Source organism: Rhinolophus sinicus, linkage group LG14 (genome assembly GCF_036562045.2).
Source record: "Rhinolophus sinicus isolate RSC01 linkage group LG14, ASM3656204v1, whole genome shotgun sequence".
Classification (NCBI taxonomy): Eukaryota; Metazoa; Chordata; class Mammalia; order Chiroptera; family Rhinolophidae; genus Rhinolophus; species Rhinolophus sinicus.
The window spans coordinates 30,200,711-30,262,847 of record NC_133763.1 but is presented as its reverse complement, the minus strand read 5'-3'; the positions used below and the strand labels follow the sequence as shown (position 1 = coordinate 30,262,847).

The following is a 62,137-nucleotide window of genomic DNA, read 5'->3' as shown; positions in this document are numbered from 1 at the left end:
GGTATGATTTCAAGCTTCTTAAATTTGTTGAGGTTAGTTTTATGTCCCAATGTATGGTCTATCCTTGAGAATGTTCCATGTACACTAGAAAAAAATGTATAGTCTTATGTTTTAGGATGAAGTGCTCTATAAATGTCAATTATGTCCATTTCATCTAATGTGTCAACTAGGGCTGCTATTTCATTTTGATTTTCTGTTTGAATGATATATCCATAGCTGTCAATGATGTATTTAGGTCCCCTAGTATAACTGTGTTTTGGTCAATTTCTCCCTTTAATTCTGTTAGTAGTTGCTGGGTATGTTTCGGTGCTTCCTGATTGGGGGCATAAATATTGATGACTATGTCTTCTTGTTGTATAGTCCCCTTTACCATTATGAAATATCCATCTTTGTCTCTTGTTACCTTTTTCACCCTGAAGTCTGTTTCATCTGACATCAGTATAGCTACACCTGATATTTTCTGGATACCGTTTTCTTGGAGTGTCAATTTCCACCCTTTCACTTTGAGTCTATGTTTGTCCTTGTAGCTGAGATGTGTCTCTTGGAGACAGCATATGGTTGGGTTTAGTTTTTTGATCCAATCTGCTACTCTGTGCCTTTTTATTGGTGAGTTCAGTCCATTTACATTTAGGGTGATTATTGATATGTGAGGATTTCCTGTCATTCTATCTTTAGTTTTCTGGTAAGGCTGTGTCTCCATTGTTTCTTTGCCTTTTTGTTGTTGTCTATTATTTCTGTGTGGTGGTATTCTATGATGTTTCCCTCTGTTTCTTCTTTTATTACAGTATATATTTCAGTTCTGGATTTTTTTTTGAGTGGTTACCCTTAAGTTTATGTAAAAGAAAGTTTGATATTTAGAGTATCAAATGTATCATACTAGAATGCCTGCTTTCTCCATTCCCATGTTCCAGTTCAGGCCTTTACTCTCCCCCTTTTTATGTTTTGGTTGCCATAAATTTTCCCTGTTGATGGTGGTCGAATAGCTTCATTTAGTATTTCTTGTAGTGCAGGTCCTGTATTAGAAAACTCCCTCAGCTTCTGTATGTCTGGAAAGGTCTTCATTCCTCCTTCATATCTAAAGGATATCTTTGCTGGGTATATCATTCTTGGCTCATAATTTCTCTTTTTCAATAGTTTGAATATTTGGTTCCATTCTCTCCTGGCTTGTAGAGTTTTTGCTGAGAAATCTGATGATAATCTAATGGGCTTTCCTTTGTAGGTTACTGTCTTCTTTTCCCTGATTGCCTTGAGGATCCTTTGTTTGTCAATGATTTTTGATAGCTTCAATACAATGTGCCTTGGAGAAGGCCTGTTGGGGTTGAGGTAATTAGGTGTTCTATTTGCTCTTGGATTCGAGGATCCAGTTCTTGCCACAAGTTTGGGAAGTCCTCATCGACTATTTGTTTGAATATACTCTCTGTTTCCTTCTCTCTTTCTTCTCCTTCTGGTATTCCCATTATTCTTATATTGCTCTTTCTGATGGAGTCAGAAAGTTCTTGTAGAGTTCTTTCATTTCTTTTAAGTCTCAAGTCTCTTTCTTCTTCCATTTGTGTCATTTCCAGGTTTCTATCTTCGATGTCACTGATTCTTTCCTCCATCTGGTCAACTCTACTACCTAAGCTGGCTATTTCATTCTTAATTTCTTCTATTGAGTTCTTAATCTCCAAAAATTCTATTTGGTTGTTTTTAAAAATTTCAATCTCTTTCGTAAAATGTTCACATTGTTCTTTGATTGTGTTTCTGAGTTCATTAAACTGCCTATCTGTGTTTTCTTGCATCTCATTGAGTTTTTTTCAGAACTGCAATCTTGAATTCTCTGTAATTTAAGTCATATGTTTCCATATCTTTAAGTTCATTTTCTGGAGACTTCAGTTTGTTTCTGAGCTGTCCTGTTGCCTTGGTTATTCATGGCAATTAATGATTTATTATTTCTCTTCCTAGACATTTACCGGAGTGGGTTCTGCAACAGGTTGATAGGAAGAGGTCTTTCATTTTCCAGTACGGATTGGTAGAATGTTTTATTTTCTCTCCAACTGCAGCCTTTTTTTCTCTCTCACCTGTAGTGTTATGTTTTCTCTGCACTATTCCAGCTTCTCACACAATGGGGGGATTCCCTGGAAGGCAGGCTTCTCCTCTCTTAACAGTTCATCTGGGTCATAGGGCATCGCATCCCTGAGGGGATACAGAGAGCTGTTGAAGTTCCAAAGCTCTTCCTGCACCAGGTTCAAAGCCGGTGTGTTTCAGCGATTCTGTTTACTCCTGCAGGAATCTGCCCAAATAGGTGGGGACAGGAGCAGGGTGAGTTGTGAGAATTGGCCCAGAGCAATGGCAGCGACCACCACCACAGCCAGTCCTGCTTCCACATCTCCCACCCCTTTGCCGGATCTAGTTGGGCTGTGAATCTGTGTCTGTGGACCACAGTTCTCAGAACAGCAAATATTCTGTTCTTTTGATCTGACACTGCTACTGTTCTGCTTGTAGCAACGGGCAGGTTGCGGCGGGGCGAGCTCTGGGAGTGTAGGGCAGGGGCGGCTAGTCTCAGTGCCTAAGGCTTCCGTTCTCTGTTCAGCAGTGAGGGCTTAAACCACGGTTTTCAGCCTTCTTCCCTCAGTCTTTGCTCCGAGGTCTCTGCCGTGAGCGTTGGGTTCAGCCGTGTTATATGCTGTCTCCTCAGCCCTGTGGGCCATAAACGGAGCCCTCGCAGTCTGAGTTCTTCCCTGTCCTGCAGCTGTGGTCGTTCTGGGATGCAGCGAGCTCGAAGCACTGAACTAGGTCTGTGTCCTGTACCTGCGTGGCCCTGTCTCAGCACTTCTCCTTTCCCTCCTCACCTGCTCACGCAATTTGCCCACCTTTTGGTGAATTCAGTAGTGAGACTGTTTGTCTTGCCTGTCTGCTGTGCAGGGAGTCCTTTGTGGAGTTACAGTTTTTCAATTTGTTGTAAATTCCAGAGGAGATTTCCAGATGCTCGCCTCATGCTGCCATTTTGATGACGTCACTCTAAGTGTCCTTATTTTAAAAGAAAAATGCTTATGTATCATACACAAAAACCTGTAATGCAATCAACACAGATAGTTATAAGTGAGGTCAGCAAGATGCAGGCCGCTCCTGTCAGCACACGGTAGCCCACGGCAGTATATAGCAGCCCACGGCAGCCCAGCTCTAGGGAGAGCCGATGTTCACAATCTTAGCTGTACAGGGAACTCACTGGTTCACGTGGGAATAGCATTAGGAACACAGCGCTCCAACCACCTGAGCCACTGGGCCAGCCACTACTGAGTCCTCTCTGTATGTGAGGCACTATGAGTACAGAGAAGAGCAAAGTTGACACTGTCCCAACTCTTGTGGGACTGAGTTTCATGGGGGAAGACAGACTATCAAGAGTCATTTAGAACATAATTAGGTGTTATGATGAGGGAGGCACCAGGAGCTCTGGAAGTGATAGATCAGTCTCCTGCATTAGACTTGGCAATATATGGATTTCTTCCTGATAGTGATGATATTTATTTAAAAGATAAGGAGACACTAGTCAAACAGAGGGAATAAAAGAGTTATCAAGGTGTGTGAAAAGTGTTCTGGGCAAAGGAAACAGCATTTGTGATGCAGGATGTCAGGTAGGACTCATCTGTTACCTTGGAATTGTCAGTTAGGATGCCAAACTGGGAGGTGGCAAGTCAGCTCTGCTACCCAAACCATACCCCAGTACCTCATCCTCTACCTACACAGAAAATAAATAGAAGATGGTGTAGAGGTGAAAAGAGAAAGGGGATTGATGGATTCATGTGTCTGTCACCAGCTAAGAGAGTAAGTGGTATGCATTTTGTCCTCACCTCCAGGTGAGGGGTCTCCAAGAGAACCACTCATAAAAATTGGTGGATTGGCAAGGAAAGACTGACATCTCAGTCTTGGTTTAGGTATCTGCTGACGGGCTTGAGGATCTGTTCTCTGTGATCATTGGTGTAAGGAAAGAGGGTTGACAAGGAAAAAGCTGCTATTCCTACAATTTGGTTTACCCAAGGATGAGTGAATTTCCTGTAAGTCAAATGAACAGTGTGGCAATCAACAGGGTTTAAGCCATCTTGCTAGTTTTCTTCCCAAAAAAACTGGCAGCCAGGGAGCCTACTTATACTGTTAATGGCAGGTTCCTGAGGGCTTGTGGAAGCAACTAAGCTGGAGCAGATTTTCCATTAGAGGATTGTACAATGGGGAGAGCTCCAAGGACAGTAACCCATGTGCCTATGAGAGCTAGCATTTGGGCATTTTCCAAATGGAAGGCATCCATGACCAGTTAGTTTAGCTTGAGGCAACCAACAAATGACTGCAGTTACGTGCCCAGTTAGTAAAAGGACTTTTTGCCCTCTTCTTCCATTCTTCCCCATCCTTCCCCCAGGTCACAGCACTAAAAGTAGTTTAAATTAGGGAAAGAGAGAGTTCTATTAAAGGACAGAATGCACCAGTTCCCCAAACCAAGTCCCACTGCTGAAGCCTGGCTGGTACTGGGGGGAAGGAAGGAGTATAAAACTTGATGTGAGATTGAAATTTTAAAGTGGACTACACTAATCTTGCCTTTTAATAACTAAGTGAACAGAAATCTACAGAAACTGTCAGAGCTGGACAGAGAGAACTGACAGAGTATGGTAGAAGACCCTGGTTAAAACTACACCAAGATTGTGTTGAGCAGAGTTTAGAATGTTCATTAAATTGTTTCTATCTGCAAAGAGTCCTTGAGGTAAGAGGCAACCTGGTGTGGTAAAGGAACTGATAGTATGTGAAGATGATTGCAACACAGTGAGAAAAGGTTGGAGTGGGAAGAGGCCAGGTAATAAAGTCCTAAGGTGTTTGTACTTAATTCTGGGGGCAAAGGAAAGCCATATGCTTTAATGATAAAATTTGCATTTTAGAATGATCTAACGGGGATGGGGTGGGGACTAGAGACAAGGAAACCATTTAAATAAGAGATAACGGTGATTTGTGAATGACAGTGGGGATGGAGAAAAGTGGTCACATTGGAAGATATTTAGGAAGGGAACTATCAGAAATTGCGGATAGAAGAAAGAGCCAACGAAGATTCTCTTTCCCCGACTCTCCTTCCAGCTGACCCCAGAAACGCTGTCCTGTTTCCAGTTCCTCTTCTCACTTTACTAGATGCTGCCAAGGTCCACGTTAGCCTTTTGATTCTCTGGTACATGATGGGAGGGTGCTTGGCATGGAAACCGCTGCCCCCTTGTGGGTTATCAGCAGTACCGTTTCCACATAGGTCTCTCAGCAGCTTGAGATAGGCTGCACCTTCAAGTGTCATCCCGGTTTCACAGATGAGGCCATGGTTCCGATGTTTAAGTGACTTACCCAATACCCCACAGCTTGTTTGTTAAAAGGACAGCTTTACTCAAAATACAATGCCTTCAGTATAGCAATGGAAATAACCAGAGACCCGGTACCAGTTATCTGAGTCTTTTTCAAGGTGCTTAAGTGTTCCGAGACCGAGGCCCGTTCCGAGACCGAGGCCCGTTCCGAGGCCCCGTTCCGAGACCGAGGCCCGTTCCGAGACCGAGGCCCGTCCCGGGAAACGTGGGGAAGTGCGCATGTGCCACGGAACTGAGGCCCGCCCTAAGAGGCGGGGAAGTGCGCGTGCGCCGCAGGCCCGAAGCCCACCACGGAAGAGGGGAAGGGGCCTGCAAGGAGTGCGTGGGCTCTCCATCCGCCTCAGCAGTACACGTGCCGTTAGTGGAATCTACGCAATCCAGATCCCTTCCTTAGTTCTAGGACCAATGCCTTATGATCTCTCAGTAAGTACCGCACCTTTGGAGTCTCCTAGGGTCAAATTGAACGAGTCATGGGACGGGAAGTGCCCCGCGACATTGGGGCTTTCCGGAGCAGCGGAAATTAGCGAAGTTCATTGGCTAGTGGGAATCAGAGCTGGGTCCTTCGACTTGAGCGTGGGGCACTATGGGTGTTGTAGTTCCGGGGCCTCTGGTCCAGACTTTTCAAGAGAACGCTGTGAGGCCAGTGTGTGTCCGAGCTGGCGCATGGAAGTTGCTTGCGTAGGGGAAAGGGTATGAGGAAGCTGCGTGGGTGTGGCTTTGTTCTGCTATTTCTGTTTCGGGTGAAACCTCGCTCTTTGTGTCTCGCCTTCAAGGACCTTCATTTAGTCCCATACCTTAGGCTTCCGTCTTTATAAAACCACTTGTCACCTATAGACCCCTCTTTATTCTTCCTAGATGGCTCCGACTCGTCTTAACTCCCCCCTTCTCGGCTACCTTACTCACACCCAGTCCTTGAATGCTCCTCTATCATTCTTTCTCTCGGGAGTATCTTTTCTTGTCGCTATCCTAGGCAGAGCTCCTTTACTCTGCCCCTGGCCCATGAATCATGCCAAGGGCCCAGGAAAATGATCCTACAGCAAATGTTGATAGGCACAGGCATATTTGAGTCTCCCACTTCAGCAGCCTTGCAGCTCACTTCTTGTTTCTCCTCCGATCATTGCTTCTTTTCTGGTTGCACCTCTATGTAGCCTCTTTGATGGGCCACCTTTGGCCTTAGACGGTCACTCTCAGTCCTGTCACTTTGTCTCTGGCCTTCATAGTTTGTTAATACTACAGAGTGCCCAAACGTAGCTTGCTTTATAGGACAAAGAGGGGGAAATGAAAGGAACTGGAGAGAAACAAAGAAACCACTAAGGTTTCAGAGAGGTCAGGGTGAAAGAGGAGGAAGAGAGACCAAACCTTTTCTTCCTGTTCCTCCACAAACTGTTTAGTGCTCACTGTGAGCAGGGCTCTGTAAACTCTGCTGGGGATAAGCTAGCCCCAAACCACCTAGTTACTGGGGGTCCAGTCGGTGAAGACAGACATACAGGTAAGCAACCATGCAAGATAGCATCAGGCTGTCTTCTGTGGACTTCCTGTCTGTTCCCCTGCTCATTCTCATCCCTCCCTCAGCTCATTCCAAAATACTTTGCCTCTCCACAGCTTCCACTGTTCCATGCTTTTCCCATTCCCCAGCTCCCTTCTCTCCTTGTTCTGACCCAGCTGTTTCTTTGGTATATTGCTGTTTTGTCACTCTGAACAGTGTCAGGGATAGGCATGTTCACAGGATTTAGAAATAGAGACTGCTCCGTGCCTGACCTTCATCTTTATGTAAGAAATGGCTATGTACCTTCTCATTCCAGGGCTGTGCATGTAACTTATGCTAGAGTCACTTGCAGATCTTTCATGCTCAGTGCTCTAGAATCATGAAATTCCATGCAGCCCAAATTGACTTAATTCTTCTGCTTCCTATTTAGTGGTGCGAGAAATCTGAGGTTTGAGAAGTTAATCTCATGGCGACAGTAGTCAGTAATGACCCGTTAAACTGTGATGAGAGGTAGAATCCTGTATGAAAGGGAAACAGATGCCTTAGCATTAAAATAAAAACATGCCTTCATGGATTGACTAGGCTAGAACAGGAGATGTTTTTGAAGTGTTAATTGAGAAATGTTTTTTCCCCCAGTCTATTCTAAATGGCCTTATTGGAGGCAGTGCAGTGTGTGTGTGTGTGTTTGTGTGTGTGTGTGTGTGTGTCTGTGTCTGTGTGTGTCTGTGTGTCTGTGTGTGTAGGAATTTCTAAAGAATAAATAATCTAATAACTATGCTTATTTAGCTTAAGAATGCTTTACAGTACCTGTGGGCAGTAGATTTACCTCTAAAGGTTGTTTATGACTAATACTAGCTTCATTTGCATTCCTTGGCAATGGGACCCACCACAAAGAAGTGAAACTTCATATTTGGTTATACTTAAAATAGTTTCCCTCCAAGCCCCTAATGATTTGATCTCTAGTCTCACGTCCTGTCCTCTTCTTATGGTCACTCTGCTCTAGCTACCCTGGCTTTATTGCTGTTTCTTGAACATGTCACACGCACTTCCTCTGCCTGGAATACTTTTTTTTCAGGCAAACTTGTTCAGGGCCTTACTCAAATATTATCTCATCAGAGAGGCTTTCTCTGACCACCTTATCTAACATAGAGTTTTTATCAATCTATTTCCCTCTAGTATTATCACTACTTGAAAATGTTATATATTTGTTTACTTTCTTATTGTCTGTTTCCCAAACTAGAAAATAAGCTTCATGATAGTATGGTACCAATCTGTTTCCCTAGTCCCTATAACGTGATATATAGAAAGCACTAATTTGTAGAAAGAGAGGATTTTTTCCCCCTTCTTCCGCCTCCCACCCCCACTCCGGTTCAAGTCGTTGTTTCTCAGTCTAGTTGTGTAGGACACAGCTCCCTGGCCCATGCTGGTATTATGAGCCTTGTGCTTCTCCCGGCTGAGGCAGTCGGTAGCCCACAGCAGCACACAGCAGCCCACAGCAGCCTGTGGCAGCCCGGGGCAGCTCACGGCAGCCCAGCTCCAGGGAGAACTGTTGTTCACAATCTTAGGTGTAGAGAGTACAGCTCACTGGCCCAGGTGGGAATCAAACCGGCGACCTCAGTGCTAGTAGCACAGCGTGCCAACCACCTGAGCCACCAAGCTAGCCCAGTTCTTGATTCTCTTCCTTTCACTCGCACCATTTCCTCTTGGACCACCTTGGATATTGCCAGTCCATCAGATGTCTGTTTTTCAGGATTCTGTCCTTAATCTTTTCACTGTTTACACATTTTTTGGGCATCCTTTCTCCTCCCTTACCGTTTATTTATTACCAACTCCCAAATCTGTATCTTCCACCCTGCTCTTCCCCCTCCCCCTCCCTGTTGATTCATGGTAGAATGAATTCTTTTAGGTTACTACCTTAATCCTGACCTGTGTCATGTGTCATTTAAACTATTGATTTTACTTCTATGTGGTCCCCTTGTCTCCAATCTTACCATCCAAGGTCTCTAGTTTACTGCCACCAGAGTGATTGTCACCAACCACAAATCTGACCACATCTCCTACTTAAGACTCTTCAGTTGGTAACTCCTTAGTTGGCATCCCAGGCACCCCCTTCTCCCCTCCCCTACTCTGACTCCTGTTTACCTCAATGTCTTTATCTTCCACCATACCCTTCCTCATTTGACTCAGAAATATGAAATTTGACTATTACTATTTTATTTATATTTATATTATTACCTTATTTATATTTGTAAAATTGGCTATATTACTATTCTATTTTTCTGTGTGTTCTCTTTGCTTAGAATGCTCTTTCCCTTTATCCTTTCCTTTCTACAGTTGCTGGTCTTTCACAACTCAGCTAGAGGAAGATGTCTTCCCACAAGTTTTAACAGCTCTCCTCCCTGTCTAGCATAGATGAGTTTTCTCCCCGATTGCCCACTCCTTCTATCAAAACAAAACACATTACTGTACTTACTGATCTCCCTCTCTACCTACTTGATTTTAGGTCTTTGAAAGTAGTCATGTGAAAGGCTATTTTTATGGTATTTAGGAGAATAGGCCTTTGAGTCAGTCAGGCCCAGGTTTGAATTCCAGCTCTGCCTCTTCTTGGCTGTATGCTATTGGGCCAGTTACAAATCATTGAACCTGTTTCCTCTTCCATAATATTATCTAATTTTACTCATCTTTGTATCCCCATGCTCATTGCACTCAATTTGGTTGTCTCTTTGTAGGTTTTTCCACATTGTCTGCCCTTCTACTGTTCACACAGGTCTGGGACTGATGACTCTTGGTCATAATAGCACTAGGGCTGATATGGGTGAGTGATAGACAAGTGCATCTGTGTGTATTTGAGAGAGAGAAAGATAGTGAATGTATGAGTAGGTTATATCCCAAGCTCAGCCTTGCTCCATTTGATAGTTAAAAGTGGATAGTTTGTGTCTAATTAGGGTCCTAAGTTAGGGTAAGGTGGTGGCAGTGAGAATGAAGAACAAGTTATGCTAGATAAAATAAGACTGCAAAAGATTAAACTTTCCAAACATTTGTGTTTGCTTTTATACACTTGCAGCTTAAAACTCATAAAAACAACCAAATTTGAGTATGATTTATTAAATTGACATCTTAAATCTAAGGTGGTTTTCTTTTGATTCATGACATATGAACTTCAGCTAGTCATTTACTTTTGTTTGAAACAAAACCACGAGAGCAAGAGATTTCAGAAGTGTAAGAAGTCATTTGATTGATGTTCTGGTATATCTGCTTTAGTAGAATGGTTTAAAATGTCTCATGTTAAAATCTCATCTCAGCCTAGCTTTCAAAAAAATTCTTCACTGTATTTTCAAAGAACTTCCAGAATTTGCTTATTATGTCTTTCAAAGCATGAAATATGCAATACAGCATGTACTATGCTTCCCTCAAAATAATAATAATAATAATAATAATAATAGGATGTGGATAGTGGTTGGTGATAGCTGAAAGTTAACAATTGAAAGTGAACAGTGACATGGTATTGAAAGTTGACCACACCTCATTTTGGTTTTCTTGCTTTGTTTTGAATTCTTCAGAAGAAAAATATTGGATTCTCACAATAATAACCTATATTTGAGGCATGTTATTTTTTATATTTCTTACTAAGAATATTTCCAAGGTATCAGAGCACACTGAAACATTACAAGAAAGGTCAGTAAATGCTCTACAACATCCAAACTGGAAAAAGTTCAGCAACAGGAAGACAATGAAAGATAAAGAAGGCATCTCATGGAGAAAAATATTTCAGTGATTTTCTCTAAGATGTGATTGTCCCTAAGAAGAATTCCCAAGGGAATGGGTCTGTACGCATTGAGTTTGGGAAGAGATTTAGTTGGTATGCCATTCTTTCTCTGCTTTAAAAGACTCCACTTGAAGGAGAAATCCCATATATATGTCCTGTGTAGCAAAGCTTCTTTTAGAGCTTCATTTCATCCAGCACCAGAGTTCTCATTAGTGAAAACGCCTTTAAATTTACTGACTTTGAGAAAAAGTTTGGTCACAACTCCACCCTCATTCAGCACTGAAGAAACCTATACATGTAATGACAGGGACAGTTTTCATTTGAGTCTCAGATCTCATTGTGTATCAGAGAATACAATTTTCTGCCATCTTTTAGGGGAAAAGCAAACTGAGAGAAACATCAAAGAAAATATTGAAAAGAGAAAATACTGTCTTATTGTTAGTTCATCGAGAAGGAAACCATACATGCTCTGCAGATGTCGACTAGTTTACCAGGAAAAAAAGTGGGGCCAGTTTGAAAGATACTCTAGGTGGCAGTTCTTTTTGAGCTGAAGAAATTGGTTAGCTGTGACTATCCCTTTATCAGTATCTACTCTCCACTTCCACTTGCCACTGTTTTTAACTCAGCCTCCACTACTTGACCCATATATTACCCTGTCACTTTTTCAGTTAAGCTCTCCCTCCTGTGTTCTCATATCTGCATGTACTTTTTATTTATGATTATAGTATCATGGTCTCAGCTTGTCTTGACATCTGGTTCTTTTACTCACCTCTTTTTTAAAAAATTAAATCTATTGGGGTGACAGTGGTTAATAACATAAGTTTCAAGTGTACAATTCTATAATACATCATCTGTATATTGCATTGTGTGCTCACTAGCCAAAGTCTAGTCTCTTTCCATCATCACATATTTGACCCTCTTTATGTCTTCAGCCTCCCCCCACTCCCTTCACCTTGTCGTTTTCCATTTGACTTATATCACTTAGAATGATACTCTGAAGATCCATCCATGTTGTCACAAATGCCAGTATTTTTCATCCTTTCCTATGGCTGAGTAATATTCCATTGTATATATGTACCATATCTTCCTTATCCCATCATTCATCAAAGGACACTTAGGTTGTTTCCATGTCTTAGCTATCATGAATAATGCTGAAATGAACATAGGGGTACATATATCTTTACAAATAAGTGTTTTCAAATTTTGGCAGTAAATACCCAGAAGAGGGGTTGCTAGATCATATGGTAGCTCTCTTCTAAAGTTTTTGAGGAACATCCACAGTAATTTCCATAGTGCCTGTACATATTTATATTCCTACCAGCAGTATATGAGGGTTCCTTTTTCTCCACATCCTCTCCAACGCTTGTTATTTTTTTGTGTCTTATTGATAATAGCCATTCTGACCAGTGTGAGGTGGTATCTCATGGTTTTGATTTGCATTTCCTTTATATCTAGTGAAGTTGAGCATGATTTCATATATCTGTTGGCCATTTGTATATCTTCTTGGGGAAAGTGTCTGTTCTGGGTGACAATTCTACCCATTTTAAAAATAGGATTGTTTGTGTTTTTGTTGTTGAGTTGTATGAGTTCTTTATATATTTTGGATATTAACCCCTTATCGGAGCTATTGCTTGCAAATATATTGTTCCATTCAGTGTGCTGCCTTTTTGTTTTATTGATGGTTTGTTTTGCTGTGCAGAAGCTTTTCAGTTTGATGTAGTCCCCTTCATTTATTTTTGCTTTTACTTCCCTTGACTTTGAGGTCAAGTTCACAAAAGCCTTTCTGAGACCAAGGTCTGTAAGTTTAGTACTTATGTTTTCGTCTATGTATTTTATTGTTTCAGGTCTTATATTTAAGTCTTTAATCCATTTTGAATTAACTTTTGTGTATGGTGTCAAATGGCAGTCTAGTTATATTCTTTTCCTTTCCAATTCTCCCAACACCATTTATTGCAGAGGCTTTCCTTTATCCATTGTATGTTTTTGGCTTCTTTGTCTAAAATTAGTTGCCCATATATGTGTGGGTTTATTTCGGGACTCTCAATTGTATTCCATTGGTCTGTGTGTCTGTTTTGCTGCCAATACCATAGTGTTTTGATTATTATCACTTTGTAGTATAATTTGAAGTCAGAGTATGATACTTTCAGTTTTGTTCTTTTTTCCAGGATTGTTTTGGCTATTCAGGATTTTTGTTGTTTCAGACAAATTTGATGATTTTCTGTTCTATTTCTTTGAAAAATGCCATTGGGGTTTTGATGGGGATTGCGTTAAATCTGTATATTGCTTTAGGTAATATGGCCATTTTAGCAATGTTGATTCTTCCAACCCATGAAAATGGAATTTTAACTTCTTTGTGTCTTTTTCAATTTCAACAAATCTTGTATTTTTCCTTTACTTCTTTTCTTAAGTTTATTCCTAGGTACACATATTTTATCTTTTTCATTGTAATAGCAAATGGAATTGTTTTCTTTATTTCTTTTTTTTCTGATATTTCATTGTGAGTATATAGGAACATGACAGATTTTTGTACCTTGATTTTTGTATCCTGCAACTCTACTGTATTTGTTTGTTTCTAATAGTCTTTTTGAGGAGTATTTAGGGTTTTCTATGTATATAGAATTATGTCATCTGCAAACAGTGACAATTCTACTTTATTTCCAATTTGGACACCTTTTATTTCTTTTTCTTACTTGATTGCTCTGGCTAGGACTTCCAGTACCATGTTGAATAACAGTGGTGAGAATGGGCATCATTGTCCTCTTCATGAACTTAGAGGAAAAGCTTTCACTTTTTCTCCACTGTGTATGATATTAGCTGAGGATTTGTGATATACGACCTTTACTACGTTGAGCTACTTTCTTTCTATGCTCATTTTATTGAGAGTTTTAATCATAAATGTATGTTTGTATATTGTCAAATGCTTTTCTGCATCTGTTAATATGATCATATGATTTTTATCCTTCAGGTTATTCTTTTTTAACTTTTATTTATTTCAGTGTGTTTTTCCAGGACTCATCAGCTCCAAGTCAAGTAGTTGTTTCAATCTAGTTGTGGAGGGGGCAGCTCACAGTGGCCCGTGTGGGAATCTAACCGGCAACCTTGTTGTTAAGAGCACCGCGCTCTAAGCAACTGAGCTAACTGGCCACCCCTATTCTTTACTTTTTTAATGTGGTGTATCATATTAAAATTGATGGATTTGCATGTGTAGAACCATCCCTGTGCCCCTGTAATGAACACCACTTGACCATGATGTATTATTATTATTTTTAATGTATTGTTGTATTCAATTTGCTAATTAGTATTTTGCTTAGAATTGCATCTATATTCATCAGAGCTGTTGGCCTGTAGTTTTCTTTTTTTGTGTGTTTTCCATGCCAGGTTTTGGTATCAGGATAATGTTGGCCTCATAATATGAGTTAGGAAGTATTCCCTCTTCTTCAATATTTTTGGAAGAGTTTGAGAAGGATAGATATTAAATCTCTTTGAATATTTGGTAGAATTCACTAGTGAAGAAGCCATTTGGTCCGGGACTTTTGTTTTTTGGGAGGTTTTTGATGATTGTTTCAATTTTGTTACTGTTGATTAGTCTATATAGATTTTCCAATATTTCATGATTCAGTCTGGGAAGGTTATATATTTTTAAGAACTTGCCCATTTCTTTTGTTTTCAAATTTGGTGTGTATAGCCTTTCATAGTATTCTTGTATAATCTTTTGTATTTCTGTGATGTCCATTGTAAATTATCTTTCATTTCTGATTTTGAGTCTTTTCTCTTTTCCTTAGTGAGTCTAGCCAGAGGTTTGTCAATTTCATTTATCTTTCCAAAGAACCAGCTCTTTGTCGCATTAATTTTTTCTTAATGTCTTTTTGTTCTCTATTTCATTTAATTCTGCTCTAATTTTTACTATTCTCTTTCTTCTACTGACTTTGGGCTTTGTTTGTTCTTTTTCTAGTTCTTTAAGGTGAACTGTTTGGTTACTTGAGATTATTCTTATTTCTTGAGTTAGGCCTGTAATGCTTTAAACTTCCCTCTTATTACCGCCTTTGCTGCATCCTCCAAATATTTATATGTTGTATTGTCATTCTCATTTGTCTCTATATATCTTTTGATCTCTTCTTTTATTTCTTCTTTGACTCAATAGTTGTTCAGTAGCATGTTGTTTAACCTCTACATATTTGTGGTTTTTCCAGCTTTCTTTTGGCAGTTGATTTCAACTTTCAAACAACCGTGGTCAGAGAATATGCTTGGTATGATTTCAGTCTTCTTAAATATATTGATACTAGTTTTTTGCCCCAAAATATGGTCTATCCTTGAGAATATTTTATGTGCACTAGAGTAGAATGTATATTCTGGTGTTCTGGGAGGAAAAGCTCTGTAAATATTGGTTATGTCTTTTTGGTCTAATGTGTTAATTAAGTCTGATATTTCCTTATTGATTTTCTGTTTGGATGATCTATCCATAGCTGTCAATGGAGTATTTAGGTCCCCTGCTGTAATTGTATTTTTGTCAGTTTCTCCCTTTAGTTCTGATAGTAGTTGCTTATATATTTTGGTGCTCTCAGGGTGGATGTATATATATTAATAAGTATTATGTCTTCCTGATGTATTTTCCCTTTTATCCTTATAAAATGTCCATCTTTTTCTCTTGTTACCTTTTTTTTATCTTGAAATCTATTTTTTCTGATAAAAGTACAGCTGCACCCACTTTTCCCTGGATGGAGTATTATCTTCCATCCCTGCACTTTGAGTCTGTTTTTGTCCTATCGCTGAGATGGATCTCCTGAAGGCAACATATAGTTGCATCTTCTTGTTTTTTTAATCCACCTTGCTCCTCTGTGCCTTTTAATTAGTGACTTCAGTGCATTTACATTTAGAATGATTATTGATATAAGAAGACTTCCTATAGCCATTTAGTCTTTTGTTTTCTGGTTGCTCTATGTCTTCGTTATTTCTTTTCCCCTGTGTTTCTGTCTGTTTTTAGTTTGGTGATATTCTATGATTTTTCCCCCCTCTGTTTCATTTCCTCTTTTTTCTATGTTATGTGAGTTCTAGATTTTTGTTTGGTGGTTATCATTAGATTTACACAAAAAAGTTTTATATGTACAGTAGTCCTTTTTTTTTCTAATTGCATCTTAATCTCTATTCATCTGTGCATGTTCAATCCTTTTTCTGCTCCGTTTTTATATTTTCGTTGTAATAGATTATTCCTTTTTATGCTGTGCATTCATTTCCAAATTGCTGTAACTATTGTCTTTTTTTTAAAAAAATGCTTTTACTCCCTTTAACCTTTATATTGCATTTAAGTGTTTAATACCTTATTCTGAATAAGAATTGGAATTTCCTGCTTTTAATTGTCTGTTTATCATCTTAATCACAGTTTTTATCCTTTTGTCTTTTCGTTTCAGGTAGAAGAGTTCCTGTTAGCATTTCTTATAATGCAGGGCTTGTCGTGGTAAAAACCCTCAGCTTCTATTTGTCTGGAACAGCCTTTAGTTCTTCTTTTTATCTAAAGGATAACTTTGTTGGATATATTATTCTTGGCTGGTGATTTCTCTCTTTCAATATTTTGAATATTTGATTCCACTCTCTCCTAGCTTGTAAGTTTTCTGCTGAAAATCCAATGATAATCAAATGCGGTTTCCTTTATAGGTTACTGTCTTCTTTTCCCTGGCCACCTTGAGAATTCTTTTCTTGTTGTTAACTTTTGATAGCTATAACATAATGTGCCTTGGAGAAGGTCTTTTTGCATTGAGATAATTAGGTGTTCTGTTAGCTTCTTGAATTCAAGGGTCCAGCTCTTTCCATATGTTTGGGAAGTTCTTGTTGATTATTTGTTTGAATACACTCTCTGTTCCCTTCTCTGTTTCTTATCCTTCTGGTATACCTATTATTCTTATAGTTATTGCTCTTTCTAATGGAGTCAGATAGTTCTCATTGAGTTCTTTCATTAATTTTTACTCTCAATTCTCTCTTCTACCTGAGTGGATTCTAGATTTCTATCTTTTATGTCACCAGTTCTTTTCTCCATCTGGTCTACTCTGTTTCCTAATATCTGAGAGGCCGGAAGTGTAAGATCAAGGTGTCAGCAGGGCTCTTTTTTGGAGGCCTGTCTTTCTTGTCTTGTAGATGCTTGTCTTCTCCCTGTGTCTTCACATGGCCTTTTGTCTTTCTTCTGTGCATATCTCTTTTTTAAATTATTTTTTTATTTTTCAATTATAGTTGATATACAATATCATGTTTCAGGTGTACAGCATAACAGTTAGACATTTATATAACTTATGAAGTAATCAACCCAGTAAATCTACTACCCATCTGACAACATACACAGTTATTACAATATTAGCGACTATATTCCTTAGGCTATACTTCATATCCCCATAACTGTTTTGTAACTAGCAATTTGTACTTCTTAATCCTTTCCTCTTTTTAACCCACCTCCACCTCTCCTCCCAGCTGTCAACCATCAAAATGGTCTCTGTATCTATGAGTTTGTTTCTGTTTTGTTTCTTTGTTTATTTTGTTCTTTAGATTCTACTTATAAGTGAAATCACATGGTATTTATCTTTCTCTGTCTGACTTAACTCCACTCAGCAGAATACCCTCTAGGTCCACCTATGTTGTTGCAGAGGAAAGATGTCATTTTTTATGGTCGAATAATATTCCATTGTATATATGTGCCACCTCTTCTTTATCCATTCATGCATTGATGGACACCCATGTTGTCTCCATATCTTAGCTATTATAAATAGTGCTGCAATACACATATCCCTTCGAAGTGTTTTGGGTTTCTTTGGATAAATACTGAGAAGTGGGATTACTGGATCTTTCTGTGTCTCTTGTTACAGCCTCTGTTTTAAAGTCTGTTTTGTCTAAGTATTGCTCCTCCAGGCTTTTTTGTTGTTGTTTTTTCCATTTTCATGAAATATATTTTTCCATCCCAGTCTGTGTGTGACTTTTGAGCTGAAGTGAGTTTCTAATAGGCAGCATATGTAAGGGGCTACCCTGTGTCTTTTGATTGGAACATTGAATCCATTTACATTTAAAGTAATTGTTGACAGATGTGTACCAATTGGCATTTTATTATTCATATTTTTTATCTTTCTTGTTTTTTCTTCTTTAAGAAGTCCTTCTAATATTTCTTGTAATTCTGGTTTGGTGTTGATGAACTCTTTTAGCTTTTTCTTGTCTGGGAAGCTCTTTATCTGTCATTCAATTCTAAATGACAGGTCCTTGCTTTTCGCTACTTTGAATATTTCATATCAATCCCTTCTGACCTGTAAAGTTTCTGTTGAGAAATCAGCTGACAGTCTTATGAGAGCTCCATTATAGGTTACTAACTGCTTTTCTCTTGCTGCTTTTAGGATTCTGTCTTTGTCTTTAACATTTGGCATTTTAATTATGATGTGTCTTGGTGTGAGCCTCTTTGGGTTCATCTTGTTCAGGACTCTCTGTGCCTTCTGGGCTTGTATGTTATTTTCTTCATCAGGTTAGGGAAGTTTTCCATTATTATTTCTTCAAATAGGTTTTCAATTCCTTGTTCTCTCTCTTCTTCTGGTGCTCCAGTGATACAAATGTTGGTGTGCTTGATGTTGTCCCAGAGGCCGCTTAAACTATCCTCATTTTTGGATTCTCTTTTTGCTGTTCTGATTGGGTGTTTTCTGCTCCCTTAACTTCTAAACTGCTTATTTGATGCTCTGCTTCATCTAATCTCCTGTTGATTCCCTCTAATGTATTCTTTTTTTCAGTTATTATATTCTTCATTTCTGACTGGTTCTTTTCTATGTTTTCTATCTCGATCTTCATGTTTTCTATTTCTTTGTTGAAGTTCTTCGTTAGTTCGTTGAGCATTCTTATAACCAATGTTTTGAATTCTGCATCTGGGAGATTGCTTGTCTCTATTTTGTTTATTTCTTTTTGTGGAGCTTTGTTCTGTTCTTTAATTTGGTACATATTTCTTTGCCTCCCCATTTTGGCTACCTGCCTATGTTTGTTTTTATGTATTAGGTAGAGGTTCTATGTCTCCTGGTCTTAGTAGAGTGGCCTTATGTAGCAGGTGTGCTGTGGGACCCAGTGGTGCAGTCTGCCTGGTCACCTGAGCCAGGTGCTCCAAGTGTGTCCCTTGTGTGGCTTATGTGTGCCTTCTTGTTGTAGTTGAGCCTTGTTTGCTGTTTACATATCAGTGGTAGGGTTTTACCCTCATGGTAATAGGTTGTGATGACTGGCTGTGACTACAGTAGAGGAGCTGTTGAGCAGGAGCAGACCCTATAGAGCAGGATTCGCTTTAGCAGAGCTCTGATTCCTGCCCAGTCTGCTATCTGGGTGTGTTGTTTGTAGAGATAGTTGGGTCATGCTCTCATGTTGTCTGAAGCTGGCCACTGTGTATGGGTTCTGTGGCCTCTTAGGCAGGGCTCTGGTACAGGCCAATGTCAGCTGCTGCCTGTGTCCTGCCCGGAGCCACTTGGTATGAGCTACAAAGTGATCTACAAATGATTGCCACGTGTGCTGGGCTTGGAGGTGCTTGGGAGAGGCTAAGCTGAGAACTGAGGCCAGCTGCCACTAGTGCTGGGTTTGGGGCTGCTTAGCAGGGGGTATGGGACACGCTGTGGCCAGGTGCAGTTTATTTGGTATTTGTGAACTGTTGAGATTTTTGGAAAGTCCCCAGCATGAGCCAAGACAGGCCGTTTGTATGGCAAAGCCACTAGAAGAGGCTTGGGTAGGTCTGAAGGTTGGGTGGAGTGAGGTCTCAGGGAATCACCAGGGCAGGGGTAACAGTGTTAGCCATGTTGATGGAGACTCAGATATGTTGGTTGCCTGCATCTGCATGCTAGGAGGGGTGGGGGGGGCTCAACAAAGAAATAATAGATTCTGTCAGAACCTCTGTGGGGACAGAGCCAGGAGTGCAGTTTCCAGGCTCTTGCCCTCACGTAGAAAGGTGCTCACTCGGGTAGTAAATGGCCATCAACTGTTATTGGATGGCCATCAGCTGTGGCTAGTTGGCCATCAGCTGTAACCAGTGAGCCGTTGGCCACTAATATAGCTGCTGTGGCTACACTAGCAGCAAATGGGGGCTAGCAAGAAGATGGTGGCTGAGCTAGCAAGCGCGGATTGCAGTTAGCACGGTGGATTGCAGTTAGCAAGTGGGGTTGGTTGTCAGAGAAGTGGACAGCAGGTTGTGGATAGTGTGGCTCCTGCTTCCTGTGTCTCCAACCCAGCTGCCAGCGAGAATATAGTCAAATGACTCCCCTATCTATGCCTCCGTGGGTGTTCCTTTTTGGCCTCATCATATCCTGTGTTCTTATGTGGGGAGCCGGACTAGAGACCCTGCGTGAGTCCCAGTATGACAACCTCTATCTGGGAGAAAGTTGCCCCTGCAGCTTTTGCCCTGAAGCCAGACAACTCAGTTCCTCCATATATGTCCTTGGCACCTTTCAAGCTGCTGCCCCAGCACTGGAGCTCAGAGCGAGTGAGTCTTTCAGTGAGTAAGCCCTTTAAGATGAATGCCAGGGACTCTAGCGGCTCTCTGTCTTAGTCAGCCACAATCTCAGATGGTTTTCACAGCCAGAAGTTGTGGGGACTTCTCTTCCCGGTACTGGAACCCCGGGCCGGGAGCCTGGTATGGTGTCTTGCTCTTCAGGTGGGACATCTGCAGCCAAGATATCCCTCTGAAATTTTAAACACCACATAAGGTGTGAGACCAACCCATTCCACATCTCCACATTCCCTACCAGTTGTGAGGTGGCTTCTTCTGTATGTCCTTAGATGTAGGACTTCTGTTCAGGCAATTCTCAGTAATAGTTGTTCTGTAATTTAGTTGTAATTTAGATGTGGTCGTGAGAGGAGGAAAGCACAGCTTTTACCTACTCTTCCATCTTTACCGGAAATCTCTAATGCATTCTTCATCTCATTTGTTGAGTTCTTCATGTCCAGAATTTCCATTTGGTTCTTTTTTATAGTTTCAATCTCTTTGGTAAAGTACTCTTAATGCACAGTCACCTTGGTCTCAGGGCACCACCTCTCATGGTGGGATGTGGCAGGCCATGAGGCTCCTGACGTGTGTGTTCCAGCACTGCTTTCCTGCACCCAGAAACCAACAGCTATACTACAGTGTCTTGGGTGTCACAGCTACCTCTACCATGCTCTGCTGTGATGGGTGGGGGAGGGGTGAGCAGGTGTGGGAGCAGGTCAGCCCATCTGTGGATCTGTACTTTCCAGTGGGTTCAACTATAATGAGTATAGACCACTTACGCTGGAATGTTGCTTCTGCCCCTTTGCAATCTGTGGAGTGAGGGTTGTAATGCTGGGCAGGCCACTAGATGGTGGATTCCTCTGTCTTTGATGATGATGGCTGGTCAACTGGAACTACCTTTTGCCCTGTTGCTCTGCCACTGACTCAGTGTATACCAGCCACTCAGGCTGGATTGCTGCCTCTGCCCTTCTGGTCTCCCTACTGGGGCTTAGTCATTGATACTTCACTGTGCTGGTGTCCAGTGGGACTATGGGGAGTGGTGGACTGCATCTGTGGCTCCTGTCTCTGTCTGTCCCACGTCCTGCTATCCTTGCTCACTCTGATATGCCCACCTTCAGATTTCACAATGAGCAGATCTCTCAGACGTGTTTGTGTATTGTGCAGGGAATTCTTTGTTCAATTATACCTGTCCAACTTATAACTTTAAGGGGAGAGACTTCTCATGCCTAAATACTGCTGATGTCACCTTTGCTCACCTAATTTGATTAACTCCTTTGTTCTCATGTCTTGGCCATAAATGAAAGTTAAAAAGACATTAGCTGAGGAGGAAAGGAGATTTGTCCATAACACCTTTCACCTTGACATTTGCCTTGGCTTCTGGTCTCCTTTACTTTGGGAAGCCTTTCCTGACTCCATCCTCACTCCCTCCCCACCCTCCAGGCTGGGTTAGGTGCCTCTTCTAAGGCTTGTTTGTCCCTACTTTAGTACTTAATTATGCTGTATTATATTTTGAGGTTTGGGTGTATGTCTGCGCGTTAAATATGTAAATTCCATGAGGGCATGGACTCTGTCCTACTCATCATTGTGTCCCTAGTACCTGGTGTATAGTCAATACCTATAAATACTTGTTGAAGGAATAGATGAGTGAACATGAAGTTCTTATCTTCACTAAGCCCTTTTAAACCTTCTTACTTCCCTTTTCTCCCTAATTTTTCCATAGTTCTGAGCTTCTCCTCCCTCCTATTGCTGTCATACATGTCACTTAGTTAATCCCAGTTTGCTTGTCAATGGCTACAAGGAAAGGTGCTGGATACGGGTAATTGCTTATGATATCAAGATCTGTCAGAAATACCATATATTTTTCTTCCAGTCTTGTATTTATTTTTATTAAAGTAAATATTAAAACTGTAGGTCTTGGTTAGTATTACTGGAAGATAGAATTTCTCTGGTAGAAGTTTCTTGCTTGTTGCTGGCATTGAAATGCAAGCAATTTTTGTAAATATGATCAACATTGAGACATATCCTTGTGAAGAGAAGAGATTTGAAAAGGGGCTCATATCCTTTAGTTCGGGAGCTGTGTTTTCATTTGATTATGTTTAATGTTGGGGAGTCATACCACTTCCCAGCATATGACACTACAGTGCAATCCCAATGTAGGAGGCCCTAGAAAGCTTCCTTGCTTTGCTCGCTGCTCAATTTCTGTCATACTTCTAGCTATATGAATTCTGATATGTCTTCCCTGATAGATGTAGGTGACCTGGAGCAAGGCATACTAAAGACCATTCCTTGTTCACCTGGCTAATTCTTTGCAAAACCATATTCTCTACCATGGCTTCAATTTTGGCAGTCTTTCTTTACCCTGTTTATACTCATGTCTAAAAAACTTCTCTGGGATTCCAGAGCTGGAATTTAGATTCTTTATCACTAAATAGCTCCCCTCTATGCATTATATTTTCATTTGAAAAATTAAAGGATGGATTAGCTAAATGCTGATGTCACCACTAGCTCTTTTTGCAACTTGCTGCCTCCCTGTTGTTGGGAATTCCCTGGCATTAGTTACACAGTATCTTCCCAGGTGACTCACAAATTCTATTTGAGGAAAAGGTTGTTGGTAAAAAGAAACTGTATAGTTGAAGGGGAAGCAAGAAAGGGAAGAACAATTTTATTCAAAAGGGGAGATGGTTGTTCTTGAGTTAGTTTTATTTTAAAGGGTTCTTAAGAAATCTAACCTTAATTTTTCCTGTCGTAAATGAATGCATTGTATCCTCTCTTATTTTAGATCCAAGGATTCTTTCTAGGCCCCATGAAAGTTTTTCGTGCATTACGTGTGCATTTCAAACATAAGTACATGAAAAGAACTTTGATCAGGTGCAAAAACATGATTAGGATTGTCCTGAGCAAACTTTGGCAGAGGGGTGTGTATGTGTGTGTGTGTGTATTTGGAGAGAGATTTAGAAAGTCAAGAGAGTGACCATAAATTTAGGCCCCACTCTTTTTTCCTGATCAAAATAATTATTGGGAATTTTAGTCTATTAGGGGATTCCAGAGAGAACAGGGGTGAAGGAAGGTGAGAGAGAGGCCATAGGCACCCCTTGGAGGTCCACTTCACCTAGAATATGGACTTTTTGTACCTAGGGAGTATTTCTGGAATGTGCAAAGTTCCTCTTAGGAAAGCAGTCCTGACTGGTCTTCCTCCCACTTTAAGCGTTTTGAAACAAATAATGTGTCCAAAGTCTCACTGCTGTAAGTGATAGAGCAGATTAAAGAACCAAGGTCTGTCTGATTCAAAAACGATTACTCTTGTTGGCTAAGGCAATGTCGTGGTGGTGGTGGAGTAGGGTGGAGTCATTGGCATTTTTGGTACATTCCCTGAATTCCTCATTAATAGGGAAGGGCTGTTGGGATGCAGATGTGAACATGGATATGGGGTAGGCACCTGCTGAGTGGGGACACATTATGCTGTTGTTTCCTGTCCTCCCCTCCTTATGCCGTGACCCTTAATCATTCAAATACACTTAGTGGTGATATTCTCATTGTAGCACCTTGACTACATGCAGAGACACCAAGGCAAGGAAGGCACTTTTGGGGCAGAGTAGGAAACCATCTTAGTCATTAGGTACCTTTGGAGACTGCTGCTTTTTCTGAAATACCCCACTCTTTTTTTTTTTTTCTTCCCCTGGTGTGTGTCTGAGGTGAGGTGGCTGGTGCTTAAAGAGGAAGGGATATGGTGTTTTGGGATCTATGCCTTCATCTGCTACTTGGTGCTGGCAGATCTACCCAGGAAATCCCAACCTTCTCTGGGTTTTGAATCTCTATTTCCATTTCAAAAATCCTGGGCTATCTCCTTCTCTTTCTAGTAGGAGGACTTTGCAGATGGATCTCCTGAAGATGCTTAAAGTGAATCAGCGAACAGCCTAGCTTGTTTCATTTAGTTCTTGGGTTAGTTAGCAAAACCCACAGGAAACGCACTCTTTCTTTTTTTTCCATAGATTCTGGAAATAGACTTTTCTTCCTGCGCTTTCTCAGGCTTGGCTATTTGATTATAAATTTAAGTTTTTCCCCCCTCCCTTTGATTATAAGAGCAATATATGTGTATTGTATACATTTCAGAAAAACAGTAAAATCGTAAAACAAAACAAAAATTACCTGTTTATACCTTTATTTAGAGGAAACATTGTTAACATTTTAGAGCTTTCCCTTCCAATAGTTGTATCTGCACATGTATAAAAACTTAAAAATAATATACACACCTATTTTTAATAAAATATATTTTAATTGTTAACTAAAAAGTTTAATCAAGGCAATGGAGGAGGAACCCAAAGTGTTTATAATAGTTGGCAAATGAACAAAAAATTTTTTTAATGCTTTCATTTCCTCCTGTAGATTCTTAAAGAATGCCAAGTGGAACTGACAAAAGAGAATGGGGTTGCCAAAAGTGTGAGACTGCACTATAGATAGAGGAGGAGAACATGAGTAAGTTGAGCACAATTATCCTGAAGCAGCATTGTTGCCCATGGTTGGGTTTTCTGTGCCTATGATCCCATGGGTTATGGGAGTGCCAAGAGTGTCTAAACATCAGGCACAGGATGGACAACAGCAGTCAAGGAAGGAAACAATACATTATTGCATCAGGCCTGAGGGTTGAGAGAGGCTATACACAGTATGATTAATCCCAAATTTGTAAGTTAGAATGGGTTTAGAACAGCATTGTCTAATAAAAAGATAATGGAAGCCACATACGTAATTGAAAATTTTATAGTATTTGTGTTAAAAAGGTAAAAAAAACCCAGATACAATTAATTTTAATAATGCATTTAACCCAATGTACCCAAAATATGGACATTTCAGCATGCAATCAATATTTTAAAAAATATTAATGAGAAATTTTACATTATATGTTTAAATTTTCAAAATAAAGCATGCCTTTTACACTTACAACACATCACAATTTGACTAGCCATATTTCATGTGCTCAATAACCACATGTGGGTAATGGCTACTATACTGGATAGTGCAGATCTAGAGAAAGTTGGAATTTTGTAGTGGAAAAAGAGATGGTGTAAGTGGTTTGGGACTAAGGTTGTGAGTAATGTGAAGGTATTGGAGGTCTGTTTTAATATGTTGTCAAATTATGAGGCATGAGTTGGGTTCATGACTTAAAAAGTGCAGGGATACACAATTAGAGGCAGTGTTGAAGGTAGGCACAAACTGAATGGCTTAAAACAACCAAATTTATCAATTTATAGTTCTGGGGGTAAAAAATCTAAAATGAGTCTAACTGGGCTAAAATCAAGGTGTCAGCAGGGCTATATTCCTTCTTGAGGCTGTTTCCAGCTTCCATGCTTTGGCTCGTGACAGCTCCCTCTATCTCCAAAGCTATCAATGTTGGGCTAAATCCTTCTTGTGCTGCCATCTCTCTGACTTTTTTTTCTGCCTTCCTCTTACTTATAAGCATCCTTATGATTACATTTGACCCATCTGGATAATCCAGGATACACTCATTATTTTAAGGTCGACCTTAATTTTATATACAACCTTTATTCCTCTTTGGCACTGTCTTAACGTAATCACAAATTCTTGGGATTAGGACATGGATATTTTGGGAGAGCCATCAGCTACATCTGGAAACTAAATCTAAGTCTCTCAAATTTCTGTATGTACTTAGTCCACAACTATGTGTTTCATGCATATAATAATATAATACAATGCATATGTATGGTTTTTCTATCACACTAACCAAATAAAGTGTGGCTTTTTCAAAACCATGTCTCCAACTCTCCCATATCAATGAAGTGTCCTACAGTTCAATTCAATTCTGACACTAACTAGCTGGAGTTTCAATTCTGACACTAACTACCTGGAGTTACTGTCAGACTCCACAGGCTTAAGGGCTCAATCTGACAAAACTGCCCTCACTTCAGATCCCAATTGCAAGTATTAGGTCTCCAGGTTACTTCACACTTCTGTCCTACTTGGCAGCAAAGTCAAGGGTTCCCACACCCTCTACCCCTTTTAGGTTTGATAATTTGCTAGAATGATTTATAGAACTCAGGAAAATGCTATACCTATGATTACAGTTTATTATAAAGCATACAAATGAACAGTTAGATGAGGTACATAGGTCTGGAAGAGACAAATGAAATATGTGTCTCCATTTTTACAATTAGTACATATGATGCAAACATAGGCTTTTATATTCGTATATAGCTTTGGAAAATGTTTTTTAAAAGTTACTTTGTATACATATTTTACCCATATAGCCATTTTGCTGCATCTGTGCTTTGGACAGGAGTGTTGACTACCTTTGTTATGATCATTTTTACTTCTCATAGATTAAACCTGATGTTAGAAAGCTTAAAAAATCAATTACCAAACAATTTTGTTAGGTGATAATTCTCCACTTTTCTTATAGTAGATGAACCACTAGGTTCTTTTACATGAATTATTTTTCTCTGAACGTGAGTGTTTTCTACCAGACTCAGCAGAGAAACTATTAGGCAGCATAACCTAAAGTGAAAACGAAACTTTGGAACTCAAGGTCAATCCGAAAGGCAAAGTTAGAACATCTGGAAATAGCAATATGAGTCAATGTGAAACTAACATTTGATATTCATTAAGTCAGTTTTCACTACACTTTCTGGGAATATTCTTTTGGTCAGTGAGGTACACTTGTTTTTAAATACCAAGTACTAACTGCATTCAAAGATTTTATCAATAATAATCAGACACTGTTCTCAGTGCTGGGTGATACAGAAGTGAGCAAAATTGAAAAAAAAAAGTATTTGCCTTCATGGAGCTTAATTTCTAATGAGGAAAGATGTGTCCAGTGAAAAGGTTTAGAGTCAAAAGCAGGCAAAGCCTGTCTATGATAGAAGAGGACTTGTCTGACTATAGTTGGGATTCTGTGGTGGAGAGTTTAAAGAATGGTGAGGGATAGGGAGGGCATTGGGAGAGGAAGTACTTAGCCTAAGAGTCTTTTTCAATTAGAAATAGAACTTAAGGTCTGCTCAGTGCTCATTAAGTATGTGTTGAATTGAAAAAAATTATCTCATACTTCATGTCCAGAAAACTTATTTTATGTGTATTTTTGTCTTATTAAAGACTTAAACAGCATTTATCTATTAAAGGCTGCTGAAAGATTGAATCATAGAAATATTGGAGGATAGTTATGTTACAGTGAGGGAGATGTTTAAAGACACCAAAAATAGAGTTTGTGTAGTCTATGAACTTGGGGCACCTGACAAGATTATTGACAGAGCTGACATGACACCAATGCCTTCTCTGTCATGACTTCCCCAACACCTCTTTTGGGGAAGATCCTCCATCAGTGAAGAAGAAAAGATCACAGTACTGAAAATCTTCTGTTCTTCTGACCACCAAAACTCAAAATATATTCCTTTCCACTCAGAAAAGTATTCATTTATCCTCACCCTTTGCTTGGCACTAGGAATACTGAGATAAAATCAAAGGTCCCTTTCCTCCAGGAACTCACAGTCTAGTTGGGGAGATCACCAGCTACATAGTGGCAGTGTGGTAAGAGCTAAAATAAAGGCACACACAAGAATCTACAGTAAAAACACAACTATAACTTAGCTCAGATACTGTGGTGAGGGGTGGAGGTGAGAGTGTTACCATAGCAGAAAAAACAGGGCACAGGGCAGAGAGAGTGGGGAGGAAGAGAAGGAGGAAGTTTGGGAAACAAAGAAAGGAGGAGATGAGATCATTCCTAAGAAAAGGTGCAGTTACAGCTATTTGTAATAGATTGTAATACTATTAGCATTGCAGGCAGGGGAAAATCTCCAACCCCTCTGTCACCATGGTACTTCCAACGAGGGCCAAGTAAAAACAAGGGAATCCTACCTGCTCATGGGAAGAAGTGGTCAGTAAAGACACCCTGTAAAGCCACCTCTATATATTTCACACCTTCATTTGAATATAATCCTATTTTTTTTGTTTTTCAGTGCAGTTGCCCTTTTTTTCCGGCCTGCCCACACCCATTATTTTGGGAGTGTATTCTTTTTCTTTAATAAATCCTCTACTTGTTTGGCTTTGTTTGCTTTGTGGCTTTATACATCCTGGAATGCCTTCGTGCATTGATACAAAAACCTCTGTTGTTCTGTAGCCAGAGGTGTTTCTGGAATAAACAGCATCAGAATTTTGGATGAGTTGGAATTAGCCTGGAGATGGGAATGGGCAAGTTGGGAAGGGAGTGTGTACTAAGAGAAACTGGATTAAGAGTCAACTAAAAGATACAAGGTATCTACTACATGCCAGATGATTTACATACATTATCTAATCTCCTTCGTAAGCCTCATGGAAACTGAGACTCTGAAGTTAAATGACTTGCCTATAAAGCGAGGAAGACAAGTTTTATTTCCTCTTTCGAGGGTCCCTTAGCCCTCTGTAACTCTACTTTTAACAGTGATGTAGTCAAGACGTCATAAAAATGGCAGTGTGAGGTTAGCCTCTGGAAATATCCCCTGGAATTTACAACAAATTGAACAACTTAACTCCACAGAGGACTCCCTGTGCAGTAGACAGGCAAGACGAAGAGGCCCACTACTGAAATCACCTAAAGGTGGGCAAATTGTGCGAGCAGGGGAGGCGGGAAAGGAGAAGTGCAGAGACGGGGCCCCTCGAGCGCAGGACGCAGACCTAGCTCGGTGCTCCAAGCTCGCTGTATCCCGGAACTACTGCAGTGTGGGAGAGGGAAGAACTCAGACTGCTAGGATTCCGTTTATGGCCCACAGGGCTGAGGGGACAGCATATAACACGGCTGAACCCAAAGCTCATGGCAGAGACCTTGGAGCAAAGACAGAGGGTAGAAGGCTGAAAACGGTGGTTTAAGCCCTCACTGCCGAGCAGGGAATGGAAGCCTTGGGCAGTGAGACTAGCCGCCCCATCCCTACCCTCCCAGAGCCCGCCCTGCCCCACCAGCCCAGTGCTAGAAGTGAAATAGTAGCAGTGTCGGATCAAAAGAACAGAATATTTGTAGTTCTGAGAACTCTGGTCCACAGACATGGACTCACAGCCCAACTAGTTCTGGCAAAGGGGAGGGAGCTGTGGAAGCAGGACCGCCTGTGGTGGTCGTTGCTGCCATTCCTCCGGCCACCTCTTACAACTCACCCCACCCCTGCCCCACTTATCTAGGGGGATCCCTGCAGGAGTAAACAGAGCTGCTAAAGCACATAGCCTCTGAATCTGGTGCAGGAAGAGCTTTAGAACCTCAGAAGCTCTCCACATCCCCCCACAGAGGTGGTACCATATGACAAAGGCCAACTGTTCACAAGGGAGAAGCCCGCCTTCCAGGGAATCCCTGCATTGTGTGAGAAGCCGGAATCGTGCAGGGAAAACATAACACTACAGTGTGAGAGAAAAAAAAGGCTGCATTCAGAGAGAAAATAAAACATTCTACCAACACCTACTGGAAAACAAAAGAAAGACTTCTTTTTATCAACCTCTTGCAGAACCCACTCCTGTAGATGTCTAAGAAGAGAAATAATAAATCATTAATGGCCATGAATAAACAAAGCAACAGAATAGCTCAGAAAGAAAATGAAAAGCCTCCAGAAAAGGAACTTAAAGATATGGAAATATGTGACTTAAATAACAGAGAATTCAAGATTGCAGTTCTTAAACACTCAGCAAGATGCAACAAAACACAGACAGGCAATTTAATGAACTCAAAATACAATCAAAGAACAAAATAAACATTTTACCAAAGAGATTGAAATTTTAAAACAACCAAATAGGATTTCTGGAGATTAAGAACTCAATAAAAGAAATGAAGAATGAAATAGCCAGCTTAGGTAATAGAGTTGACCAGATGGAGCAAGAATCAGTGACATTGAAGACAGAAATCTGGAAATGGCAAGGATAGAAGAAGAAAGAGACTTGAGACTTAAAAGAAATGAAAGAATGCTACAAGAACTTTCTGACTCCATAGAAAGAGCAATATAAGAATAATAGGCATACCAGAAGGAGAATAAAAAGAGAAGGGTACAGAGTATATTCAAACAAATAGTCAATGAGAACTTCCCAGACTTGTGGAAAGAACTGGATCCTCGAATCCAAGAAGCAAATAGAATACCTAATTACCTCAACCCCAACAGGCCCTCTCCGAGGCACATTGTATTGAAGCTCTCTAAAATCAACGACAAAGAAAGAATCCTCAAGGCAGCCAGGGAAAAGAAGATGGTAATCTACAAAGGAAAGCCCATTAGAATATCATCAGATTTTTCAGCAGAAACTCTACAAGCCAGGAGAGAGTGGAACCAAATATTCAAACTCTTGAAAGAGAGAAATTATGAGCCAAGAATAAGCTATTCAGCAAAGATATCCTTTAGGTACACAGGAGGAATAAAGACCTTTCCAGACATACAGAAGCTGAGGGAATTTTCTAATACACAGCCTGCACTACAAGAAATACTAAATGAAGCATTTCGACCATTATCAACAGGGACAATTTGTGGAAACCAAAACATAAAAGGGGGAAAAATAAAGGCCTGAATTGGAATATGGGAATGGAGAAAGTAAGCATGCTGAAGAAAATAGAATACTCTAAATATCAAACTTTCTTTTACATAAACTTAATGGTAACCACTCAAAAAAAAAAAAAAAAATCCAGAACTGAAATATATACTGCAATAAAAGAAGAAACAGAGGGAAAAGTCATAGAATAGCACCACACAGAAATAATAGACAACAACAAAAAGGCAAAGAAACAATGGAGACACAGTCTTACGAGAAAACTAAAGCTAGAATGATAGGAAATCCTCACATATCAATAATCACCCTAAATGAAATGGACTGAACTCAACAATAAAAAGGCACAGAGTAGCAGATTGGATCAAAAAACTAAACCCAACCATATGCTGTCTCCAAGAGACACATCTCAGCTACAAGGACAAGCATACACTCAAAGCGAAAGGGTGGAAATTGACACTCCAAGCAAACGGTACCCAGAGAAAATCAAGTCATACTGATATCAGATGAAACAGATTTCCGGGTAAAAAAGATAATGAGACAAAAATGAACATTTCATAATGGCAAAAGGGACTATACAACAAGAAGACATAACAGTCATCAATATTTATGCCCCCAATCAAGGAGCCCCGAAATATACCAAGCAACTACTAACAGAACTAAAGGGAGAAATTGACCAAAACATAATTATACTAGGGGACCTAAATACATCATTGACAGCTATGGATAGATCATCCAGACAGAAAATAAAGAAAGAACTAGCAACCCTAAATGACACATTAGATGAAATGGACGTAATTGCCATTTGTAGAGCACTTCATTCTAAAACATCAGACTACACATTTTTTTTCTAGTGTGTATGTAACATTTTCAAGGATAGACCATATATTGGGACATAAAACTAGCCACAGCAAATTTAAGAAGAATGAAGTCACACCAAGCATATTCTCTGACCACAAGCCTTTGAAATTGGATATCAACCGCAAAAAAGAAAGCAGGAAAAACCACAAATAGGTTGACATTAAATAACTTGCGTTTAAAGAATGACCTGGTCAAAGAAGAAATAAGAGATCAAATGATACATAGAAACAAATGAGAATGAAAATACATCTTACAAAAAATTTTTAGATGCTGCAATAGTTTTAACAGGGAAATTTATATCATTACAGGCCTATGTCAAGAAACAAGAAAAAGCCCAAATAAATAACCTCACGTTACGCCTTGAAGAACTAGAAAAAGAAGCACAAATGAAACTCAAGGTCAGCAGAAGAAAGGAAATAATAAAACTCAGAGCAGAACTAAATGAAATAGAGAACAAAAAGGCAATAGAAAAAATTAATGTGGCAAAGAGCTGGTTCTTTGAAAAGATTAACAAAAATGACAAACCCTTGGCTAGACTAAGATAAAAAGAGAAAAGACACTAATAAAAAAATCAGAAATGAAAGAGGGGAGGGCATCACGGATGCCACAGAAATACAAAGGATCATCCAAGAATACTATGAAGGACTATGTGCCACAAAATTCAAGAACCTAGAAGAAATGGACAAGTTCTTAGAAACACATAGCCTTCCTAGGCTGAATCATGAAGAATCGGAAAATCTAAATAGACCGATAACCAGTAAGGAAATTGAATCAGTCATCAAAACCTTCCCAAAAGCAAAAGTCTGGGACCAGATGGCTTCACTAGTGAATTCTACCAAACCTTCAAAGAGGATCTAATATCTGGCCTACTCAAACTCTTCCAAAAAATTGAAGAAGAGACAGTATTCCCTAACTCATTTTATGAGGCCAATATTACCCTGATACCAAAACCTGGTAAGGATAACACAGAAAAAGAAAACTACAGACCAATATCTTTGATGAATACAGATGTAAAAATCCTAACCAAAATTCTAGCAAATCAAATGCAATAATACATTAAAAAGATTATTCATCACGATCAAGTGGGGTTTATCCCTGGAGCACAAGGGTGGTTCAACATATGCAAATCCATCAATGTGATACATCACATAAACAAAATAAAGGACAAAAATCATATGATTATATCAATTGATGCAGAAAAAGCATTTGACAATATACAACATCCATTTATAATTAAAACACTAAATAAAATAGGTATAGAAGGAAAATACCTTAACAAAATAAAGGTCTTATATGACAAATCCTCAGCTAATCTCGTTATTAATGGTGTAAAACTGAAACCCTTTGCTCTACGTTCAGGAACACGACAGGGCTGTCCCCTATCACCTCTGCTTTTCCTTATTTTTTATTTTTTTTAAATTTTTAAAAAATTTTTTTAGTTTTTTTTTTATCACCTCTGCTTTTCAACATAGTGTTGGAAGTCCTCGCTAGAACAATCAGGCAAGAGAAAGAAAGAAAAGGCATCCAAATTGGGAATGAAGAAGTTAAATTTTCACTCTTTGCAGATGACATGATGCTATATATAGAAAACCCTAAAGACTCCACCAAAAAGCTATTAGAAACAATCAACAAATGCAGTCAAGTTGCTGGCTACAAAATCAACGTACAAAAGTCCATTGCATTCCTATATACTAACAATGAAATCTCAGAAAAAGAAATTAAAAAGACTATTCCTTTTGCCATTGCAACAAAAATAATAAAATACCTAGGAATAAACTTAACCAAGGATGTGAAAAACCTATACACTGAAAACTGTAAGACATTTTTAAAAGAAATTGAAGAAGACACAAAAAATGGAAAGGCATTCTGTGCTAATGGATTGGAAGAATCAACAGTTAAAATGGCCGTATTACCCAAAGCAGTATACAGTTTTAATGCAATCCCAATCAAATCCCAATGGCATCTTTTAAAGAAATAGAACAAAAAATCTTCAGATTTGTTTGGAACCACAAAAGACCCTGAATAGCTAAAGCAATCCTAAGAAAAAAGAACAATACTGGAGGTATCACACTTCCTGACTTTGGCTTGTACTACAGGGCTACAATAATCAAAACAGCATGGTGTTGGCAGCAAAACAGACACATAGACCAGTGGAATAGAATTGAGAACCCAGAAATAAAACCACATAAATATGGACAGATAATTTTTGACAAAGAAATAAAAAAACATACAATGGAGGAAAGAGCCTCTTCAGCAAATGGTGCTGGCAGAATTGGAAAGCCACATGCAAAAGATTGAAACTGGACTGCTATCTGTCAACCATGTACCAAAATTAATTCAAAATGGATCAAAGACTTAAGCATAAGAGCTGAAACAATAAACTGCATAGAAAAAAACATAGGTACTAAACTTATGGACCTTGGGTTCAAAGAGCATTTTATGAATTTGACTCCAAAGGCAATGGAAGTCAAAGCTAAAATAAATGAATGGGATTATATGAAACTTAAAAGCTTCTGCACAGCAATAGAAACCATCAACAAAATAAAGAGGCAACCAACTGAATGGGAGAAGATATTTGCAAATAGTGCCTCCGATACGGGGCTAATATCCAAAACAAACAAGGAACTCATACAACTCAACAACAAAAAAGCAAACAACCCAATTAAAAAATGGGCAGAGGACCTGAAGAGATATTTCTCCGAAGGGGACATACAAATGGCAAATAGACATATGAAAAAATGCTCAACATCACTAATCATCAGAGAAATGCAAATCAAAACCACAATGAGATATCACCTCACCCCAGTTAGAATGGCTATCATCAACAAGACAAATAATAGCAATTGTTGGAGAGGCTGTGGCGAAAAGGAACCCTCATACACTCTTGGTGGGAATGCATATTTGTGCAGCTGCTATGGAAGGCAGTGTGGAGGTTCCTCGAAAATTACCAGTAGAATTACCATATGACCCAGCAATCTTTCTCCTGGTTATCTACCCAAAAAATCTGAAAACATTTATCCATAAAGACAAATGTGGTCCCATGTTCATTGCAGCTTTATTTAAGTGGCCAAGTCATGGAAACAACCAAAATGTCCTGTGATAGACAAATGGATGAAGATGTTATGGTATATATGCCAATGGAATACTATTCGGCGATAAGAGAAGATGAAATAGGACCGTTTGTGACAACATGGGTGGATCTTAAGATTATAATGCTAAGTGAAATAAGTCAGGCAAAAAAAGTAGAGAACCATATGATTTCACTGATCTGTTGTGTATAAACCAAAAACAACAAAAGAAGAAGACAAACAAATGAGAAACAAACACGGACAATAGTTTAGTGGTTACCTGAGGGTAAGGGGGAAGGAGGTGGTAAATGATTTTAATGGGGATCAAATATGTGGTGATGGAAGGAGAACTGACTCTGGGTGGTGAACACACAATGTGATTTATGGAGGATGTAATACAGAATTGTATACCTGAAATTTATGCAACTTTACTAACAATTGTCACCCCAATAAACTTTAATTAAAAATTAAATAAAATAAACATAAAAATAAAATAAAAGTTATGTAGTCGAGAGCCATATGATTTCACTCATGTCGAATATAAAACTGAAAGCAATACATGAACAAGACAATCAAAAACTCAGACATAGACAACAGTTTACTGGTTACCACAGGGTAAGGTGCAGTGGGGAGGTAGAAGAAGGTAATGGGGGTCAAATATATTGTGATAGAAGGACATTTGACTTTGGATGGTGACTATACAATGCAACATACAGGTGATATATAATTGTACACTTGAAACCTATATCATTTTATTAATCAATGCCACCTCAGTAATTTAAAAAAGTAAATAAAAGTGATGTAGAGAAAGCTAATCAGATCTTCATACCAAATTTTTCTTAGTGTCACTGTGAAAAATAAAACTCGGGGTTGAAAAGTGCATTATTATATGCAAGGATATCTGGCCCCACTCTGAATACTCCAAACCATTCCTGCTCAAGCACAGCACTGGATCAGTTATAAAAGCTAAGACTCTTCCTCATGTTTCCCTCCTCTGGTGTTGACTGAATTCTTGAGTAGTTAAAAAGCTGTCTCTGGGCTAAAATTCCATCTTGGCTACCCTCTAACTATATAACGTTGGGCAAGTTACTTTGCACTTTTATGGCTTAGTTTTGTCATCTGTACAATGTTGTTAATAATGGTACCTAACTAGTCAGGTGGTTGTGAGAATCAAAAGAGAAAACATGAATGTGAAGTGCTTACTGTAATGCTGACACATAGAAACTGTTCATGAATTATTAGCAATTAAAATCATTACACTAAGGAGAGGCAAGTTCACTTCCCTAAGCTCAAGTTTCACTCATTGGTTTGATCCTTGGTTGACATATCATCTTCTCTGAAGCCTACACTGTGGTGTAGGTTGTGGGTGAAACAGAAACTCACCAAAGGGGTCAGCACCAGAGTTCTGCCAGAGTAGTCATGGTAGAAGAAACCCAATTTTTATGACCCTCGACAGAGCTTTGAGCCCCTATAATATCCCAGGAACATTTACATTTGGGATATGGGTGAGTACCAAGGACCTGGGGCAGAATGGAGGGATGAGACAGTGGAATGAGGAAGAGGGGAGAAGAAAGTTGGAAGAATAGAATGACTTAGCTGTAAATGGATGTAGATGTAGGACAACCAGAAAGAGAGAAGATGGTGATAGATGAAAGGGGGTGAAGGAGCGAGAGAGGCAGAGAAAGGGGGAAGAAGGAGAGAATATGAAAGAATGTGATGAGCATAAGGAAGCAGCAAGAATGAAAGATTCAAGAGATATAGCAACATGCAATTTTTAAGAAAACTGGTGAGTGTAGCTATGTGTCTGTTACATAATAGTGACTTCAAAGGCATCTACTTTGTAAATTGTGGGTCATAAAGAAGAAAAGGGACTGTTACAAAAAGGTAGGTTCTCCTTTTCTTTCCAAATGAACTTGGGACTGTGAGAAAGCAGCCATTAAGATGTGTTTTCCTCTTTTTGTTATTCTGTGAAGTTTGTTCAATTTCGTTGGTGGTTAGGGTCTCCTGATGTGTCTAAGCCATAAGCTTAGATTTCCAAGCTACTTGAGCCACAGACCATGAAAGGTGAGCCCATAACATTAGAATTACATTATAAAACCAAAGAATCTTAAAATTGCAAGACCTTGCTCCATGCAGTAATCTCTTCAACAGCACATTTGGCAGATGGTCATCCCGGTCCAGTATGGATATTCCTATTGGCAATGTTCCCCCAAATCAGATCATCCTTTATTGGATAACTCTACCAGCAAATATAACATTTGCTCATTCTTTTTTTGAGCTAAATTTTTGTCTTCTAGTAACTTTCACACACTGGACCTAATGTTACCAACAAAAGCAACTGAGAAATGAGTGAGTTCCCATTTCTTCATGGCAGACCTTCAAACACTGGCTACACATTCATGGTCCCTTAAAGTATCCTTCATTTTGATGATTTCAGACCTTCTCCACTTTGAATGACCTCTTTCAGACAGGTCATAATTGTAATTGCTCCTCTTCAATCAAGATGCTCAGCACAAAATATTATAGTGGATAATTTCTAATAAGAAGGTAGGGTAAGGTACTTGAGATTGCCCACCCATTCCAACACATACTTCAAAGACTTGTAAATGCTGAATGAAATATAACCTAAAAATGATGACCAGCACAGTAAAAATCAAATCTGCCTATAACAAAGAGAAGTGTTACATCCATAATAGTAAGAGTGAGGTCATGGAGTGGCAGGTCCTGTTTTGGTCCTAGTTATGCCTGGGTGCTTTGTATTGTTCATTCAGGGACAGGAGACTTTGCCTTGAATCATGGGAGGTGGAACTCTGCAAAAGAGGTCCCCTGAATAAAGTTGGATCCTCTAACAGGTGTAACGTATGGCAAAGAGGCAAGAAAACCCTTCACACTGGCCCTGAGAAGTGATGAGAAAACTTGCTAGGGCTTTGAGTAAAATGAAAAAGAAAAATTATCCTGGAGATTTTAAAACCCCAGGCCTGTGATATGCACTGGTTTGAGGCCTTTTGTTGTCTGTATAGAGTGTGAACTGCATGCTGAGAAATTAACACAAGAACTGGTCCAGTGCCACTGACATTCCTAAGACCTTGGCAGAAGCAAATGCAAAACGGTTCTAAATGGACTTTTTCCACAGTCTATGTCAGATTGGACTCCTGCAGGGAAAAAAATGATAAAACATGTACAAAACCATCTATAGAGATAGGACACAATAGAAACTACAAATTACAATGGTAAAATAGCAGACACAATAAGAAAATTCAAACCCCCAAAATTAAAGATAATAAAATAATGTGAAAGAGATAAAATAAGTAAGCTCAGAATGTTTAATGATCTAAAAGAAGAAATAGAAACCATAATGAAATTAGGACAGTATGATAAAAAGAACAGGAAGATTTTTTTAAAAAAATAAATCTTTAAAAACTGAGAGATTAGTTTCTAGTATTAACAAGTCAGTAGACAAGGTAAGTAGCAGAACAGAGACAGTCAAGGTAGAGTTAGTGAAGTAGAAATAGCTTTTAAAGAAATTACCCCAAAATGCACTAAGAAAGATAACAAAAATAGTAAAGTGTAAAAATGAACTAAAGAGATATAGAGGAGAGAATAAGAAATGTCAGCATGTATATAAGTGAAAGTCTAGACGGGAATAACAAAGATAATGGAGAGGCACACTTCAAAAATATAATAAATGAAAGTATTCCAAAACTAAAGAAAAAAAATATGAGGATTCCATTTAAAGAAGCACAGCTATGCCCGAGTTGACAAATGAAGACACAGTTTGGGGTCATTACAAACAATGCCACTATGACCATGTCTCTTGGGTGTGCATAGGCATATATATACAGAGGGTGCCAAAAAAATGTATACACATTTTAAGAAAGGAAAAAACTGTATTAAAATTACACTGATGGTAACCACTTTGAGTATCTCTTGTAATTGCAGAGGTCAAACATGACTTGTACCCAACTTTTGTTATTAGTATATATTGAGTATTGCAATTTTAATAAGTTTTTTCCTTTCTTAAAAGGTGTATACATTTTTTTGGCACCCTTTATATATGTATGTACTCAGGAGTGGAATTGTTAGGCTAGGTCTAGACCTGAATTGTTTGACATGCATAGTACCTATTTTAATTTATTGTGTACAGTAGGTATCCATCCACTGTGGATTTACAGATTGGTGTGGGAATCTCTGAATCTAACTTTTAGATTCTCTGTGCTGTATGATAACAGCATATAGAGCACAATTCTTCTTTGTTTAACTGTAGAACATATCGTGTTTCCCCCAAAATAAGACCTAGCTGGACAATCAGCTCTAATGTGTCTTTTGGAGCAAAAATTAATATAAGACCTGGTCTTGTTTTACTATAATATAAGACCTGGTCTTTATAATGTAATGTGATGTATATAATATAATAATAATATAATATAATATAATATAATATAATATAATATAATATAATATAATATAATATAATATAAAGGACTGGGTCTTGTATTAATTTTTGTTCCAAAAGACACATTAGAGCTGATTGGCTAGGTCTTATTTTCAGGGAAACATGGTATAAAGAGTATATCTACAGTGTCTACAGTTCCCTACACTTCTATTTTCTCCATTAATGCATGCTGTTTTCACTGTTGCTGTGATACTAGGGCTGAATACTGTATAATGAAGTTTCATTCTTATTTCCCCTTTCCATTCATTCTCTTCTCTCTCTCTCTTCTCGCACTACACACATTGATAATCAACAGCTATATATGAGGTCTGACAATTAAGTTCATGAACTTGTTGCAATGATGTTATTAACCTTTTTTGATATTAGAGGGATTGTTCATTATGCATTTGTACCAACTGGACAAACGATTAACCAAGTTTACCCTTTGGAAGTGCTGAAAAGGCTAATGAAAAGTTAGATGAAAATGACCTGAACTTTTTGCCAATAATTCACGGCTCTTGCATCACAACAATGCACCAGCTCACACGGCACTATCTGTGAGGGAGTTTTTAGCCAGTAAATAAATAACTGTATTGGGACACCCTCCCTACTCACCTGATCTGGCCCCCAATGTCTTCTTTCTTTACCCAAAGATAAAGAAAATATTGAAAGGAAGACATTTGGATGGCATTCAGGACATCAAGGGTAATACGATGACAGCTCTGATGGCCATTCCAGAAAAAGAGTTCCAAAATTGCTTTGAAGAGTGGACTAGGTGCTGGCATCAGTGCATAGCTTCCCAAAGGGAGTACTTCGAAGGTGACCATAGTGATATTCAGCAATGCGGTATGTAGCAGTTTTTCTAGGATGAGTTCACGAACTTAGTATGTCTTAGGTTTGATTCTCTCTGGAGAGGATGCTTCCCAAGTGTTTTCAGGGCTGAAGCTCCTGGCTCTCCCTCACTCTAACCTACTTTCTCCACTTCAGGGTTCCCCCAGGAGCATATTCAGGTGTTCCCTGGGGTAATATGGTGGAACATGCATAGCACAGTGCAAAGAACATGATATTTGGGAACTTGAGTTATGGAGTCAATATTTACAAGCTAGTGAAAGTTATCTAAAATTTCTGTATTTAATTTTTTTTACAGCAATAGAATGTGGATTAATACTACTTACCTTCATTCTTTTGAAAAATATTTGCATGCCTTAACTGTCCCAGGAACTATTCCATGTGTGAAGACAGCAGTGAACGAAACCAATAAGATACCTTGTGTGGTCTTTACTAGGATTAAATAACTCAATGGATGTAAAATGCTTAGAATAATTACAGATATACAAAATGTGCTTAGCAATTTTTTTTGCTTAACAAATATTTATTTGAGTACCTACCAATGTTCTGGTCAATATTGTAGCCACTGAGGATATAGTATTGAGTAAGACCAGGGACAAAAGATCAGAAAATAAAGCAAAATAAGTGAGTCAGTTAATTTCAGATGATGTAAAACCCATTATATATGTGTATATAATTCACATAAATCAATAAGAACAAAACAAAAGTACTCTGGAGATCAATGGGAAAGTTTTATTTCAGAAACTTAAACCAAGCCAGCCAACTGAACAGAAATGCTAGAAGTAAGAAGAATCAAAAAGTAATGCCAGGAGTAAAAAGAGAACTTAGTAAATCAACATAGGGTGATCAGAACTGATCAGAATACAGTGCAGGGGGACAGGAGACGTGGAAGCCAGCTGGATAATCAGCAGTAAGCAGGTGGCATTATTCCTCTCATTGTTTCGAAAGGCACCCCTTGGTAATACTAGCAAAACCCTAATGATACTTGGGCTTCTGCTAATTTAATGATTCCATAACCAATGATATCTGTGGCTCTTTTTAGTCAAATCATCTGCAATTCTTTGATTCTAGTCTCGCCTTTCTCCCATCCGAGAAATTCTTGCTCTCTTCCCTAGCTCTGATGACCTAGAATTATAGCAGTTAAAAGAAACCACACTAGGCATGTCACGGCAGCAGCTCCTCAGAGTAGGAGGTACAACCTCAGAAAGCAGCTGTGAGAAAAAGAAGTATGCTGGACTAGGAGTTAGCTGGCCCAACTTATTACCATGCTTTGCTTCAGCAAGTCGCATGTTCTCTCTTTGATTTGGTTTCCTCAGTTACAGATTAAGTGTAATGATCCCTATCTCTCACAGTTGTTATGGGGATTAAACAAAATAGCGAATGTGAAAGCTCTTTGGAAATAAAAAATACTCTAGAAGTGAAAGACATGATGGATCACAGCTAGCTCCTGGACAAATTAGGAAATACTATGGCCAACTTCTCCCCACCAGCGGATGATTTTGAGGCCTTGGGTAAATCACCGTCTCTCTGTGCTCTGGTTTTCTGAGCCCCAGTATGTGGGAGTTAGTCTTGCTCTGAGAAGTTCTTTGGTAATTCAGTGAGTCTCTCCTCAGGAGAAAGCAGTGAAAGTTGTAATAGCTAAAAAATATCTGACTCAACTGATTTTTGTATATCTTCAGATAACTCCAACTTCTGCAGGTTGTATTGCCTAGCTTTTTGTTGTTGGTAAAACAGCAACAACAACAAAAAACAACAAAAGAAAAATGGTTCTTGCCTTTAAGTCTGGAAGGATGTTAGCACTTGAAAATTTTAACATGCAGATAAACTAAGCTGAACTGTTCAAGTTTTTAAAGGGAGGTTGGAAATTTAAAGAAAATTAGATGTACAATGATTCATATAACCATTTTTCTTTTTACTTCCATCCTCACAGCTCCCCTCTTTTCCAGTCCTTTACCCACTATTGGGGCAATTTTGTTATTTTAATCACATAATCCCTTATTTATAGCAACAATGATTTTTTAAAAGTCCTCTCAAACTGTTTTGGGGCAACATTAGCATAATAAAATAGGCAAGGGGAGAGTTATCTGCAAGACCACAGACTAGGGTGAAACCAGCACCTGTTCTAAGTGTCTAACAGCAGTCAAGTGTGGGAGGATGGAAGTGTTAATGTTGGCAGAATGGGAGGAACAGGAGTAAGGAGACATGATCCTTGAATTCTGGCAGCTCTTCAGTAGATTGAGAAGACACACACACACACCCACACACACACGCGCGCACACACACACACACACACACACACACACACACACGAACATTTCTGTAGTTACAAGCTCTGATACATGCTGAGAGAAAAGGTTTACCAAGCTAGCTAGTTTACAAAGTGTGGAGGTGGGGGCTGACCTAGTTCTGCCTTTGCTCATACAGAGTCTGTGAGGTCTGGCAAGACTCCCTTGAGGAAATGACCTTTTGAGCTGAATATGAGTAGGAAATAACTAGGCATTGGAAGGGGTTGAGGGGAGGAGAGGGCCAAGAGCTTTAAAGCAGAGAGAACTGTTTGTACAAAGACCTTGGGCAGGAAGAAGCTTTGCATATTAGAGGAACTGAAAGCATATCAGCTTTGCTAAAATACAGAGCAAGTGGGACTAGGGTAAGAGATGATGTTGGAAGGTAGACCAAGGTCAGACTGCATAATCTTGCAGGCCATGCCAAAGATTGCGGTCTCTCCCTAAGAATCTATTTCAGGGGATCAGGCTAGGGTGGTGGTTGGTGTGGAACTGTAGACACATTCAAGATATATTTCAAAACAGTAAAACTGTGAAGAGTTACTGATTGACTGGATAAAAGGAGTGAGGGAGGGCTGGAGGTGCCAAGATGCTGCCCAGATTCTGACTTGCCAGAGAGGGGGCCTTTCTTCACCATGATGTGAGGTTTTGACCACTATGTCTTTGCTTATATTTTCAACATAAGCAGTGTGGAGCTGGCTAACCATGTACTTACTGGAATCTTGTCTCTATTCATAAACATAGAAGCTTACATTTGGAAAATGAATGAGGGGACCAGGGGAGAAAATGAGCAGGCAGAATGGCCCAGCAGGAAGGGTCACAGGTGGGCCTGAAGGGTGGGTGGGGAGGTGGGGGTCAGGAGAGAGCCGGGCCAACGACAGAGGGAGAGAAGGTCTGGGGAACACTGAGATGAAAGGATCTTGGGAGATGAAAGCCCTAAAGAATCGGAGCCAACCCAGTCCAATCCTCTCAATGTACAACTGAGAAAATTAGTTTTAATGTTTGCACTTGATTATAAATGTGATACTTCTAGAAATTTTGGAAGACATAAAAAATGTACAGCAAAATAAAATCATCCCTGGTCTTTCCTCCTAGAGGCATCCACTGCTAAATCACGGTCTTTCCTATTTTTTTTCTTTGCATTTTTAACATGGTTGGAGTTATACCATAGAAACAATTTTATATCCCGCTTTTAAAACTTAAATAGTAGTTGCAAATCTTCTCACACGCTATGCCAAACTCCTCAATGAAACAGATTTAAACAAGCTGGTTATGAAAAATGCTGAAATGAGTGGTGGTGTCAGGACTCCTTGGGCCTTGACAAGGGCTCTTTGCATTTCAAACAGCTCGGAGTCAGAACTGGGAGCCCTGCGACATGGAGCCCTTGCCGTTTTTGCTGCTGTGGGGGCTCCCCCAGATTTGGGGAAGTTCTGAGGGTGAGTGGAGCAAGAGCGCCCGGGCATGCGCCAGGGAGACGGCGAGAGGGGGCTGGGCTGGGAAAGGGGGCGACCCATGTTGGGGGCCGATGGAGACCCCTGTATCTCAGAAACCCGGAGCCGCGACCTAACTGGCGATCCCACCAGAGAATCTGCGGCTCCCAGCCTCCCCTCCCCGGCTCCAGGCAATGTGGTGGAGCACTTTAGCTAGAAGACACCACCCCTCCTGCCCAAGCCCATCAATTTTATTTTCTTCCCTTCTCCTCACACTGTCCGCTCACCCGGCCACTCGCGAAACAACTCCAATCTCCATTCTCTCGTAGTCCAGCAAAGGAATCCCTCGCTCCGCTTCCTCCAGATCTCCTCTTTCGCGAACAGCAGCTGGACGCGCACAGACGGCTCAATGTGGCTGGGGGCGCTGCAGACCCACACTTGGAGCAATGATTTGGACACCATCCGCTTCCTAAAGCCCTGGTCCCAGGGCAAGTTAAGTAACCAACAGTGGGAGAAGCTGCAGCATATATTTCGGTTTTATCGACGTAGCTTCACGAGGGATGTGCAGGAATTCGCCAAAATGCTGCATGTAGACTGTGAGCTGAGGGATGGGATCTTGGGCAGCTACCCAAGGGGAGACACTGGATGCAGGAGCCCAACTGGGAGAACCTGGCCCAACCTGATGGGATTCCCTGCTATCTCCACCCTTTTCTGATTTCCACTTTTATCCGAAAGGTCCCAGTCTCTGACGCCTCAAAATATCGCTTGTTCCTCCTGCCCTGGGTCACCCATTCTCATTTCCCTGAACTATGGGTAGTATAACCCCCACACGATTTTTTTCTCCTTGATCCCTTCCAGAAGTCTGTCAAACCCTCCCTTCTTTGGTCTCTATCCATTCTTCTCAGATCCCTTTGAGCTCCAGGTGTTTGCTGGATGTGAGGTGCACTCTGGGAGCACCGCAGAAAGTTTCTTCCACACAGCATTTCAAGGAAGAGATGTCCTGAGTTTCCAAGGAACTTCTTGGGTGCCAGCCCCAGATGCCCCACATTGGGTCGAAAAGGCCAGCAAAGTACTCAACCAGGACCAAGGAACCAGAGAAACAATTCAGTGGCTCCTCAATGACACCTGCCCCCAATTTGTCAGAGGTCTCCTTGAGGCGGGGCAGCCAGAACTGGAGAAGCAAGGTCAGCCTGCCTGTGTCACCCCTGCCCTCCACTCTGGTGCTCCATCTGGGTTTTTCCATTCCGGGGTTCGCATCCCTTTGAGTATCAGGGAAAGAGAAAGGCCCAGGTGTGGGTGGATAAGGCATGAGGACATTTATTCATTCCACAGACATTAACTGAGCACCCTTTGGGTTCCATGAATTCAATTAAACAAACACTAGGGATCTCTGCTTAAAGGCGAGGATGAGAAGACATTACCAATTAAAGTGATGTTTGAAACATCCTAGGTATGTTACAGCTGAATGCAGGGTGCTATAGGAGTATAGACAGGGACATTTACAGGAGGCTGGATCAGGGAAGACCCTCCTGGAGAAGATGACACAAATAGATTGAAGTTATGAGACACTTCATCTCCAGAAGTGGAAAAGTGGGATGCATGAACTTGCTAGGAGGCCTGGAGCCTCTAACACAGAGTCCTCACTTTAAGATGCTCCATTCCCTTTTGGATACAGTGAAGCCGGAGGCCTGGCTGTCCAGTGGCCCCAGTCCTGGGCCTGGCCGTCTGCTGCTGGTATGCCACGTCTCAGGATTCTACCCAAAACCCTCATGGGTGATGTGGATGCAGGGTGAGCAGGAGCAGCTGGGCACTCAGCAAGGTGACTTCCTGCCCAATGCTGATGGGACATGGTATCTCCGAGTAACCCTGGATGTGGCTGCTGGGGAGGCAGCTGGCCTGACTTGCCGAGTGAGGCACAGCAGTCTAGGAGGACAAGACATCATCCTCTACTGGGGTGAGAAAGAACTGGGGCCCAGCTGGGAATGGGAGGAGAGGATGCTCAAGCATAGAGAGGGGCTGCGGGAGGGGTGGCAGTGGACAGATGCAGGATAGAGGAGTTTTGGAAATGAGGCCCCAAGCAGGAGGGACAGAACAAGGGTATCCCAGATACAGGAAAGAGAGGAATAAAGATCTGAACTTTAAAAGCATTGAGACGGGATGTTCCATATGCAAGAAAAATGAAACTAAAAAACTCACAGATCCAGAAGTAGGTGGCAAATGAAGAATCTCAGGAGGATTCATTCCTCAGGAGAGAACTGGGGACTTCAGAGGGCAGGATTACACAAAAAGCTGTGGTTAACTGCTTCCTGTGTGTGGGCTGAGCATTCTGCACACAGCATGCCATCTAATCATCACAATTCTCCTTTGAAGCAAGAACTATTTACTATTCTCACTTTATAGATGAGAAATTGAGGCTAAGCTAGGTCAAGTTAACTCAGGTCAAGAGTCTCATCGTTAGGAAGAGGAAGAGTTGAATTTAGATTTTAGTCTGCCTAGCTACAGAACTATTGCCCTTCTTCTATATGCTGTGCTGTCATATGCTGAAGCGAACTGAATTATGGATGCCCACACCCTGAGAAAAGCTGGGGCATCTAAACTTCAGGGGAATACAAGTGGGCACTTTAAATGGGGGAGGAAATAAGAAGCTCCTGGCATCCTCACATGTGCTTAGACCAGGTGACTTGTACTAGGGAGGGATCCTGGGCTGAGAGACCTCCTATGTTCCCCTAAGCAGAGGGAAGCCATGTGTCCACGGGGTTGATCGTCATGGCAGTACTGCTGTTGCTGGTGTCCCTCCTTCTGATCGGTGGAGGCTTAACCTTCTGGTTTAAGAAACTCAGGTAAGTCTCCCTTTTCTGTCTCCGTCTTTCCTCAAACTTTCTCTCCATTTCTTCTCCCTTTCATCCCCTCTCCCACTTTCCTTAATAGTCTCTCCATTTCTATTCTCTCACAGATCCTATCAAGACATCCTGTGACTGTCTTTACCACACCTGTCTGGAACTTGGGATCTCAAGTTCCCATGACTTCAGTGCTCAGGAATTGAGGATGAAAGAGAGGTGCCTTGAAGATGCAGAGAACAATCATAAGGCAGCTCTCATCACACCCCTTTAATTTTTTATCTAAGAGGATTTAAGTTCTTTTTTTAGGGGCTGGGGTGTATGGTCATTGTTTGAATGCTAGAATCTGCAGTGAACTGGAAAGCACTTATCCTAGCCAAAAAAAAGTAGGTCCAGCTGCTTGTTGTCAAGTATAAAGGAAAATCCTAGGGCTTAGCTATAACTTACATTTTTCAAGAAAAATGGAAGTCTGGATTTTTATGTGAACATACCTGATATTAAAATGCTGACTCAAACTTTTGTAAAATTTGGGAAGTGGGACACCCCAAATACACTTCAGCAAGCTGACAACAACCCAGGGGCTCCCAGTTTGTGTCTCTCTTATAAAAAGTTTGTCCTGAGTGCCACATTGGCAGTTTAAGAATGTAGTTTCTATTGTGAATTTGGATTTATAAAGAGGCACATTTTCTCTTTAAAAGAGTTAGGTTGTAAGAAAACAGATATCTCAACCTTTTACTTGATGTAACTTGATTAAAAGAGGAGAAATCATAGGTATGTGTATTATGTAGAAAAAAATGCTCTGGATAGGGATAGTTCTCTCAAATGGGGCATCATTTTATTCAGACTGGAAGAAGACAGTCATGAAGATATCCCCCCAAAACAGGCTCTCCTACTTATAGCTATTAAAAGAGACAATGCACAGAAAGGGCTGAACCTACCTGGGCAGGTGTGAGCTGTAGTGATGCCAGCTCAGCTGTCTGCTCTAAGAGAGGAGAGAACAGGAGGCTTAGAGGAACAGCAGACCTTCCTAGTAATACCGAGAAATGAGAAGGCCAAGTTAAATCATCTGTTAGCTATCAGGAAAGTAGTCTTGTGGCACACAAGGCCCTTGAAACCCCAGAAAAAGTGAGACTAAACTTTTGGAGTCCTTGTTTAAGAAAATTAAGATTTGGCGTCTTCTATGCTGGACTTTCAGGTCAACCCTATGATGTTGGTGAACAGCCTGCTAGCTTGTAGGGACGGAGCCCCAGAGAGCAGTTTCCAGGCTCTCGACCTCACATGGAAAGGTGCTGGCTCGGGTAGTAGATGGCCATCAGCTGTGATCAGATGGCCGTCAGCTCTAACTAGTTAGCCATTAACCACTAATATAACTGCCATGGCTACGCTAGCAAACACGGATTGAGGATAGCAAGTGTGGTTGGCAGAGAAGTGGATGGCAGATTGCGGCTCGTGTGGATCTTGCTTCCTGTATCTCCAATCCAGCCACCAGTGAGAATATAGTGGTATGAACCCCCATCCATGGCTCCGTTGGTGTTCCTTTTCATCCTCACCATATTCTGTGTCCACTCACCGAGAGCAGGACTAGAGACCCTGCATTACACTTGGCACAGTGAGCAGGGTCTCAACCAGCACAAAGAACAGGAAATGCGATCTGCCTGGGAGAAACATGACCCCTCGGTGAATTGGTGGTTCTCTCAACCTCCGAATGGCATACCATCTCTTGGCCATAGCAAGCATTGCCTGCCTTTTGGTAGTCTGCTGCTGCCATAGGCTCCTTGAGCTGTGGACATCTTACACCGTGGCCACCACCCACTTGGACACCTGGTGTGGCAAGCAGGATTCCAGCCAGGTAGGAATGGTATCTGACTCTGGGCAGGAGGACGTGTGGCCCCCACACAGTGTATGGTACCTGGTAGCCACTGTTCTCAAGAGTTGGACCCCCGAGGAGGGGTGGGAGGACATGGATGGCTCTCCGGCCAGCATGGAGAAGGCCCTGCAGGTTCTAGCTGAGCGGTTGCCGGAGGATGCGAAGGGTATAGCCAGCCATGTGGGCTGATTGTTCCTCACCGCATTGCGTCGTTGTGGGGACAGAGCCATGAGTGCAGTTTCCAGGCTCTTGCTCTCGTGTGGAAAGGTGCTCACTCGGGTAGTAAATGGCCATCAACTGTGATTTGATGGCCATCAGCTGTGGCTAGTTGGCCGTCAGCTGTAACTAGTGAGCCATTGGCCACTAATATAACTGCTGTGGCTACACTAGCAGGAAAATCAGGGCTAGCAAGAAGATGGTGGCTGAGCTAGTAATAGCGGATTGCAGTTAGCACGGCGGATTGCAGCTAGCAAGTAGGGTTAGTTGGTTGGCAGAAAAGTGGACGGCAGATTGCAGATCATGTGGCTCCTGCTTCCTCTGTCTCCAATTCAGCTGCCAGCGAGACTATAGTGGTATGACTCCCCTATCTATGACTCCGTGGGTATTCCTATTTGGCCTCACCATGTCCTGCATTCTTATGTGGAGAGCGGGACCAGAGAGCCCGCATGCCACCCTGCATGACAGTCAAACACAGAAGACGCATTTAATGAAACAGCCCAGGTGCGGGACCAGCAGTCCTGGCGGGAGGTGCTGGAAGCTTGGGACCGCCAGTTAGAGGAGGTCCTCACAGCATTGTGTCATAACTTGGAGGAAGCGCTTGCTGGAATAGCCCAGGTACAGGACCAGGTGTCCCGGTGGGAGGCGGTAGAAGCATGGGTCCGCCTGTTAGAGGAGGAAGCCCACAGTGGAAACCATGAGACAGAGGTGGATGACGCAAGTGGAGACAGTGTAGCTCTCAACCTCCACGCCCAGCCCATCATGAAGCAAAAGGTAAAGCAGAAGCAACCTTTGGGCCCCGGGGGCGTTGCTGCCAGCAACCTAGCAGTGACTGAGTTCACAATCTACACCCCTTACACTCCCCCTGAGTTGCAGGAGCTGGGGAGGTGGTACCGACAGTGCCCTGGAGAGCCAGTCTCGGCTTGGCTATTACGTTTATGGGATGAGGGAGCAGACAACATTCCCTGCTCCCCAGGTGAAATGGAAAAGCTAGCCTCCATGGCAGTGCATCCATCCCTGCGTCAAAGGTTACAGAATTGTCGTACGTTGGCCCAAGACCAGGGCAACCACACTCCAATGGAGTGGCTCACTGCTGCAGTATGCACAGTATGGGGAGAGGCTGGTGAACTGCCAGACACTGTGAGTAAATGGCAATCGTATACTGAACTTACTCAAATCACCCGTGAAATGGGTATGAGACATGCTATGTTCAACCCTAATATGCGGGGGCTGGATGACGAGCTTTTTACAGCCAGAATGAGAGATTGGTTTTGGATACTGCACCTACGAGTGCTTTTGGATCCTTGGTTGCCATTCTTATTCCCTGTGTGGGGTGGCAGATCCATGAAGTACCACCGTCATGGCCACCCTGGGGGATGTTGAAAGCCAGTGGCAAGGGAAGTTAAGACAGGAGGTCTGAGAAGTGAAGACCTGGAAGCCTAACTCAAAAGTAAGGGGGCGAATTCACGGGCCTCAGAGAGTAACATGCAAGCAGATGTGGCATGATCTCATGGCAGTGGGGGTTGATAGGGAAAAAATAGACCAACAACCTGTGGGGGCAGAGCCCCAGAAAGTAGTTTCCAGGCTCTCGGCCTCACATAGACAGGTGCTGGCTCAGGTAGTAAATGGCCAACTGTGATTGCATGGCCATCAGCTGTGGCTAGTTGGCCGTCAGCTGTAACCAGTGAGCCATTGGCCACAATATAACTGCTGTGGCTACGCTAGCAGAGAGGAGGAGAGTGAAAGAGAGTCGCCGGTGGGTTGCAGACAAAAGGGACAGCAGGTCGCACGTCCAGTGAACCCTGCCTCCAGTGAGACCGTAGTGGTATGACTCCCCTGCCTATGGCTCCGTGGGTGTTCCTTTTTGGCCTCACCATATCCTGCGTTCTTGTATGGGGAGCGGGAGCAGAGACTCTGCATGACACCCCGCACGACACAACCCAATGCACTCTTGTTGGAACTTTGGAAACAGCTGCGTCTGGAACAGCAATTCCAGTGAAGCCTAAAGGAGAAGTCTGGGAAAGCACCACCCGTGTCCCTCCAGGACTTCATGCGGCCGCTTAAGCCCACTACTTTCAGCTTGATTAGGGTTGGGGCCAACGTACCCGTTCAGAGGGGATGAGCGGGGACTGGAGGACCCACATGGAACTGTCCATACATTGCTCCCCTTCTAATGTGCAGAGGGTTTTGGCTCTAGTTGACACTGGCACAGACTGCAGTCTTATTTATGGGAACCCAGAACTGTTCCTTGGACCAGCAATCTGCATTGATGGGTACGAGGGAAAGACTGTGATGGTAAAAGCTGTTTCCTTACCACTGGGTATGGGAAGGCTTCCCCCTCATTCCTACAAGGTGTATCTCTTCCCCGTTCTGGAATATATTCTAGGGGTGCTACATGGCCTCAGCTTACAGACGTCGGTAGGAGAGTTCCATCTCCGGATCCAGGTGGTGAAAGCAGTGACACGCGGGCATGCTCACCACCCTCCTCAAGTGTTGCCACAGCCCCAGCATGTGGTTACAGTGCGACAGAACTGCCTGCCAGGAGGACAGGAGGAGATTGGTCTTACAATTTTGGAATTGGAGAAGGCACATATTGTGAGGCCAACGCACAGTCCCTTTAACTCCCCAGTATGGCCTGTCAAGAAGCCAGATGGGACCTGGTGAATAACTGTGGACTATAGGGAGTTAGATAAGGTGATGCTACCATTGCACGCTGCAGTGCCTTCAATACACGATTTGATGGATTGTCTGACTGTCCACCTGGGAACGTACCACTATGTAGAGGACTTGGCCAATGCTTTTTCTCCATTGACATTGCACCTGAGTGTCAAGAGCAGTTTGCTTTTACTAGAGATGGGCGGCAATGGACTTTTCAAGTCCTTGCGCAAGGATACTTGCACAGCCCACTATCTGCCACGGGCTCGTGGCCCAGGACTTGGCACAGTGGGAGCACCCATCCTCTGTGGTCCTGTTTCACTATGTTGATGATATTTACTAACATCTGATTCTCTTTCAGATTTAGAGCAAGCAGCTCGCTCTCTTCTCTACCACCTGAAGTCACATGGCTGGGCAGTGAATGAGGAAAAAGTCCAAGGCCCTGGCTTATCTGTCAAGTTTTTGGGTGTTGTGTGGTCGGGTAAGACAAAGGTCATACCTGAAACGATTATTGATAAGATACAAGCATTTCTCCGGCCGACCAACTGCAGACATATTTGGATCTGCTGGGGTATTGGTGGGTGTTTGTATTCCATTTAGCACAAATAGCAAACGTATTCCATGTTAAAAAAGGGGGCCTCATGGGATTGGACAGAGGCGATAGAGAAGGCTTTGTTGCCACAAAACAAGCAGTGAAGCAGGCACAGGCTCTACAAGTAGTAGATCCTGGTCGCCCGTTTGAACTTGATGTTCATGTAACCCAAGAGGGGTACGGTTGGGGCCTCTGGCAACAGCAGGAGTGTCTCCGGTCGCCAGTGGGATTTTGGTCCCAATTGTGGAAAGGAGCAGAAGTCCGTTACTCTCTAATTGAGAACAGCTGGCTGCTGTGTACGCAGCCCTAGTGGCCACAGGAGCCATCACAGGGATGACATGGGAGTTGGTTCGAACAACCTATCCCGTGCAAGGGTGGGTCCGTACGTGGACCCAGGGACCCAAAACGGGGGTGGCACAGACCACCACCCTCACCAAGTGGGGTGCCTACTTGGAGTAACATAGCACCCTAGTTCAAGCCCTTTGAGCACAGAGCTACAACAGGTCCTGGGGCCTGTGAAGCTTGTAGTCCAGGCTGAACCAAGCACTCTGCCTAGGGGGAAGGACATTTTGTTCCCAGCATCCACATACTTAAAAGCAGGGGAACGGCAGAAATGGACTTGGCCCTAGCGGGTCAAAACCCCCACTGTTGGTGGTTGGGCCTGATAGCCCCTGGTGGATGACCATCTGTAGATGAAACTCCTGTGTCTCAGATGACACAAACCTGACAATGAAACTAAAAGACAAGGGTTAAAGATTATCACTTCCAGAAAATTAACAATAAAGTTACTTTCCTGCTCTTCCCAGAGGAGTCTGGGGAAGAAGAGAGCCAAAGGGACTAAAAGTTATAGTGATGTGTTTAATGCAGCTCCCAGTAAAGAGGAAAACTAGACCCAAAATAAGGCTAAACAAAAAGGCAATAATGAGCATCTCTAGCAGTTATCAGTACTTATCAGTCTTGAGAGATTGATTTGCTTGTTTGTTTGAAGAGGAGCTTAAGGTCTTCAGTTGGCTCTTAGGAACAGGGGTGACAGTCTTCCTTTCTGGGGGAGTCCTGTGGAATCTTAAGTGAAACAGGTTAGATTTGAGGAAAGTGGACCCAGCTGCTGACTCTCTGTTGCCCGACAGTAGTTGGGGTGCTCAGAACTATATCAGGCCCCTTTTATTAGGAGCCAACTGATCTATCAGAGACCCTTCCTTATAGGACTTTAATAGTACTCGGTCCTCTTGAAGCAGGGCCCAGCTGGGCCCCCTGTATTCAGAATGCCTCTGGGATGCCCTGTCACCATCCAGGTGGGCTTCACACCCTCTGTGGCTAAACTCAGAATGCCTCCCAGAGGCCCTGTCCCTGTTCCAACTCCTTATCTTAGAAGATCACCTTGTAGATGCTTGCTAATTACCGTGTTTCCCTGAAAATAAGACCTAGCCAGACAATCAGCTCTATATTATATTACATTATAGTGTATATTATATTATATTATTATATAATTTTATATTATATTATATTATATTATATTATATTATATTATATTATATTATATTAATTACATTATAGTAAAATAAGACCGGGTCTTATAATACAATACAATACAATACAATACAATACAATACAATACAATACAATACAATATAAGGTCTTATATTAATTTTTGCTCCAAAATATGCATTAGAGCTCATTGTCTGGCTAGGTATTATTTTTGGGGAAACAGGGTGCAAACTCTATTATTTAGCATTTTCCCAGGTTACTCCCCCACCGTTCTAGACTGCTGGTACCACAAGAGATACAATGACAGAAGGTGGCATCATGAAAGGAGAATAGACTCCAGGACATCATGCAGCCTCTGGGAGAGTGCCCTGATTTTCCCTTAAATACCCCCAGCCAGCTTGAGAATGTTAAGGCAGTTTTTGGAGGTGTTAACCCACTTCCTTCTCAGATCACAGGTGCTCTGATAATAAACGCTTATTCTATGACCCAACTCCTGTGTCAGTCTATTGGCTGAGTGGCGCAGAGCCCCAGACTCCTTTGACTCATTTGGCTTCCGGTTACACCCTGGGTTTCCAGAGCTACAAGGTGTAGAGGGGTTGGTCTGGAGGAGATGCCGGTCCCTATATATCCTAAGTGCCTGCTGAACTTTTCCTGTTAGTAATATAGGAAGTAACAAATTGAGGTTAGACTCTAAAGCAGTGGGCAGCAGTTAGAGCCAGGGCTTACAGGTCTCCTGATGAAACTTTTTCAGAGTCCTTTTCAAGTCTGATTTTCTCATTTTACATTTTCTCTAAGGTATAGACCAATGGTAAGGAACCGGTTGAGTAAAACGAGCTTTTTATCTTTACAACCAAACAGTTTTCAGAGGAAAAAGGTCCAGAATGAGCAGTTGAGACGGAGTAAATGGCTTCCATTTTAATCAGGAAATTAATAGGCCTATCTGCCACATCAAGGGTCACCTGCAGTTTTGCCCCTGTGATGAGAATAGTTTGAGAGCCACTGGGAGCTTCAGGCCCATTAATGATCACAGCCATTTGTGGGGAGGGAGCTGGTCCCTGCTCCCTTCAGAACAGGGAGCACTCACTCCTCCAGTGCCCTTTAGTTTGTACAGAGGGCACGGCTGCTTTGGAGGGTTAGGACACTCCTTATTCCAGTGGGCTGGGCTTCTACATCCAAAGTAGATTCCTTTATCTGGCGTTTCCTCTTCTGGGGTTTCTGGGGTGCCCTGAAGTGGCTTCAGCCCTGAATTGCCTTTAACTGTGTCCAAAAGTCTGGCCTGTCTCTGGTCTTGTCTGGTCTCACTGTTCCCTATTTTTCTCATTTTTTTCTGTCTTGGTTGTTAACAACATTTAAATAAATTTCCTGGCTTTCTCTAGGATCTGAGCCTCTTTATCAGGGATGTAACAGTGGGCCAGAACCATTACAGTTCCCTCCTAGTTAGGGAAAACATTAGGTTAAGCTTCCTTAAACACTGGCCTGTACTGACACAGAGAAGGGCATATGAAGTCAAGTAGTTCTATAATAAAATACAGAAGTTTACATAACTATTAGCAAAACTTAGTTTTTAGATTCAGTGTTGTTTTTTTAGTAAATAAAGACCTATTTAAGACAATATAAAACATAGAAATTATTTTGATGACATATATAATCTTTGCTTTTCAGGCAGAAAACATTTTCATAATATTGGTAGCAGACCAATAGCCTAACAAAATTTGTCTTATTTAGCAGAGGGAGAAAACTTAACTCGAATTTTGCACCAACTTACTTTTGATATTTAAACTTAATTAATTGCATTTAGCTTAACCATACATAAAATTCCTTCAAGATTTTCCTTCACAAACCTACATCTTTTTCAGTCCCTCTTAGTTTGTGTGGGGAAAGTCCCAGAGAGCACTTTCCAGGCTCTCGACCTCACGTGGAAAGGTGCTGGCTCAGGTAGTAGATGGCCATCAGCTGTGATCAGATGGCCATCAACTGTAACCAGTTAGCCATTAGCCACTAATATAACTGCCATGGCTATGCTAGGGGGTTGGTTGGTTGGTTGGCAGAGAGGCAAATGGTGGATTGCGGCTGGCAAGTGCAGTTAGCAAGCAGATTGTAGATTGCAGATCATGTTGCTCCTACTTCCTGTGTCTCACCCAGCTGCCAGCAAGACGGGTGCAGGAAGACCCCTCACTGGGGTACTGGCGGATGTTTGCTTTTGTGTCTCGACCAGTCGCCATTGAGAATATAGTGGTATGACTCCCCTATCTATGGCTCTGTTGTTGTTCCTTTTGGGTCTCACCATATCCTGTGTTCTTGTGGGGAAAGGGAGCTGAGTCCCTGCATTATAGTTTGTCTCTCACTCATTCAGAAATAACCATCCTTAGGACAAACTACCTTCTTTTAATTTCTTCCAAAAAAATGTATTTCCATACCTTATACCTTCTTTGAAAACACACATCATTTCCTTTCATATTAATTAGAATCCATAATCTTCACAACCTTAATTTTTACTGACAACTAAAAGCAAGCATTTCCATTGGCAAATCCAGGAACATATTTTGCAACCTTCAAACACATAGGCTTTCATAAAAAGACAAGATATATTTATTGGGGCCGGCCCAGTGGCTCAGGCAGTTGGAACTCTATGCTCCTAATGCCAAAGGCTGCTGGTTCGATTCCCACATGGGCCAGTGGGCTCTCAACCACAAGGTTGCCAGTTCGACTCCTCGACTCCTGCAAAGGATGGTGGGCTCCGCCGCCTGCAACTAACAACAGCAACTGGACCTGGAGCTGAACTGCACCCTCCACAACTAAGATTGAAAAGACAGCACCTTGACTTGGAAAAAATCCTGGAAATACACACAGTTCCCCAATAAAGTCCTGTTCCCCTTAAAAAAAAAAAAAAGATATATTTATTAACAGATCTTTGTCTTTTAACGTTTTTGTGACAAGAAATAGATGAACTCAGACTCATCCAATAATTAATATTTTAGTATTTCATTATTTTGAAATACCTAGATATTTAATAACTTTTATCATTTAAGAAAGCTTATTAAAACTAAAATCTTAAGTTACCAACAGATGTTGAGAATCTACGTCCAAGCATCCACATTGTATAATTATTACTGAAAGTTTTATCCACCATTTTTCCCTGAAAATAAGACCTAGCCAAACAATCAGCTCTAATGCATCTTTTGGAACAAAAATTTATATAAGATCCAGTATTACGTTACATTACATTATATTATAATGACTTGGTCTTATAGTAAAATAACACCCAGTATTATATTATATTAATTATATTATGTTATATTATAAATTATATTATATTGTATTATATTAAAAACCCAGTCTTATATTATAGTAAAATAAGACTGGGTCTTATATTAATTTTTGCTCCAAAAGACGCATTAGAGCTGATTGTCCGTCTAGGTCTTATTTTTGGGGAAACATGGTAACACCTTATTTTAGTTACTCCTTATTAGTTCTTAACTCTATGAGATTTCAACGTTAATTACCCAATATATTTTCTTGACAAATTTGTAAGAGAGATAACATGAATTTATTTTTGCAAACTTAGGTAAAACAAGAGATACCATATTTGATGTTAATAACCTTAAAAGACATGTCTATGTGGACAGAAAAGGGGCTACATGTTAAACCTGACAAGCTCAGGAAACAAAATAACCACATAGGATGGTGTGAACATTAAAATGCATAACTAAGGTGGGCCATGGTGAGAAGTCACATCCTTGGCCTGTAGCTTCCTTGATAAAGGTCAATCTTTACCTTAAGTGAGCCTATTTATTGTATTTTTGCATCTAAGATAACATACCCTTGGAATGTCAGAGTAATCCCTTTTTCTGGACCCACCAGGGGGCACAACCCACCACACCAGAGCAGGAAACTACAAAATCCCTCATTGTTACCTTGGTCCCTAAATACCATCTCTATGTGCTGCAAAATGTTATAAACTATCCTGTACCCACCAATGTAAAAGAAGAGTGTGTCTCTCCAATTTGCTTTTTATCCAATCCCAGAGATATTTCCGCTTTGCTTTCTCTCACCCCCTTAATCTACAACCAATGGATTTCATGTAACCTTCCTCCTTTGATTCTAATGTATAAAATAAGTCACAAAATGGCCATTTTCCGGAGCATTTTCTCAATCTGTTGAGACTTTGCTTCCCGGCCATTGGCATCAGTTTGGCTCAAATAAAGTAAGCTTTCTCTTAGGCTGGGTGTTTTTTCGTTGACATCTATTTAACTAAAAGTTAAACCAGCTTTAATATCAAATATTTCTTTAGATTACATGATCCTGAAAAGTACTTGGGTTAGTTTTTATTGTCTTAATATAAATGCTCAATCCTTCATTTTAAACCAATCAAACATTATAAATATCAGGAGGCAAAAATACTACACACACACATACACACACACATACATAAAACACAGACAAGTACAGATTTCAGAGATGAGATGTATATAAACAGAACCACCAATAATTGCAGAGAGGACCTAAGATCTTATAGTTTCCCTTACAACTTCAGGAGGCTGTAATACGGAATGGGGAAGGGCTTGCCCCCTGCAGGATGTTTAAAAGTGCCTCATTTCTCTTTAGTTACCTCAGCCTCAGGCAGCAGCTGCAGCAGCCCCCTTTGTTTACTTTTCAGGCTATCTGCAAGAGATTGAAAGTCACTGAGAGTTAGAAAAGTGAAGACTTACTTTTGCCAAGTTTCTGAATAAAGAGTTGGTGTACAAAAACAATTTTAACTGCAAAAATCCCATTGAGAGGCTACCTTTCCTTAGAATTTAGAACATATATGGGCCAAGCAGTGTTATAATAAAATTTCATTTGCTTATAAGTTAACCAGTTTGCTAATATATGACCTAGGGGGCTCTCAGAAAGTATAGATACAGAGCTCCCCATCAGCTTGGTGTCTAAGATACAAATTGAAATGGAAAAGAAAAACGGAAAAGACAGACTAGATGCAAATAAAACAAATAAGTCACAAATAAACCAAAGTACTCATAGAACCAAATCCTCCTGAAATGAGGAGCTTGGGGTCAAAACCTGGTCTCTGACCAGCCCAGAACCACAGATTGGCTTCAGACCAAGAGGCCCAGCATGAAGCCCAGGTGGCCTACAAGCCAGAGCATGTGCCAGTGATTAGCCTGAGAAGCTCCAACAGCAGAGACAAGGGATTACAAGTTCCCAGTTTGTAGACTAGAGGGGCCACCTCCTATGGCTGTGGGGATAGTGGTTTGATATAACTTGGTGTCGTGCGGGGGATCCTGCTCGCTGTGCCATTTGTCGTGCACTGCGTCCTCTAGTCCGGCTCCCCACATAAGAACACAGGATATGGTGAGGCCAAAAAGGAACACTCACAGAGCCATAGATAGGGAAGTCATATCACTATAGTTTCACTGGTGGCACTATAGTCTCACTGGAGGCTGGAGTCACACGACCTGCAAACTGCTGTCTGCTTTTCTGCCTGCCAACCAACTGACTCACTCTCCACTCGACTCGACTCTCCAACCTGCACAGCCGCAGCAGTTATACCAGTGGTTAATTGGCTAACTGGTTACACCTGACGGCCAACTAGCCACAGCTGACGACCATCTACTACCCGAGCCAGCACCTGGAAACTGCTCTCTGGGACTCTGTCCCCACACTTGGCCAGGAAATTGAGGGGCATCCCCCTGATATTCTGCCAGTTTGCTCTATCTCTGGAGTTACATAATTAGTGCACATTACCACATAGTTCAGAGAGAGTGTGAGAGAGAGAGAGATAGAGAGAGAGAATGTGAATGCCTGTTAGCTGTGTGAGCATACTCAGCATGGCTATGATCAGGGTCGTTGACCCGGTTCATGGAATTCCTGGTGCCCCATGGATGTCCCCAGGCATATCCACTTACCAACTGACACCACGGCTAGACCACTGGAGGTGCCTCGTGGAGGATTAGATTTAAAGCAAGAGTAAAGGACACAGTGAACGAGAGGAGTGGGAGGCTGTGGGGACAGAGCCCCAGAAAGTAGTTTACAGGCTCTCGGCCTCACATGGAAGGGTGCTGGCTCCAGTGGTGGATGGCCTTCGGCTGAGGCTGGTTGGCCGTTGGCTGTGGACGGTTGGCCAATTGGCCGCTAGTATAACTGCTGCGGCTACCGAGGACAGCCGAGGATTGCCGAGGAGCCGAGGAGAGCCGAGGAGAGCAGAAGAGAGTAGAGGAAGAGAGTCGAGGAGAGTGGAGGAGAGTCGTCGGTCAGTTGGCGGAAAGGCGGACAGCAGGTCGCGCGTCCGGTGGGCCCAGCCTCCAGTGAGACCATAGTGGTATGACTCCCCTATCTATGGCTCCGTGGGTGTTCCTTTTTGGCCTCACCATATCCTGTGTTCTTGTGTGGGGAGCGGGAGCAGAGACCCCACAGGCCGCTCCGCACAACACATGGCGCAGCGAGCAGGGCCTCCCGCACGACAGAGGGTGTGGGGACAGAGCCAGGAAAGCAGTTTCCAGACTCTCGACCTCACGTGGAAAGGTGCTGGCTCAGGTAGTAGATGGCCATCAGCTGTAACCAGTTAGCCACTAGCCACTAATGTAACTGCCGTGGCTGGGCTAGCAGGCACGGATTGCAGCTAGCAAGTGTGGTTTTTGTTGGTTGGCAGAGAAGCGGACTGCAGACTGCAGCTAGAAAGTGGGGTTAGCAAGCACGGATGGCAGATTGTGGATCGTGTGTATCCTACTTCCTGTGTCCTGCCCAGCTGCCAGTGAGACTGGGGTGCAGGAAGACCCCCTTGTTGGGGTACTAGTGGATGTTTGCTTTTGTGTCTCGACCAGTCGCCATCAAGAATATAGTGGTATGGCTCCCGTATCTATGGCTCCGTTGTTCCTTTTTGGCCTCACTGTATCCTGCATTCTTGTGGGGGGAGCGAGATCAGAGATACTGCATTACACATGGCACAACAAGCAGGGTATGGTGCCAGCCAGAATCCCCAAAGGGGTAATGGAGCAGTTTATATGTATGAAAGCTCAGTTTCGTGAGCAGGGTATGGTGCCGGCCAGAACTCTCCAAAGGGCGGTGGAGCAGTTTGCTTGTATGAACACTCAGTCTCAGGAAGACCATGAGGAGCAGCGCCAGGAACAGGAAACGTGATCTGCTTGGGAGAAATGTGACCCCTCAGTGAATTGGTGGTCCTCTCAAGCCTCCAGATGGCACACTGCCCTATTGGTCAAAGCAAGCGTCACCTTCCTTTTGGTGGTCTGCTGCTACCATGGGCTCCTAGAGTTGTGGACATCTTACACCGAGGCCACCACCCACTCAGACACCTGGCGCGGTGAGCAGGATTCTGGCCAGGTAGGAATGGTGTCTGACTCTGGGCGGGAGGACGTGTGCCCCCCTCTCCCCCCCGCACAGTGTGTGGTGCCCAGTGGCCACTGTTCTCAGGAGCTGGGCCCCCATGGAAGGATGGGAGAACATGGATGGTTCTCCGACCAGCACAGAAAAAGCCGTGCAGCTCCCAGAGAGCTGGACCCCTGTGGAGAGGTGGGAAGACATGGATGGTTCTCCAACCAGCATAGGCCAGAGAAAGCAAAGTTCATTGTGGCCTTGTGGGCTGGGATATGCTTGTTGAGGCAGCCCAGGTGAGGGACTTGTGGTCCCAGGAGGAAACTCTTTCTGAGTCCTCGGTGGAGGATGAGGGTGAGGTCAATGTTGTACCCCACCCCCAGGTTGGGGAGGACTTGGAGTCCTCACCCTGTGGAGACAGCACACATTGTGAGGCCAACGCTCAGCCCTGGGAAATGACTGTGGACTATGAGGAATTGCCTTTCTTCCCTGATTTGATGGACTGCTTGGCTGTTTGCTTCGGAACGTATCACCATGTAGTGGAACAGGTGGATGTTTGCTTCCTGTGTCTTGACCAGCCGCCATCGAGAATATGTAAGCACCTTGGCTGTGAGCCACTATTGTTCCAGCACAATACCCTGAGAGGCCCTGGCTGTGCCCAGGAAGTAGGTGGACATTGAGGGACACCCCCTGAGACATTACTTGAACTGGACTGGAACTTTTTCTCGTGAGTTGGGTTCCTGACACAGGGCCCCTTGTGGAAGACACTTATCACATAGATTGTGAGGTGAGACCCTGGAAGGGTGGAGTGTGGAGACAGAGCCAGGAGTATAGTATAGTTTCCAGGCTCTCGGCCTCATGTGGAAAGGTGCTGGCTCGGGTAGTAGATGGTCATCAGCTGTGACTAGTTGGCCATCAGCTGTAACCAGTTAGCCATTAGCCACTAATATAACTGCCATGGCTGGGTTAGGAGGCACGGATTGCAGCTAGCAAGTGGGGTTAGCAAGCATGGATGGAGGACTGCGGATCATGTGGATACTACTTCCTGTGTCTTACCCAGCTGCCAGTGAGACTGGGGTGCAGGAAGACCCCTTCTTGGGGTGCTGGTGGATGTTTTCTTTTGTGTCTCGACCAGTCGCCATCGAGAATATAGTAATTCGACTCCCCTATCTACGTCTCCGTTGTTCTTTTTTGGCCTCACCATATCCTGCATTCTTGTGCGAGGAGCAGGACCAGAGACACTACATTACACAGGGTTTAACCCTCTTCCATGAGAGGCTCCTGAGAGAGAATGAAGGAGAGTGTCCCTCGATGTCCACCTACTTCCTGGGCACAGCCAGGGTTTCTCAGGGTACTGTTGGAACAATAGTGGCTCACAGCCAAGGTGCTTACATATTCTTGACGACGGCTGGTTGAGACACAGGAAGCAAACATCCTCCTGCACCCCAACCCTCCTGGGTTTCGGCACTAAAATGTCATGGTGTGAAATAAACATCTGGTCATTTGAAAAAGTAAAAGCATTCATACAAGAATCTACAAAGGAAATTTTTATTAAAGTTAGGAAGAGAGAGAATGCCCCTGGCAGCATCCAAAAATGACAGCGTCCAAAAATGACAGCTGCCTTGGGTAGTAAGGAAAGAAACACCAGCAAGCAGTGGGGTGTGGTCACCAGGG

The 62,137-nt window shown here is 41.9% G+C and overlaps 1 protein-coding gene across 13 annotated transcripts; it reads left to right on the top strand.

Annotated features, from left to right (window-relative positions):
* The first annotated feature begins 5,614 nt into the window (after positions 1–5,614).
* Positions 5,615–57,356, top strand: LOC109457988 (antigen-presenting glycoprotein CD1d). Of its 13 annotated transcripts, none has more exons than XR_012491854.1 (9): positions 5,615–5,783; positions 39,578–39,770; positions 43,402–43,491; positions 43,815–44,081; positions 44,391–44,669; positions 45,161–45,439; positions 46,217–46,325; positions 46,439–48,936; positions 49,051–57,356. XR_012491854.1 is itself a non-coding variant. In XM_074319147.1 (9 exons), exons 3-9 carry the CDS (start codon positions 39,638–39,640, stop codon positions 46,458–46,460), a joined length of 1,179 nt encoding a protein of 392 aa, XP_074175248.1. In that variant the 5' UTR covers positions 5,633–5,783; positions 24,462–24,551; positions 39,578–39,637; the 3' UTR covers positions 46,461–57,356. The 13 variants fall into 13 exon arrangements, 12 of the variants coding, with proteins under 12 accessions (XP_074175245.1, XP_074175246.1, XP_074175251.1 ...); XM_074319147.1 differs by adding an exon at positions 24,462–24,551 and having other exon boundaries at positions 5,633–5,783; positions 46,439–57,356; XM_074319146.1 differs by lacking the exon at positions 5,615–5,783 and adding exons at positions 6,693–6,849; positions 24,462–24,551 and having other exon boundaries at positions 46,439–57,356.
* The last annotated feature ends 4,781 nt before the right edge of the window (positions 57,357–62,137 follow it).

Coding starts and splice junctions, on each gene's coding strand:
- LOC109457988 (XM_074319144.1), top strand. Junction 44,670..45,160: donor GCCAGAACTGGAGAAGCAAG/GTCAGCCTGCCT, acceptor TTTTGGATACAG/TGAAGCCGGAGGCCTGGCTG. Junction 46,326..46,438: donor TTCTGGTTTAAGAAACTCAG/GTAAGTCTCCCT, acceptor ATTCTCTCACAG/ATCCTATCAAGACATCCTGT.